At 45.2% G+C, this 65,516-nt stretch overlaps 2 protein-coding genes across 4 annotated transcripts; one reads left to right on the top strand and one right to left on the bottom strand.

Moving 5' to 3' along the window:
• Nucleotides 1–22,948: 22,948 nt before the first annotated feature.
• Nucleotides 22,949–31,319, bottom strand: LOC109305805 (carbonyl reductase [NADPH] 1-like). 2 transcript variants are annotated; one of them, XM_019528903.1, is made up of 4 exons: nt 31,240–31,319; nt 28,255–28,566; nt 25,211–25,318; nt 22,949–23,663 (listed from the first exon to the last, which is right to left on the bottom strand). In XM_019528903.1, the coding sequence occupies exons 2-4, from the start codon at nt 28,538–28,540 to the stop codon at nt 23,227–23,229; spliced, it is 831 nt and encodes a 276-aa protein (XP_019384448.1). In that variant the 5' UTR covers nt 28,541–28,566; nt 31,240–31,319; the 3' UTR covers nt 22,949–23,226. The 2 variants fall into 2 exon arrangements, with proteins under 2 accessions (XP_019384448.1, XP_019384449.1); XM_019528904.1 differs by lacking the exon at nt 31,240–31,319 and having other exon boundaries at nt 28,255–28,585.
• A 7-nt stretch (nt 31,320–31,326) lies between these two features.
• Nucleotides 31,327–47,202, top strand: SETD4 (SET domain containing 4). Of its 2 annotated transcripts, none has more exons than XM_019528902.1 (11): nt 31,327–31,340; nt 32,697–32,816; nt 34,020–34,115; nt 36,504–36,541; nt 37,107–37,195; nt 37,748–38,177; nt 39,408–39,582; nt 40,282–40,336; nt 40,735–40,815; nt 42,939–43,062; nt 45,738–47,202. In XM_019528902.1, the coding sequence occupies exons 2-11, from the start codon at nt 32,744–32,746 to the stop codon at nt 45,870–45,872; spliced, it is 1,296 nt and encodes a 431-aa protein (XP_019384447.1). In that variant the 5' UTR covers nt 31,327–31,340; nt 32,697–32,743; the 3' UTR covers nt 45,873–47,202. The 2 variants fall into 2 exon arrangements, with proteins under 2 accessions (XP_019384447.1, XP_019384446.1); XM_019528901.1 differs by having other exon boundaries at nt 40,255–40,336.
• Nucleotides 47,203–65,516: the final 18,314 nt, after the last annotated feature.

The following is a 65,516-nucleotide window of genomic DNA, read 5'->3' as shown; positions in this document are numbered from 1 at the left end:
AGGACCGAGCCCTGCGGATCCCCACTGCCCACGTCCTTCCAGGTTGAGAAGGACCCATCCACTACCACCCTCTGGGTGCGGCCCACCAGCCAGTTGGCAACCCATTTGACTGTGTGGGTGTCTACACCACAGACCCCCAGTCCTTTGTTACAACTTTGCTCATGTCACATGCTGGTCAGCATGTATGCCACCAGCATTAGAACAGAATCATTTCCCAAGCAACCAAAACATGCTATAGCCAGATATGCTGTCCTATCAGTGTAAAAGCTTCTAAGATCACTGTTTGGATTAGGTACAAAATTGATGAGGTTTGGGTTTGTATTGGTTTCTGGCATATACTGGAAATGAAAACAAAATCTCATCAGCTTTGGAGGGCAATGAAGATAGAAAGGAATGCACTAGGTCAGTGGTGTTCAACCTTCTAACCCAGTGGGGCTAGATGAGTCACACAAAGCTGGTCCATGCTCTCAATCCAGCTTGGGGTTCATGTGCTGGCCCAGCCCAATTCACCAGTCCCAGCACCACAGGGACCCTGCGCACCAACCTCACTGTGTGCCAGCATGACCTAGTGCATAGGGCCAAGTCATGCAGCCCACAGGGCTCCTCATGGGTCCAGAAATTTGGCAGCAGGGATATGGCCTGCAAGCTGGAGGTTGAGCACTATGGGGTCCAATACACATGGAGGGAGTCTGCTCCATTATGCTGTGATTACAGCAAGATGGAGCAGACTCGATTAATCAAGTTTGATGGAGTGTGGTAATTATTGCAATCCAGCAGACTCCAGCGTCATGTGTATCAGTGTCCCCACACTGAAAAATGGTGGCAGGGTGCTTTAAACCATAGTTTCTCAACCTGTGGTATGTGTACCCCTGGGGGTATGTGAGACACAGGCAGGGGGTACGTGGGTACCTCAACACTTTCTCTCTCACCCTCTTTTCCTTTCAAAACTATGGCAAAAAATTTGGTGCTCCACATATTGCATGGCACTTTAAATTCCCCAGTGATAATTTGGCATGCACTGGGTTCAGCTCTCCTAGCTTTGGCCTGCATCACCTCTAGCCCAGGTATATACTTGAGTTGTGCACCCCTGGTGTAAAAGATGGCAACCCTATTCACACCAGATCAGACATCTGTCATATCACAGCCTTATATACACAGCCCTTCTTCCAACATATGGCACACAGTCTGTAAATATAAAATCCCCTGGAAAATTGAGTGTTGGGGTACTTACTAAAATTTTTAGAAGTTAGGAGGTACTTGCTACTTAAAAGGTTGAGAAACACTGCTTTAAACTAAACTTTGTTTGATGAGCTTTAGTTCAAAGTGCTCTGCTGCCATTTTTCAGCATAGGGATGCTGATACACGTGATGATCTGGGTGCTTTTAATAAGTACCACTTTTAGAGCAGCGCTAATTAAAGTGCCCTCCTACTTCCTGGAGCATATCTATGCATGGCACTAGGCTTCCCCCTTCATATTTTTCCTATGCTCTACAGCAGGGGTTGTCAACCATGGGGTATGCAGCAGCAGTGCAGAGAAGCAGGGCCAGTTCCACCAGCACTTCTGGTTTTGCCGCTGGTGCTTCTGGTTTTGCCATGGGGGACCTCCCCCCTCTCCACTCATCAACTGGCTGGGGGGCTTCCAGCTTCTCGACTGGCCGTTGGTGGTACACCAACCGAAAAAGGTTGAAAACCCCTGTTCTACAGGTTGCATGTACCATGATGCAATCTTAAGTGTCACCAAACATCATCTTGATTTCTTAGTTGGATAAGGACTGGGAAACCCTTGAAGAACATTTCAGATTTCTCTATTGCAGGGGTAGGCAAAATGGCAGATCTGGCCCGTGGCTGGACTGCATTTCCCAGCAGCCCCTTCCCATATGGCTGGGGCCGGTTTCCATTGAGACCCGAGCAGCAGCTCTGCTGTGATAGCACAGGGCTGGGATTTACATGGGAACTGGCCCCAGCAGCACTTGCAGGGTGTGGAGCTGCTCCAGAGCTGGGCTGAGATCTTGTGGTGGTGACAGCGTGGTCTGGCCCTGGGGCAGAGCTGCAATCTACAGCCTACATGCCCCAGGCAGGGATGTACAGGCAGCAGATTGTGGCTCTGCCCCAGCTCCTTGCAGGGGTGACAGTGTGGTCCGGAGCCAGGGCAGAGCCATGATCCACTGCTTGCATGCCCGTGCCCAGGACATGAAGGCTGCAGATTGCGGCTTTGCCTCAGCTCTGGACCATGCTGTCACTGCTGCAAGCCCAGCCTGGCTGCAGAGCAGCTCCATGCCCTGCCACATGCTCTGCCAGTAGGAGCAGTGCTGGGGAGCAGCTTGGGGGGGGCTATAGCCACCCCAAAATTCCCTGTAGCCCCCCCATAGCTACCCCTCCCAGCACTGCCACTGCCACCTGCCATGCACAAGCGGTGGCAGCTGAGTCCGCCCTGCTCCCACCCACAGCACAGCCCCCACTCAGCCACCCCTCAACCCTCCCGCCAGGAAGACGCTGGCACCGCTGCAACTTGCCAGTGCTGCTGGGCTGGTCTCCACGGAAACTCTGGCCCCTGCTATCATAGCGCAGCTGCTGCTGGGGTCTCCATGGAAATTGGCCTCAGCCGTGTGGCAGGGGTTATTGGGAAGTGGAGTCCAGCACCAGCTCGATCTAACCCACGGGCCGGACTTTCCCCATCCCTGCTTTATTGGGATCTGAATAGTGGGGGAAGAACACAGAGCCTCAAGTAAACAAAATGGGAGCTTTAACAATGCAACATTTAACTATAGAGCATTGCTGAAATGTACAATAACTATACTATTTATGGTGTTGCTTGCTCTCCAGGAAAAGAATTTAAAAAACAGGTCCATTAAGTGTATGTGGAGGATCATCTCTTTATAAGGACCTTTTCAACACTTCATATTTAGAGGATGAGACATTCAGACACCAAATCAAGACTACTTACTCATTTTGGGTGCCTCAATTTTCAGGTATTCCAGAGAGATAACTAAGGTGTGATTTTCAAAGGGACAGACTCCTCTAACCCCTATGAAGGTCAATGAGACCTTGTACAGAACAATAAAGTAATTGGAGTGTGAAAAGTGGTGCTTTAGTTAGTTACCATCCAGAAACATATGCTGTGAACAGCTGACCTTGTAAGACAGTTTTCATTATCCATAGTTTCCTTCTCCAAGCTTTGATCTTTTTCCAAAGGTTACTGTTTAATATGAAAATGTTTGTGCTTGTTTTCAGCCCCAAAATGAAATAAAATCCTTCCAGCCTTTTTTTTTTTTTCCGAGATAGGAATGAAGGACAAAATCTCTTTTAAAAAATAGTAATTCTTGCTGCTATTTTAACCTCAACTAAAGCATTTACAGTTGAAAATTTAATATTTCATCAGTATAGGTTCTTTTGCATTTGAGTGTTTTAAATAGCAGTACTGAATTGTATAAAGTATGCAAGGGCTATCTTACATATCTCTGACACATTTTGGGTCAAGCTATATCCTTTAGGGTTATAGCACTCTTGACCCATTATTTTCAGATGCCCACAAAACATGAATTCATCTAAAATTATCTACTGAAACACTGAAACTCCCTAATCATCAAACTATTTTATATGTGGAAAGAAATGAAATAGGGAATATAAAGAAACAAGAGAGAAAGGTACTAATTTTCTTTAGGTTTTGCATTCCATTTTGTCTAGGATTTTGGGACTCTAATCCTGAATGAAGAATGTAGGCAGAGCAATGTGAGTTTTAAAGAGTAATTCATATAAGACCACACTGGTTATCACCATATCTCTATGCATACCTCCACTGCAGCTAACAGTTAAAAATTAGCTGACCCTACTCCACTTTCACACTTAAAATATTTAGTACCAACAGGACCTCATTATATCCCTCCCCAACTCCAACTACATTAAGAGCCCAAAGCAGAATTTGTTGATGAATTAACACTGTATCTTTGACAATGATTCCTGCATTGTTAACTAGCGCATGCAGCCATTCCTATTTCTTCTTCAGAACATCCTGGAGAGTCCAGACACTCTGAAGAGTGAAGACCATCAGTACTGGTGGGTTCAGCCCATCTTCACATGTCCTGCATCCTATCATGTCCTAGGGAACAGCTCACGCAGAGCTTGCCCAAGAGCAGGCCATTAGCTCCCGCTGGGACAGCTCTGGGGGTGCTGAACATTCTTCTTTCCTAGCAGATGCCAAAATGAAACTCTGGGGATGACACCTTGCAAATCAAAGACCCAGAAAATGAAAATCTGTTTACAAAGGCTTTCCATATTGCAACAAGTCAGTATCACTCCCCTCTAACCAGAGGTGGATTAATATTTATTGGTGCGCTGGCCAAACACAAAATTGGAGGCCCCCTCTAGAGGTGCACTGATATATCAGTTGCATGATGGATCATAAAAGGAAACATTATCAGTTATTGGCTTGTTTTGGTCAGTGTAGCCAATTAATATCACCAATAAATGCCGTGGGCACATAGCCAGGAATGCAGCTGGGCAGCTTGAAGAGCTGCATCTGGCTGGTAAGTCTGTGGGGGGGGGAGGGGAGGGGGAGGGAAGGGGCAAGGGAGAGGTGGTGAGAGAGGGAGTGGGGCAGAGGTAGGGGCAGCAGCAGGCACTACCCAGCCAGGGTGCCCCTGCTCCCTGCTCAGGGCACTCCACATGGGTCTCCTGAGGGAAAGGCACCAGAGAAGAGTGCCCAAGCAGGGGCAGCACTAGGGGGTGTTGGGAGGCTATAACCACCTCAAACTTCCCCATAGGTCCCCTCATAGCCACCCCTCCCACCACCACTAATGCCACTGCCACCCACCCTGTGCAGCTGAGCCTACCCTGAGCGCAGCCCTGGTCCAGCCCCCCTGCCTGGAAGAGGGTGGCACAGCCCCTGGCCCGGAGCTCTCAGCGGGCAGCTCACCCTTGCCCCATGCACAAACTGGGGGGGCACATGCCCCCCATGCCTCCCCTAGAGGTGTGTGCAGTGGCAGGGAGCCACCCCCCATCCCCACCCGCTGCGCCCCCCAGATGAACCACCCATGGCTCCATCCTGGCCCCGGGTTTGCATTCACCACCCTGGCTGGGCAGTGCCAGGCCCTGCCCCTGTCACACTCCTTCCCTTACCATGGGGGCCTTGATCTGTGCCCCAACACTTCTTCCTCCCCAACAGACTTACCAGGGTGCTGGCTTTATGGCTGTGCTCCTGGCCATGTGCACGGCAGCACCTTTAATTTTTCAGGTTCCCCCTCACCACTGATTGGTGGAGGGGCCGTGCTTGTAGCTTGCTCCTTGGCAGGGAAGGATAAGTCATACTTTTAAACCTGGTACCATTTTTGTCTCCCCAGCTCCTTGCTGCCCATGACTGGGGAGACAAAAATGGCATCAGGTTTAAAACCATGGCTTTCACTTCCCTGACGATGAGGAACGACCCACAAGCACTGGCCTGAGCATTAATCTGCATATGCCTACAACACAAACTATTTAAACAGTGCATTCTATAGAGAGACACCAGAATCTGAAATGAATAGAAGATTACAGTCATCACAGGCATGAGAGAAAATGGAGGAAGCTGCTAAAAAGAAAAGAAAATAACTTATGGTTGAATGGTGTAAAGATCTAGGGAGTCACATTGCAGCGGTGCTTCTGTGCAACCAACAGCCTGTTCTCTCCACTTTTGATTTCAGGCAACAGGCCAACCTGGAAATCTGCCATTCACAATCCCAGACTTTCTTCTTAGGAGTCAGCTCTCTTTTTGGCAGCCTAATGGATGCACATCTCTGTCTTCCTGTGAACCATCAACACTTTCCAGGGAGCCACAGCTCCTTTGTACATTTACTTGTCTCCCACAGATGAGATTATGAGCAGTTGCTTCTTCTGCAAGCCTTGCTTTGGGGTACATTACTTCATTTCAGAAAAATGGTAGTTAGTACATCTCTTGTATGCTTCTCCTTTTCTACTCCATATCTAGGGGCAAAATCAGAAAAATAAATTGTAATCCCAACTATAACCATAATCTCTGACTTCTTTGAGTAGATATAGCAGAGGAAACACCTAAGCAGTTGAAAAAGACAATTTGGTAAAACAGTCATCATAGAATATACAAACTTGTAATTTGTTTTGCCTGAAAGCATAAAAATGGATGTGGAGTGAACTCAATGCCCACTCAGACCCAATGCATGGTATCTGTAAGAGGAGTGCCGCTTTTGGAGCCTCTCTGGACATGCGGCTCCAGCCTCCTGCAATGGGCCGATTGCCCACTTACTCTTTCCTGCCACGTCTTGATCTTGCTCATAATTGATGAATGATTTGAATTAGCGGGAAGCTGCCCATTTTTGTGTGCCCCGATGATGGGGGCGCCGTCTGCAGCTCCTTTTCCTCCCCTGCACCACAGCGCAAGCCTCGCAGATGGTGCTGGTGTGATCTCTCTAGGGCCATGGTATTAGGTCCCAACCCTTTGCTTGCCTTTGGGGCTTCTTGATGCCCCTTCTCACTCTCGGGGCCCCTCACTGCCCCCTCACTCTGAGCTTCTCACTGCCCCTCAACACCGGGGCTCTTTGCTGCCCCCTAACTCAGGGGCTCCTTGCACCCCCTAGTCGGGGCTCTTTGCTGCCCCCTAACTCTGGGGCTCCACACTGCCCCCTAGTCAGGGCTCTACGCTGACCCCTACCTCCGGGGCTGGGCCAACGTACCCCCCCAAACAAAGCTGTGCCCTCTTCGGCACCACTCGCTGTGCCCTCTGGGCACCAGGAACCCCCAGATTATTGGGGAGCTCCCGTGAGGCCTCCTCGCACCCCTACAGCCTCACCCAGTCCTCCGGTTGAACAAAACACAAACGCAAAGCCCCCGGACTACAACATAAAAACTAGACCATTCTGGTCCGAAAAATTAGAAACCTCTCCTTACCAAAGAGAGAGAGAGAGAGCTCATCCACCCCCAGCAGGGACCAGGGTGTTCCAACCATCCGAGCTCTCCCCTTGCCCAGGCTGAGCTTCTCCTCCTTCAGCTGCTGGAGAGGAACTGCCCCCCTGGCCTTCTGCCTGGGCTTAAGAAAGGGTAAGCTCGGCCCCTTCCTGGCTCTAGGCTTCCCTGGTTCCTAGGGCAACCAGCACCTGCACAGTCCTGGTGACTGGCAGCTGTGCTTCCCCTTTCCCGCCACTAGGGGTCTCTCCTGAGCCATTTCTACTCTCAGTCAGGACACCTGAGAGCCCTGCAACAGTATCCCTATTTGATGTCCTGGTCTGTCAGCCCCTAGTTTCTGCAGCTTGGTCTCTTCCCACCTTCTCCCTTTCATTTCCTGTTTCACCTGCGGTTGCCATTCCCATAATCTCTCATGAGTTTTCAATTTGCTCTTAGTGATGGTGTCCTTTTTGCCTCCTTTCCCCTCTTGGTTTCTCATCCCCTTTTTGGTTCTTCCTTTTCCTCCCTGTTCTCTGACATCCTAGCCTAGTGTGACTCTTGTCATGTCACCCCTGTTCTTCCCTGCCTTCATTTGCTGTTCCCCAGTGTCAGCCCCATATCTTTTATCCCTTAGCCCTGCTTTGATCCCCCTCTTTATTCATCATCTGTCTGTTCTGCCTCATGAATCTTCTTCTGCTTCCTGGTTCCCTCATCATGCCTGACTACCCTCCTGCCTGACTATACTCTCCTAACTTCTTCTGTAGCCTTGCCTCATTCCTTGCCACTGTAACCTGGGCGGTACTCCAAGATGTACCCCCTCTCCAATTGAAGTGATCAGAGCAGGTGCACAAGCACTGTGGGAGGTGTAGAGACCCTCTTCCCCTGTTGAGCAGAGCCAGATCACTAATGGGGACTGAACCATATACCTTTTAATGAGAGAACAGTAGTGGGAAAATAACAGGTATAAACCAAGGGGGTATAGGGGACACTACAATGCCCCGAGGGGGCAGGATTCAATAAAGGTTAGACAATTACAATCACAGACATACTCATCCAGCAGTACAAACAATACTGGTTGGTGAAATATAAAAGGCACAAAATACAAAATGTCAAATAACAAGCAATATAGGGCCTAGGCATCTGGAGGGGGAGGGGAAAACACAATGACCCCTTTCCACAGCAACAAAGATTTCTCCTTGTCACTTCACTCACCCTAAGTCATCCCAGCTGGAACTTGAATTCAGATTTCCCATGTGGTAGGCAGAAACTCTACCACACAGCCACCAGTACTGATAGTACTGTAAGGTGCTAGGGATCTCAACCTTCCAGGAGTCCCTGCCTCACATCGAGCTTCCTAACCTCTTATTGGAGGAGCCGGAAACATAGTTTCATAGTTGGTAGGGTCAGAAGGGACCTGAGCAGATCATCAAGTCCAACCCCCTGCCATGGCAGGAAAGAGTGCTGGGGTCATTTGATTATCTATTCTATGTGATTATCTATTCTCTTTTTGAAGACCCCCAGGGTAGGAGCGAGCACCACTTCCCTTGGAAGTTGGTTCCAGATCCTAGCCACCCTGACTGTGAAATAGCGCCTCCTGATGTCTAGTCTGAATCTACTCTCAGTCAACTTATGGCCATTATTACTTGTTACCCCCTGTAGTGCTTGGGGGAACAGGGACTCTCCCAATGCCTGCTGGTTTCCCTCGGCCAGTTTATAGATGGCCATAAGATCCCCCCTCAGCCTTCTCTTGTGGAGGCTGAACAGGTTCATGTCCCGTATTCTCTCCTCATAGGGCGTGCGCTGCTACCCCCAGATCATGCAAGTGGCCCTCCTCTGGACTCTCTCAATGCTGTCCACATCCCTCCTGAAGTGCAGCGCCCAGAACTGGACGCGGTACTCCAGCTGCAGCCTGACCAGTGCCACATAGAGGGAGAGAATCACCTCCTTGGACCTGCTCGAGATGCATCTGTGGATGCATGACAAGGTACGGTTTGCCTTCCTGACCGTGTCCATGTATTGGCGGCCCATGTTCATCTTGGAATCAATAATGACTCCACAATCCTTTTCTGCCTCTGTGCTGACTGGAAGTGAGTTCCCCAGCCTGTAGGTATGCTGCTGGTTCTTCCTCCCTAGGTGCAGTACCTTGCATTTGTCAGTATCGAATCCCAGCCTGTTCTCATCCGCCTACCCCCGTAGCCTGTCTAGATCTAGTTGCAGCCTGTCCCTGTCCTCCAGCATGCCCACCTCTTCCTACATCCTAGTGTCAGCTGTGAATTTGAACAAGGTGCTTTTCACCCTCTCGTCCAAGTCACTGATAATTTCATAGTTTCATAGTTAGTAGGGTTGGAAGGGACCTGAGCAGATCATGAAGTCCAACCCCCTGCTATGGTAGAAAAGAGTACTGGGGTCAAACGACTCCAGCAAGGTGATTGTCTAGCAAGGTGATTGATGAAGATGCTGAACGGTGCTCGCCTGAGGACTGAGCCCTGTGGGAACCCCACTGCCCACATCCAGGTTGAAAAAGACCCATCCATCACCACTCTCTGGGTGCGGCCCTCCAGCCAATTTGCCACCCATCTGACTATGTAGGCATCGACGCCACGGTCGCCTAATTTTTTAATGAGAATGGGGTGAGACAGTGTTGAAGGCCTTCCTAAAGTTCAGAAAGACTACGTCCACTGTGATACTGGCATTCAAGGATTTTGTGAACTGGTCATAGAAGACCACCAGGTTGGTCTGACAGGGCCTGCCTCAAATGCACCCATGTTGGTGGCCCTTAAGCATGATCTCCCATTCTGGTCCCTTGCAGATGTGCTCCTGGATAATTTTCTCAAAGACCTTCTCCAGGACCAAGGTAGGACTAATGGGCCTGTAGTTTCCTGGGTCCTCCTTCCTCCTTTTTTTGAAAATGGGGACCACATTGGCCCTTTTCCAGTCCCCTAGCACTTCGTGAGAGCACCATAAGTGCTCATAAAGCTGTGCCAGGGGTCCCGCAATGACTTCTGCTAATTCCCTCAGCACTCTGGGGTGGAGATCGTCAGGACCTGCTGATATGAACGCATCTAGTCCCACCAGAAGTTCCCTGACTAGGTCCTCACTGACCCTAAGCCTGGCAGCACCTCCCTTGGGTCCATCAGGGATCCCAGTGTAGGGGATGCCTCAGTCCCTGCTCAGAAAGATGGGGGAAAAGAAATTGTTAAAGAGGTTAACTTTGTCATCTGGTATGACCACCAGATTTCCTAGCATATGCGGAAGAGGCCCTACGTTACCCGGTACCTTCTTTTTATCCCCTATGTATTTAAAAAAGGACTTCTTGGTATCCTTGATCTGGATTGCTGGTCCCAGTTCCATCTCCACCTTAGCCTTCCTAACAGCCCCCCTATAGTCATGAGCAATGGAGGTACAGTCCTCCTTGGTGATGGACCCTCCCTTCCATTGGGTGTCCTTTTTAGCTTTGAGATGTTCCTGGATGCTTTTGGTGAGCCATGGGGGCTTTTGAGCACTCTTGCCCCCTTTGATCCGCGTTGGCTTGGAGGATCGTCTCCTTAAGGAATGACCACTCTTCTTGGACTCCCAACTCCCCTCCCCTCCAGGACCTCAGTGTCTTCCCAACTAGTCTCCTTACCTTATTGAAATCCACCCTCCTGAAGTCTAGGGCTGCTGCCTTGCTGCAGGCCTTTGACACGCTGCACTGGATGGTCAATTCCAGTAGGCGATGATCGCTATCGCCCAGGTGGTCGAGAACCCACAGTCCACTCACCAGGTCATCGCCCGTGGCCAGGATCAGGTCCAACAAGGCGTCTCCCCTGGTGGGACTGTGCACCTCCTGGGTTAGATGGAGGTCCTGTAACTCAGCTAAGAACCTATGTGAGCAGTCAGACCTGGCTGACTGCTCTTCCCAGCAGATGTCCAGATAGTTTAGGTCACCCATGATGACCACATCCCTTGACTTAACTGCATCTGTGAGCTGACCTGAGAATTCCTGGTCCAGCTCTTCCCCCTGGTTGGGTGGCCCATAGCAAACCCCTGCTATTAAGTTCCTTTTCCCTAGACCCCCTTGTATTCTGACCCAAAGCACTTCAGTCTGCCCCTCCTCTGACCCAGTGCTGTTTGTTGAGGATGCGTATTGCTCTTTGACATAGAGCCCCACACCGCCACCTTTCCTCCCTGTTCTATCCCTCCTGTACAGCCTATAGCCCTTGACGTTTACCGCCCAGTCGTGTGTTGGATCCCACCAAGTTTCAGTGAGCCCCTTTATTTCTGGGTTAGTGTTAGCCAGCAGGATGGCCAGTTCCCCATACTATGAACATTAGTGTAGAGGCATTTAAGGCCTCTTGGAGGTATGCACCACGCCCCTAATCCCTGGACTAACTGGGCCCCTGTCTCTTACCTAGGTATTTCTTGTGCTCGTAATGCCTGTCTTGGCTGGGCTGTTCTTGTGGGTGGCTCTTTGTTTGGTGTTCTGTGGGTCCCTCTGCCCTCAGCTTCCCCTTCCCCTGATGAGCAGTGCTGGGAACCTCTCAGGTCGCTGCTCAGATCCTTGCTGGAGCTGGGGAACCTCTCCTGCTGGCCACAGCCTCTCATAGGGGATCCTGGAGCCCAGCCTCTCCTGCCAGCTGGTCTCTCCTGAGTCAGGTGTGCTGCCCCTTTTACCCCCCTCCAGGTGACCCAAGGGGCCAATCAGAGGACAATGAGGGTGAGTCTCTGGGGCCTGATTGGTGAGGAAAGGGAATTCCAAGTCCTTCTTTTACCCTTTCAAAACCCCTGGGCCAAATCATTACCAGCTAGCCCATCACACCACTATTGTTTTAGCCCCTGGTCCTGGCTTCATTCTAGTCTTGGCTTCTTTTTCCCCTCTTCTTCCCTCTTGTCCTTTGGATACAGTCTGGACTTCTTAAGAGGCTGTATTGGCTAGAAGCTTGGGATTACTATAGGAGGCTCATTTAGAGGACAGGGCATTTGGTGGCATTAGCTTAGTTAAGTATAGCCTGGAGGCTAGGAGAGGGAAGGGTCTTGGGCTTGGTTGGTTGCAGGTCAGCAAGGCTGAATAGTGTTTGGCTTGGATGGTTGCAGCTAGCAGGATAGGATGTTGCATATTACCGTTTAGAATCCAGTGTGACAGATCAGGGACTCAGTAAGTTGGTGTATCCTTGGTGCTCAGGCAGAGGAGTCTGTTTGTAGTTGGTAGCAATGAATAATTGAGGGTGGTGCAATTTCTGAGGTTTATAGAGGAGGCCTGGCTTGGTTGAGTATGATCTTGATTTTTGAGCTGTGGGCGGATGGGGACTGCCTCAGTTAGAGGAGACAAGGGACCCCTGGGTATTCTGGCTCAGTTGGGGGCAGATGAAGGGTCTGGTTGGGGTGCCCTTATTTTTTTTTGGGAGGGTAGTTCTGTGCATGGTTAGGGTTAAGCTTGGGGACTTGAAGAACTGGGCAGGAGGGTAGGGGTGCTAGTTCTGTTCACTGAGACCTGGTTCTTGGGATGGGTCCGGGGTTAAGTATTACTTGTCTGTGGTGTGGGTCCTGAGGGAGTAGGTATTTTGGCTGGGGAGTGGCCTGGTGTTCAGGTGGAGTAAGGGCAGACCTGAACTGGTTTGGGGTCTGGGGAGGTGCTGACTTGGTTTGGGAAAGACCTGGGTTGACTGAGTACAACCACAAGGTTATAAACTACTGCAAGACCATTTCAGGCTGGACATAAGGAAGAATTTCTTTACTGTCCGAGCCCCCAAGGTCTGGAACAGCCTGCCATTGGAGGTGGTTCAAGCACCTACATTGAACACCTTCAAGAGTAAATTGGATGGTTATCCTGCAGGGATCCTATGATCCCAGCTGACTTCCTAGGCTTCGAGCGGGGGGCTGGACTCGATGATCTTCCGAGGTCCCTTCCAGCCCTAATGTCTATGAAATCTATGAAAGGGTGGGGGGCCTGCTTGGGTTCAGTTTAGTTTTGGGCTGGGGTGGGTTTGGGGGTAACTCCACTTTGTGTTTGGCCTTGTGCTGTGGCATGAAGGTGAGGGCAAAGGTTGGCTGGGTGTATCCTGTGATGCAGCACAGTACAGAGAGTCATTATGTTGGTGCAGACTGGGGCCCTGGCTTGGGGATGTTTGAGTCCTGGCTTGGTTGAATGCACATTGGGAATTTGGAAGAATGTTCTAAATAGGTTGCGGTATGGTGCTCAGTTGGGGAGGGCTCTCCTAGCTGGGTTGGTGGTAATTGGATGGTAGGAGTGCCTGCCTTCGCTGGGTGCTTCCTGAGGTGTTGTCTTGTTTGTGTGTAGCTTAGGGAATCCTAGGTTGGTAGGGTGTAGCCTGGGGCCTTGGTGAGGGTGGAGCTGGAGTTGTTTGGGTGCAAACTGGTTGTATGGAGGCTGGGGGTGCTGGCATCATTAGGTGCAGTTGAAGGGCAGAGGCAGTGAGGGGCCTCGCTTTGCACAATGGGTTATTGCATTGATGAAGGTGGGAGTAGGAGTCGCTACTTGCAGGTTCTGCAGGGAGAGTTCTGGGTTAGTAGCAGCCCTGGAGGTTCAGGGTGGTTGACTTTGATGACTGTACCCTGAAGGGTAGTGTGGGGTGGTCTGATATGGCTTGCATGTGGTCTTGGTTTACAGAGGTTTTTGGGGCCCTTCAAACAAGGCCTAGGCATTGGGGTCAGAGGTTATTCCTGCCTGGGACTACGCTGGCTTGTGCTGTCAAACAGTTTTCAGCATTCCTGTGGGGCTTGTGCTGTCAAACAGAGTTTTCAGTGTTCAGAAGGTGAAAGGGTTGGGGCCTTTTTTCTGTTGAAGGTAGGTAGGGTCCCAATGCCAAGTAAATGTGCCAGAAGAATAGGGCTTTTGTGGATGCCTATGTTCTGCATTGTGGTAAGGGGTATCTAAGGGTGAAGTGTCATTCTGCCATGGCTGTTTGCAGATGATTTTGGGGTCCTTCAAACAAGGCACTGGATTTGACGTTCAGGTATCTTCCGCCTGGGGCTGGTTTGGGACTTATGCTGTTAAGGGGAGTGTTCAGAATATGGCTCCTGTGGGACTTTGTGTTTAGAGGGGGCAGGCTGGGCCTCCATGCCACGTATAGGGGCTAACTCCCCTCCCCTTGGTATTTTCTTATTTTGCTTCCCTTCCTCTCATGGTCCTTTGTGATTGTTCTCTAGGCCCCAGGAGGCAACATCGCTTGATGTTACCTTGCTTGCCCACTTCCAGTTCTTCATTGCTCCCCCCCATGATTTTGAGGACTGCCGTTGGTAGGTGGTTCCTTATGTCCCACAGTACAGGGAAGGATTTGTGTGAGGGCTGCCTGAAGCAAGGATTCCTTTTTCTTCAGAGCTGTTCTTGGTACAGCTGGTTGTACCTCAGCTGCATATAAGCTATTGGTTTGCAGCCCCTTGGAGCAAGTCTTAGTGTTGGGGCAACTAGGTCTGGAAAAGAACTGGAGAAACCAAGTGGGGAGAAAAAGGGAGTTTGGAGAACCCCCTGAAGAAACAAAGAAGAGAAAAGGAGTCTGAAAAAAATTCACCTGAGACCAAGACAGAAAAGGAACAGCTAGAGAAGCACCTGAGAGACTAAGAAGAGAAGAGAGGATTGAGGAGCACCCAACAGAGCAGGCAGGGACAGAGGAGGTTGGAGATGCAGTTAACTGATTAAAAGGGGAGGGAAAGATGAAAAGGCCAAGAGGAGTGACAGCAGAAGTACCAAAGAAAGGAAGTGGGAGAAAAGAGGAATTGGAGAAGCCTTTGAACATGATACAGGAGAGAAGAAAAGCTGGAGAAGCACCTGAGAGGCAAAGTGTGAGAAGAAAGGGGCTACAGTGACAGGACCAAGGGAAAAGAAGAGAGCTTAGAGAGTCACTTGACATAAAACCAGGCAGAAGAGGAACTGTAGAAGCCCTTGAAACAGCAAGCAGGAAAGAAGTTGGAAAAACAGCTGAGAGACCAAAGTGGGGAGAAAGGAAGGCCTGAGAAGCACCTGATGGGGAGAGAAGGGCTGCAGATAAAAAAAAAAAGTGAGGATTCCTTGAAAAATCAGTTAGGTTGGAAGAGAGATGAGAAGAGCAGTGGATAAAACAAGATCAACAAAAGACATTTTGGAAAAGTGTCTTGAAAAGGAAGGAGGAAAGAAGAGGGACCAGAGAAGCACCTGAGGCACCAGGGAGGAGTGAAGAGACACTGGAGATTCATATGAGAGACCAGCTTGGACAGAAGAGAGCCAGGAGTAGCCCTTGAGAGAGAGGCTGCAGAAAACCTTAATGGACCAAACAAAAATGGGGATGAAGAACTCATTAGTAGAGAAGAGGCCAGAAGAGTACCTGACAAAAAAGTGGGAAGCTGGACTTATTTGGAATAACATCTGAAAAAAACATGGGGATGGAAGGAGAACTAGAGAACTATCCGAGGCTCCAAGGAGGGGAGAAGAGGGGCTGGAGAAGTCCCTGAAAGACCAAGGAAGTACTTTTCCATCCTCTCATTTGAGAGACTAGAGGAGCGAAACAAGATTCAGGAAAAGCCCCTGAGAGATGAAGGTGGACAGATGAGAGGCTGGAAAATCCCCCAACACGCAGAGGTAGAGTCAGAGGCAAAAGAACCCTCTGATAAATGGAGACAGAGAGGAGAAAGTCAGGAGGAACCCTGGACATGACAAGGTGCAGAGGAGAGCACCAGAAGAAGCCCCAGCCACACTGAAGTGGGGCAAAAGAATCAGGAGAAGATCAGAAATGATGGGTCCAGGGACACCTGGCCAGAGAGATGATTGTCTGTGGGAGAGAAGAAAGATTGAAGGAAGACCTGAGACAAGACCCTGGAGAAGCCCCTGAGAGATGAGCACCTGGGGGAAAACTGGTCAGACAGTCCTGAGTGGAGAGACAACGGCCTGGAAGAGCCCCTGAGAAACCTGGGCAGAGAAGACCAGGGTGGAGAGAAGACAGCCAGAAGGAGAAACTGAGAGCCTGGCAGAGAGAAACAAGAGCCTGGAGAAGTCCCTGAGAGACCAGGGTGGAGAGACAAGAGCCTGGAGAAAACCAGGGCTGAGAGAAGAGATGTTGAAGAAGGACCTAAGAGATGAGAGCCTGGAGAAGCACCAGAGTGATCTGGGGCAGATAATTGAGCCAGGAGAAGCCCCTGACAAGACCAGGGTAGAGAGAAGAGAGGCTGGAGAATCCCCAGAGACATCAAAGGGGAGAGGTGGGGTTGGAGGACCCCCAAGGCCATGGTGGAGAGACGGATGCTGGAGAAGAATCTGAAAGGCTGGAGAACACATGATGTAGGAAGGTGAACAGAAGAGAGGCTTGACATGTACCTGACAGCAAGCATGGAGAATATACAGGTTGGAAAAGTAACTAGTGTTGCAACTGGGACAAGGCAGAGGCTTGAGGACCACCTGGCAGACCAAGGGGGTGAACAAAAATTCTGTAGAGAGGCAACTGAAGCACTTTATAGCACACAATTCTGGAGATGCTGGAGAAGGACCTGAAAGACCAAGTGGGATGGGAAAGAGGCTGCAGAATTACTTCAAACAGCAAGGGGAGAAGAGTGAGGCTAGAGAAGGACCTGGGGCACTAAGTTTGAGGTGACAGAGGCGGGGGAAGCACCTGCACAATGAGGTCCAGGTTACAAAAAGGAGACTATAAGAGCTTGAGGGGTTGAGATGAAGGGGCAGTCAACAGACCAAGAGGAGATGTCTAGAGAGGTTGAAGAAGCCCCTAGCAGACTAAGTTTGTGCAGAAAGAGGTTGGAGGAACACTGAACAGGGAAGAGGACAGCACTAAATGGGAAAACACACAGATAAGGTACAGGAGGGAAGATCAGTGGAAAAGAGCAGGGCAAGACTGGATTCAAGACATGACCAACACTAGGATGGGAAACATCCTAGTACTAGAGGATGATAGTTGAGATCTGGAATAGGAGTAGGATGCCTAGAGTTTAAGAAGGGGTACCTTCAATTTTAAAAGGTTTGGAACCACTATTCTGGGCAGAATCAGGAAGAGGGACTGCATTATGTAACTTTGTAATTTACCAATTACATTTTGGTTAACAGTATGGTGGGGCCTTCGCTTGGGTGGGCTTACAAATGCAACACTTAGTTAGGTTTGGTGAACGATGTGGCTGGATACAGGAGGTGGGTTATAGATGTTTGGGTGTAATGTCATTGTGTGGGTGGGGCTTACTCTTGTGAAGTCTAGAGTGTTTAATGCAGGGGGCATTCCCTTTGGTTTCTTGGTGGTGTTGCTTTGAGTTGGGGTGGGTGGTTGAACTCTTGTCAGGGGCTAGGGAAAGCTGTTTCTCTTTCTGGGGTTGTAGGTAGCCCTAGTTTTTGGGGGTGGTGGACTTGGATGAATAATGTCATGGGAGTAGTGCCGTGGTCCCATATGCAGTCAGGGGAAAGCCGATTAAATCAGTCAGTTTGCCTGCAATCTCTAGGTATTTAGACAGGTCTTCAGAAGTGCAGTTTGTGAGCTTGGGAAGAAAGCACTGTCTCATTTGGTTACAATTTGGATATTTACCCTGTGTGAGCATGGGACTTGTCTAAGCTGCTTGCAGTCCAGGCACCCAGGTGGGGAGCAGCATGGGGGGTCAGGGTTGCAGCCTCAGGGTGGGGGTGGCCGTTGGTGCTGTTGGTTTAGTTGCCTGCAGCCTTGGGACTTCAGGAGTGGTGGTCTTAGTCAGTTAGCTGTGGTCTGGGGCTTGGGATAGGTGGAGGGCCCTGTGCCATCTGGGATGCAGCCTGGGTCTTCATGGAGTAGGTATCATGCAGAGTCATGAACAGTTAGGTCTAGGGAGTCAAGGCACTGACCAGGGTAAGTGTGATTGGGTGAAATCTCAGGACAGACTAGGTTAAGTGACCAGGAGGAAAATAGGATAGCAGGGTTGAAGAGAGCTGAGTTGAGAAGCAAGGCGATGAAGCAGAGAGTGGAGCAAGCTGGGTTGAGAAGGCAGGAGATCAAGCAGAGGGCAGAACTGAAGTGGAAGCTGGAGGGAACAGTGGGGTAGTCAAGGGTCATGCTGAGTCTTCTTGCAAGGAAACACCCTGTTCCTGCATGGGGTGGGGGTGTTTATATGAGGACATGGAAGGTCAAGGGGGAGGTCATCTCCTGGTTTGGGTTTGGCCGTGACTCATGTCCTTCCTTGCTTGCATTTTTGATCTCTTCTCCCCTTGTCCTGTTCTGTTTGTCTCCAGCTTCTTTTGTCCTGTTCTGTCATCCCCTAGACCTCCCTCCTGTGTTCTCTTTGTCTGTTGACCTCCAGTGTGGAAGCCCTCTGCTTGTAGTCTTCTCTTCACCTCCTGTGTGGCCCTTCCCTTTTCTGTTGTCCCCTTCTCCTGCTTCATGCCACCTCTGGTCAATTCTCCTGACTGCTGGATTCCCCACGTTTGTATTCCCTGGTCCTGCTTCCTTTCCCTTCCCGGCTCTTGTCCTCCATGCCCCATTCCTGCCTTCTTTTCTTGTCCCCTGGTGCGGCATAGCTGTCTGTTGGTTCCTATTCCCACCTCACTCCCCTCTTGGTGTTTCAGCTGTTTCTATTCTTCACTTAGCATGACTGTTCTCCTGCCTTGTGTCCTCGCTATCCATTACTGCCCTTCTTCTGTTGCACTTCCCCTCATGGTCTACCATTGTGTTTGACGTCACCCACTCTGGACGTCTCTTTTTCTCAGTCCACTGTGTCGGTGTCCTCCCTTTCTCCCCATCTTAATTTCTCCTCTCCATCAAATCTGAGAGCAGCTTTCTATTTGTGGTTGTGCCTAAGGCTGCTCGAGCAGCCTGTATTAGCTTAAGTGTCAGTGCTGGAGAATGGGGAAGGCTCCCCCATTCTCCAGTCATCAGGGGGAGTACTGACTACATTGGGTGGGTGCTGTGCCCTCAGAGGCTAGATTTTTAAGCTGTTTTTAAAAACTTAACGTTTCTGTAGTCTTTCAGAAAACTGTCAAGCTGTGTGTCCAGCCCCAATTATTACAACACATGTCTGCATTATTCTGTGAATGTAATGGGGAGTATTGTATTAGGGAGGATAGTATTTAGCTAATAGGTAAAGTGGAATGTTTTGCTGTAGCATCTTGTACTGGAATATCCTTGATTGTAGGACAGAGGAGCATGATGGCTATTCCTGTATGAGAGAGCATGCCTGTGCTTGTATTGATCTATCACTACAGTTGTCTTTTATATCCAGACAGTACCTATATTGTTCTACACACACAAGTTATTCCTAAGCAGTGAGCCTGAGGAACTGAATAAGATGATTTTACTGTGAAATAATTGCTTTCTGACTGGATGTTTAAGCCCCCTAGCACACTCTTGAATTAACTGGGGACCTAGGCTTTCCTTTACCAAAGGCCAGAAACTTCTTAGGCACTGAATTATGTATTATATATGATACCATAAACATAACCATGTACCTGAGACATACTTTGCAGTTAGATCAGCAGTGCACTGGTATTAGGATAAGTGTGGAATTTTCATTTCATGATTACTTTGTGGAGAAAAGGCATGCCTATTTAGGGTGCTTCAGAAATGTTTGCTCCCATAGAAGAAGATACTTTTTGATTTTTCTTTCACTCATTTGCTTGATGGGGCTTAACTGATCTTTATCAGTGTTCTGTTTCATAGAAAGTGAGGGTTGGAAGGACCTCAGGAGGTCATCTAGTCCAACACCCTGCTCAAAGCAGGATTATGCCCAACTAGATCATCCCAGCCAAAGCTTTGTCTAGCTGGGTCTTAAAAACCTCCGAGGATGGAGAGTCCATAACCTCTCTGGGTAACCTGTCCCAGTGCTTTACTGCCCTCCTAGTGAGAAAATTCTTCCTAATATCTAACCTAAACTTCCCTTGCTGCATGAGTGACTGGTGCCTCCCAAGTTTGCAGGGAGCACCAGATCACCTATGGGGGGGGGGATCCCCAGTTGCCGATCATCGAGCCTGGAACCACCAGCAGCAAAACCAACAAAACCAGAAGTGCACTTCCTGCTGTCACTTCCAGTTTCACAGCTGGGGCTTCCAGGGGATGTGCAGCCAATCTCCCTCCCATCTGCTATCCCTTTCTCCCCCATGCTTATACCTGCTCCCTCCTGTTGACTCCCTGTGCCTGTCCCAGCAGTGCCCCTCTTCCCCTTGGGCCCCGCAAGCTTATGACTTCCTTCTGTGTCTGTCCCTCCCATTCCCTGCTTTCCTTGCCATCTGTTCCCCTCCCCTCCAGGCACTTGCCCCAACCCTGCTGCTTACCTTCTGTGTGGCTCTGGGGCACTCAGTGGCAGCAGCCCCAGCCTGGCCAGACAAAAGCAGTAGTGGCAGCTCCAGGCCTGGCTAGCAGAGGGGACTGCATGGTCTGCCCTATGCTCTTCCCTAAGCTACACTGCAGCTCTCCATGTGTGCCTTCCACCCCAACTATGAGATCTCCTTCATGGTCTCCCTGCTGTATGCCCCCTCCTCTGCTGCAGAAGCCACTCTGGCCTAGGACAGGTTGCAGCTGAGCTCTGGCTTCCATCCTAGAGTGAGAGCAATCGCTGGCCCTGGATCAATGCTTGAATAAGACAAGACTTCCCCTTCCACTCAGTGATTTGGGAAAAAAACCTCATCTTGGATTTGAATAAATATGGTAGTAACAGCCAACTCCTTCAGATTCCAAAGATCCATATGTGAGACAAAGGCTAACAGGAAGGACAAATGAATTAGCATTGAAACAAGCCAGCAATATTGTTTCATTCCTACAGGGAGAAATTTCAAAAGGGATTGCAAATGACGACGCCTCCCTCCCAAATGAATAGAAAACCTGGCAGGGGTGAAAAAGCCTTAGCTTGCCTTGCTCATCATGACTCAGCATTTTCCCCTACTAGTTTACAATACCAGTTACAATCTTTTTATGAGATAGTAGGAGGGCACAGGAAAGACTAATGAAAAACATGTTACTTGGGACCAGAAGGGACCTCCTGGGCCAGAGTCCAATCGCCTGAGCTTGCAAGCCAATCATTAATATAAATGGATAGCTTCGCTTATGTTTGCAATGAAATGCTTAAGAGTTTTGCAAATCAAAGAGGCAACTTCTGTTTCTCATACCTGCTGGCAATATATATAATATATAGCATAATAATAATAATAATAATAATGTATATAGTAGCCTCAGCTCACAGCCTAGCAGTTAAGAAAGTACATAGGGAGGGCATGGGACAGCTCCTACATTTCTACCAGATAAACATGTAGGATTAGATGCACGTTATCGCAGTGAGTTGTACTTTTGAAGGCCACTGTTGTGGCACCAGTGAAATAAAAAAAAAAAAAGCAAATACAGCCAAGAGTTTTGTTCATGAGATTTTTCTAACATATGCCCCAGATCTTTCATTCTCTCCAAATCAAACTTCACTGGGACTATGAGTATACAGAAAATTCAGCATAAGACTTAGAACATCCTTAGGAAGTTTGAAGAAAAGAAGCTGGAAGGGTTTTTGTATTATTATGTAATAATAATATTAACAACAACAATAATAATACTACTCTATAATAATCATCCCTGCAATCATTAGCTAATGCAGAATGTTTTATGTAGTATAAAAGCCAAATGCAAGGTGTTTACCATTGGCCACAATGATCCAGAAGACAGGCAGAAGGTAGGGTAGATTTGCACCTTATAGACTAAATCAGAGACACATACTATAAGCTTTTGTAAGTAGTGGGCTTAGGTCATCAGATGCTGATTCACCAGATGACACAGTGCTGACAAATGCTATCTAACACCCCAACAGCCTCTGGCCCCTAATCACTAACTTGGTGCAAACCATACTGCATTTTTACAGCTGCCCAGCCTAATTTTTTAAAGCACCTTTAAACAATGTCTATAATGGGGGAGGGAGAGAGAATGAGAAAACTCCTTTAATAGTGCAATACATTCGAGATGAGAAGCAGAAACCATGGATGATATGATAGAATTGTGACTTCAATTTGCAACCAAAACCCTCAATCAGGACTGGGGGCTCCATTTTGCCAAACAATGTAGAAAGGTAGAGGGGGGCACAGTGCTTGTCCTAAGGAGCTTTCTGACTAATTTAGCTTTACAGTCTGATGGCAGCCAGCACTTGGAAATTGGTCTACTCAGACCTTTTTCATTCGTCCATCATAGTGTTTATTATTAGAGTGTCAGTGACTTCCTGAGTATAAATGAACAGCCAGCTTGCATGCAAACAGCATTTTGTATGCACTGACTGCCACGCATACAAGTATTGCAGACATAGCTTAAAACCAAAGAAAAAGGTAGACTACTGTCAGGAAACTGAGATGTGCCATAATGTTCATTTATATACTTATGGGCAAGCGTTCAGGATAATATGAACTTGCTGCTGTCTGACTAGAACCATGTTCTGACATTGGTCCCTAAGAAAAGTAGGACGTGGATATAATATGCTAAGTGCAGAAAATCTCCAATAAAAGGTAGGTTGGCATCACTTTTGTTTATGCTCATACAATTAGAAATCGGACAGGGTCAGTGCTTCTGCAATTGCAGAATACCCTTGGGAGGCAGTCTGAACTAGTTTTGCATGTGGTATTATTATTACTACTAAATTATCTGAATTATGATAGTGTCCAGAGCCCCCAGTCTGAAGCTGGGGCCAACTGTTATAAGCACCGTGTGTTTACACAGTCAGAAGGAACCCCTGCCTCAAATAGTTTCCAACCTAAATAATTGGAAATTAGGGTTAGACTCTGTTCATACAACTCAACCTGTGCAAAAAAAGGCCCAGAAAGGAAAACTTGGAGCAAGGATGAGAGAGAGAGAGAGAGATATGAACATACTGATGAATTTAGGAAACGTTCAGCTAAGTAGCAGATAGTGTCTCCTGGGCATCTCAAGGATGAGAATCTATTGGTTTGCAGGAATAGTTTAACATTACTCTTCATTAAGTCATCCATCCTTGTTGCCTCACATGAAATGGAACACCTTTGCCTTATGATATGCAAACTGACACAGTTGCTTTTAAGAACAAAAAAGCAAAGGCTGCCTACTCTACCCAGCAGCAGAGTGGAATCATTAACAGGTGTACCTCCCCAGACCTCTCTCTACCCACAAAAGTGAATATAAATCCAAGAAAACACATTGCATCCCACTGTATTATTTCAATGTGCAGTTTATTTCAATGTGTTCCACATCTTTCAATACATTTTACAGTAAATTATGAAGAACTTAATACATGCTCTATTCCAGCCTGTAATTATTTTATAATAGAAACAGTTATGTGGATGTAACTGTAAAACTTAACTGGGATTAGAAAGGTCACATAGGTACTACACATCATTATTGGTACCAAAGATAAATCAGTGATGTTTAATATGGTTTCTAACCTGCCTCTCTGGCCAAACAAAGCATTAACAAGACAAGTTTACCATGTACGTACTTTCTTTTCACTAACATGTTGGCCATGAGGCTCACCAGCACCAGGAGGCAGAAGTGCTAAATAGACTGGAGTCACAGCTCCTTCATCTGGACTTTTAGTGGCGTTTGGACCAGCCATGTCAGTTCTTACCCAGCCGGGGCAGCAGGCATTCAGCAGAATTTGGTCAGCTTTCCTTTTCTCATTCAATATCCTGGCATGAATTCTGGACAAGACGGTGACTCCAATTTTAGACACACCATAAGCAGTGTTGGGCCAGCCCTCCTTCTCATGCACTCCGTTCTTTGTATCCTCCACAAACTTGGTCATGAGCTTCACGAGTTCCTCCTCAGTGATTGTATCACTGCGAAACTTCTGCTGCAGGTCTTGGTTGCACTTTGCCAGAGCTGAAACCGCTACCATGCTAGATACATTCACCACTCTGCCTATTAAAGGAAAATGATATAAAAAGGTGTCCTCTGGTCATGCTGAAACTGATGTGGGTGGCCCCTGCTTTCAGCATAGAACTGTAGCTCTGCTAAACCAGAGAACCTGGAGAAGTACGCTTCATGCTTCACGGACCTCAGCTCCATGGTCTTTCTGCAATTAAGCCACTCAGAGGAGTTGCTCCTAGCAAGAAGCAGGGAGGCAGGGGGACTACTAGATTTTTGGAGGGTAGAAATGAGTAAAGCAGCTGGGAGTTGTGCATCTTGGGATGCTGGAGGAATGAAAGTAAAATGTTTTACCTCCTCTGACCCTTCAAACAATACTCTGGAATGGCATGGATAAAATACTTCCAAGATAAACTGGCTTTTGTGTGGCTTTAATAGGTGAATGCTCTCATTTTAAGTGTTTTTGTGCCAGTTCTAAGGTAACATGTTTATAAGGCTATTTATAATAATAAGCCCTATGCTCTGAAAGCCTGCATAACTGAACCTGTAACTAGGAGTTTTGATAGGGAAGTGTGTACTCTCTTCTAGATGACTATGAGTAAAGAGGCCTTTCATAAACCTACCCACAGGTAGTGAGAATCTGTATGCAATGTAAGTCATGTGGTTTGCCTACAGCAGTGTCCATGCAGTGATGTGCAGAGCCAAAAGCCACAGAGTACAACCTGTGCCCTAGCACAGAGGATAGGCCCACTGAGTCTGTAATATCCTGGATCCCTTAGCCAGCTCCTCCGTTGTCTGCATGTTGGATTCCGTTCCCCAGCAACATTCCTTAACATACAGAGATAAACAGGTCCTTAAAGGACAGAAATAAATGCTATTATTTTATAAATGGATCTCTCCTCTGTCCTATCTGCTAAGAGAATGTAAAATTGCTTGCAAAACCATAAATAATCAAATGATAAACTCTCCCAACTACTCTCTGTCTTGACTCAGTCACCAGTTTCTATTCAACTTATCTCAGTCTCTCTTTAAAGCTGGGGTATTTCAAGATAACGAAAATGAACTCTGATGATTTATTTTTGTAGTAAGGGAGTGATTATTTATTTTTACCAAATTCCACTGGCCTCAGGCCTTGTGAAAGCTGCTCTTGCTTTTCTCTGTGGTGACACAGGGAAAGCCCCTGCTGCTGCTTTTACCTGCGACTACATGGGAAGAGCACCCAAGGCCAGCACTTTTGCCTGTAACAGCACAGGAAAATGACTGCTGTCAATACCCCATGTCCACGGGCTGGATCCATGACTCCTGTTTTAGGATAGTTTCAAGAGTGTTGTCAGCAAATATACCCTGTCCATCTGGCTCTATACATGCCAAATTGAAGAATGGAGACAGTGAAGCAGCCATGAAGATGCCTGCTGCCACTTTCAAGATCTCCGTCTTCAGCATAATGATAGGGGGCATTACTCGGGGTAGATTCAATGCCTCATTTCTAGGTGTGGTGCAGAGATAGGCAGGCACATGCTTCTGTGCATTACTTTTAAGACCATGGAAATAATACAGGCTCACTCTTAATTATATTTCTGTCTCTGTTATGTGGCACTTACCATTAGGTTTTATGAGAGGCAGCAACTCTGTGCAAACATCCCTGGTTCCAAAAAAGTTTGTCTTCAGTGTAACCTCCGCTTGAGTAGCGAATGGAGTAGTATCAGCAACTTTACATTGGGCGGTGGGAGGAGGGGAAGAAACAAACATGAATGTTATGACCACAGTTCAAAGTATAACTATCAGACTTAAAATAAACATTAATTCATTTTTCAATTATCAGGTAGGAACTACATGTTGAGTAGAGAAAGCTCCAAATGCAATGTGCCACAAAGACTGGCATGTTAAAGGGTAGGGTCCAAATATGCAATATTAATCAGAGACTGGATTTTTTATTTTAGTAGCTCTTAGTGTAAGGTTTGGGCTTTTCCCACATGAACTGATAGTATAATGCCTAAAGTATAATGCTGAAAAACAGGTCAGGTGCTGCATTCCTTATATTGGTTAATGTTCAATCATATTTCCCAGGAAAAATCCTGGGCTGTTGTCAGTAACGGAGCAAGTTGCAGCAGGAATTGTGAAAGGGAGCTGCTAAAAGGAATGCAGAATGACTCTGTTGGGAAATAATACCCTCTGGTGACAAATTCAACCATTTGAAGAACTGGACAAAAAGAGCTACTAGGCCTGCTTCCTTGTGACAGGGAAAGAGAAGAAAGAACACTGTCATTTGATGAGTGGTGGGAAGGTTCGCTGTGATAATCATATACAGATTGTTGAATCCAAAAAGGGAACACTGCCACACACTGGGACAAACTTAGGAAACTAACTGTGACTGAGCACTTGCTGCTTAATGTAGCTGAAATAGTCTTTAAACACTTTGCTAATTACTGCCTTATCTGTTTTCCTGAGCACCTGCCAAGCATTGGATTTAACAGAATGTTCATTGAGACATATTGGATACATCTACATGTCACCCTATGGCAATGTAGGGATGCACTACGTCACTCTATGGCACACTACAGCGACGTAGCAATCACACAGGTCTACACGTGATTGCTAGCTACATTGCTGTAGGGGTGTGCTCCCCACTTATAGTGCACCGCTACAGCAACATAGTGGGGAAATCTAAGTATGTGCCACGCGTACGGTGCAGTACAGGCACATACAGTACTTTTGCAAGTACTAAAGCACGGTTCAATAACAATGTCGTCACATGGTGATGTGTAGATGTGCCCACTGACACAGAGAGCCTGATTCATTATGACACTGGCATAAGACTGGAGCAATGCAGTGATGAAACAGGCAAGTACGTTGTAAATAAATATACAATATATTTGCATATTTACACTTTATTTGTATATTTATACAATGTACAATAAATTACAGAGAGCAGAGATTTTGTTGGTTTTGTTTTTTATAAATATTTGTAACTTAATTCTTTTTAAAATGTATTTTAAGCCAATTCTCCAATTGTGGAATGCTTCTCTTTGAGAGGTGGCATGCATTTTCACAGCATCCACCCTGAGGGACAAAAGGCCTTTGGTGTAAGTACCAACTGCTATTAGAAAGGCTTTACTCAATCCTTCTGTGAAAAATCACACACCAGGTATGCATATACTTTATAGAGAGATGGTGCTGCTGAGCTTGCAACATGTGCATGAATCACTTTGATGATGAACCCAGTATTTAAGGGCAACTACATCAAGGCCTAAGACAAGTTTGTAAAATGGTACAAAAACTTGCAATCAGGGTAGCAAGACTAAATTAAAACAAGAAAAATTCCTTTTAGGCTAGATGTCTGGGAAAAACCTTTTAAACAGGCATCTCTAAAACTGAATTAGGAAAGTAGCGGAAATACCATTATGTAAGACCCAGCTACCTATTTACTACATAGTGTGCTCATCAGTATGGTCAGAGAGTAACTTTAGGGTGTAACTTGAGCTAATTCTGTAGTAAAGGGTATCTACACTCACATGAACTCCTCTGAAGCCAAGCTCGAGTGACAGCTGCCATGCTACAAAGAGTGACCAGATTAGTGGAATAGAATAGCTATGGCCTTCATTACTAAAGCTAGGGTGGCCGACTAATGGGGTTTAAAGTATCACTTAGCTTGAAGTAGAGATTTTTGTGTGTAGACAAGAGTTTGCTGGAGGCAGTGCCGAAGTTGTACTTCCAGCTAACACTGCAGCAAAGACAAGTCCTAAAATGAGATCTGACAAACACACTAAACACCTGAGGTAGGGAAAGAGAATAAGCTGGGTCACCCAATTACTTGGTACAATAAGGAAATAAATCTCTTACTAGATGCAACTGGAACATGTGGAAAATGGGGGAATGTTTTGTCATATTTTTTTCATCCTGTATGCCTCAGGTTCCTGCATGCTGTGATACATTGGGTGTTTAATAGATTATTGTCCACCAAAGGTTGATGGAGAGTTAGGCAGTCAGGAGTAATTGCATGCAGCTGTCTGGCCAGACCTGCAATGGGGCATCAGGGACTGAAGATCCCTGATCTAATCACGTATGGCTTGCCTTGGTAAGGCCCTATGGAAGTGTAAGTGACTCAAGATTAGTTTAGAACAACTTGGACCCAAAGCAGGGACAAGGAGATCAGGTGGGGGCAGACTCTTCTCAAGGGCAGCAGGAGAGAGAGGGGCAGAAAGATATAATGCGGATTCGAAAACAACAGGATTTGTAATTCTCACTGACATGGAACCTGCTTAAGTTTGTTTTGGCCCTTCTGACCTATGGACTCTGCCCTTTGTATTCCAAGCAACGGATACATGTAGGCTTATTTGGCAGAGGCTGTTGATTCACTTCAGTTTATTTTTGGCTGCTTTCATTCCCTTAAAGGGTAGTGTCCCCATAAGCAGCTGAAGTAATCTGGACCCTTGGCAGGGCTATGGAGACAAAGAGAAGAGCTGTGTCACTCAAAGTCAGAAGACCTTGTTCTGACAAATGAACTATACCTGGGTTTGGCATCAAGAGTTACTCACTGGAACTGTACTCATGCTGAACCCCTAGCAGGGACCTCTGTGAAACCCCACTTCACATTCTCCAGGGAACTATACAGCACATGGGCCCTGCAGCTTAATCAGTGTTTTACCTTTGAAAGCAATTCCTGCATTGTTAACCAATACATTCAGCCCTCCATATTTCTCCTTCAGGAAGTCCCGGAGAGCCCTGATACTCTGCAGATCACTGATGTCCAGCTGGTGGAAAAGCGGCTTCAGACCCTCCTTCTGCAATTCTGCCACTGCTGTCTGGCCGCGCCCAGCTTCCCGGGCTGTCAGGTACACATCCCCGGAGAACTGCTTACACAGAGCTCGCACAATAGCAAGCCCGATCCCTTTGTTGCCCCCAGTCACCACAGCCACAGGAGTGCTCGACATTCTTCTTTTCTAGCAGATGAAACTCACTGCAAAGGCAACGATGGCAGCTCTGTATAATGAGGATAAAAATAGATGTCTTCAAAAATTAAAATGTGTTTTAAATACAGTTACTTAAGAATAAACCACTTAAAATTAAATGTGAAACTGAGTCCATTTATTAAAACCAGAATTAAACATAAGATTCAAATAGCACATGCTTGTTGACCAGTGACAATGACTGGCTAAATGCCTGGAACCAGAATTTGCTGAAGACCTAACATAACTTTTGACAGTAGTAGGCTCTTTTGTAGGTTCAGAGAGAATACTTTTTTCCATTTCAGTTAGTTCAGGTTCATAACTAACTCAGTCATAGTTAAAAAACTCACTGGGAGTTGAAGGAGGAAATCAAGCCTTCCTGCTCTTTCAAGTTATGAAAAAGACTGTTCTTGTTTCGAAAACGATCACATCAGTTTATTAACTGGAGATAAAGTATGACTAAGAACAAATGAACAACTTACAATAAGTTAAAAGGGAATGAAGGCTTACTGAAAAGTACATGACACAGGATCATAGGGGAGTACATGACACGTGACTGTTCATGTGCCTGCTCTTACCACACAACCAGTGGTAAAGGTAAAAGCTAAAACTGGGACAGTTTAGTTCTCCATGAAGCTGGATTCAAGTACTGTGATATAATTTTCACTTGTTCTAGAAACATCACCAAATGAAGCGGATCAGTTCTGCTTGGATGTCTCTGCACAACTGATCTCCTTTTTCAGGGGAAATGCAACTCACCCACTGATGCTGTGGGACAATGGGTGATGTGTTCCCTTGGGGCCTGAACGGCCTGCTACTGCATGCCCAAGCAACTTCTGTGCAGGAATATGCCCCTCAGACCCTGGGAGTGCCTGCCTGGTTTTCCCCACATGTCTGCACATGCGGAAACCCTGATGACCTTTACTTAGAGAGACACATCCCAGAGATCTGGGGGCAGTCTCAACAAGTGGGGAAATTCTGAGTTTCTTGCATATGGAAGAGCAGCCCGAGATTGCTCTGTGCTTGTTTCTGCAAGAGGAGAAAACTGGGCAGGCATTCCCAGGGCTTGAAGGGCCCAATCCTGCACAAGATGTCCAGACGCACAGGATCGGGTCTCTCAGGTCAATGGACCACCTGCCTGGGGCAGCCAGAACACAGGCAGCTCCAGGCTGCTGGCCTTCTTGTGCTATAAAGCAGACATCCACTATTAAACAATGGCACAAATTGATATGTTTGTGGTGCACCAATGGGAAAAGATGCCTGTTTGCTTGGCCTTCGTGCTGCCATAAACATTTTTATGTTTATGGCAGCACAAAGACAACCTCTGTTTCCACCCTTACTGTGTGGTAAACAATTTCCCCCCTTGCAGGGGCTCCACAGTAAGCCCCACACCCTGTTAACTTAGGGTGCAGGCAGAAGTGCAGCTCTTAGCTGCAACTCAGAATGATTTCTGCAGAGCATTCTGAGTTACAATGTTACCCCAGACCAAACAGAACTTCATTGCTGGTTCCAGATGGAGGGGAATCGAGTTTGTGCCTGAAAGCTTGCAAAGAACAAATTTATCCAATATTTAGCGAATCTAACAATAGAGATCACATCTATCCAAAGAACCTCGCCTGCCTGTTGCGAATGAAGGCAGACAAGATTCTTTGGGCAGAGGTGGTATCTTTTATTAGACCAACTAAATCACTGGAAAAATGGTTCTTTGCAAGCTTTTGGGCACAAACACCCTTCTGCAGGGTTTTTGCAACAAGTTTCATTTTTCAGGTTTTGCAACAAGCCTTGACCCCAGTCAGGAACTTGTTGCTAACCTGGAGGATGCCTTGATATAAGCAATTAGGCAACAATTACTAGAGGCATGTGCTGGAAAGCTTGACATTTGTTTCCAGTAGAAAATTGTGCCAGAGAGTGCCTCAGTTGCCGGAGGAGTTGGGGAACATTGTCCTCCTCGTTGGTACCTGTAGCTGTGGTTAGGTAAAAAAAGACCCTTCTTCAAGCAGAGGAAAAGAACCATTTTTCCAATGATTTAGGTGGTCCAATAAAAGACAGCACATCTACCCAAAGAACTGTGTCTGCCTACATCCTTATGCCAACACAGCTACAACTCAGAGCCCTGCTGCAAATGAATAGGTTTTAGTAGCCAGGGGTGTAGGCTGTAGTCATGTGATGATCTAAGGACATCGGCAGACAAGGTTCTTTGGGTGAATCTGATATAGTTTATTAGACCAACTCAAACAGTTGGAAGAAAATTTTTCTGAGCAAGTTTTCGGGTTTAAAAATGCTTTGTCATGCTCTGCAGGTGGTGTGTGCTCTCTCTTGCTGGAGAGAACGAGTAGTAAAGACGACAGAGGCAGTAGTTTTCAGTAGCTAGCCAACTCCTCGGACTTCGGGGAAAGAAAGCCCAATAAGTAATTAAACACAAAGCCCGATCCTCGTGGAGGATCCGACCCCAAGTTTTCCCTGCGAGCTGCCTGAAACCAGGACTGAGCCGAGAAAGAGCAGTCCTGCGGAGAGGCTCTGGCTAGTCAGGGGGCCAAGAGGGCTGCCTGAATTAGGGAGGCCACCGGCTCGCTGCTAAGGGGCAACACAGGCAGCTCCAATGGCTCAATCCCCACCCCGGCCGGGCAAGCAACCGAGAGCTCAACCCCCCGGCCCTGGGCACCGGAGCCGCGCGGATTACCCACCTCCGGCCTGCGCTCAGCTGCTCCGTCTGCGCTGCGCAGCGCGGGGCGGGAAGGGAGGAGCCGCGCGGCTGCAGCAGGGCCGGGCCGGGCCGGGCCGGGCGGTGAGTGCGGCGCCAAGCGGGAGCGGGCCCACCCCGGGAAGGGGAAGCGGGTTGCTCCGTGTGCACCTGGTCCTGGCTCTCCTGTCTTCCCCCCGGTGTCCCCAAGCAGCCCCTTGCCCCCAGTCACGGGACAAACCCGAGAGGTTCCCAACGGGGAGCCAAGCTCTTGGGGCCTGTGCAGCGAGGCCTTTTTCTGGAGCCAGGAAATGAGCTGGGCTTTCCCCAGGGGCAGCTGCAGGCTGAGGAGTGGGCCTCAACCTTTGCTGTTCCAGGACTGGGATTGACTTCGGGGAGTGTTAAAATCTACGCTTCAGAAATGTGAAAAGCTTAGTTTTTTTGTTTTATATAGATTTATGTACATGCACACATTTTACACGCACACACAATGCATATGTGTGTGAGCGCGTGTGTATCGGGTGGGCAAAATGCGGGCCGGATGTGGATCTCCAGGCCATTCTATCTGGCCCCAAGGCCCCTAACAAATTTGGAAAATTAATATTAATCTGCCCCTGGCTACCTGTCATGCAGCCCTCAATGGCTTGCCGAAACTCAGTAAGCGGCCCCCTGCCCAAAATAATTGCCCACCCGGATTTTATATATGTATGTATGTATGTACGTACATATGCATGCCTATGTATATACACACAAACACATGCTGTGTGTGTGGATAATTAATTTCCACAGGTCAATATTCTCATTAATAGACTATTGGAATATTATCTGTAAGCTAATGGCATTAATAAATACACATTATACATTAAATATACATTAATTAATAAAAGTGTGTGTGTTTACATAATGTTCTGATAGTTTATTGAGGAACATGATGAGAGATTTGATAAGTGTGTCATGTGGATCAGAACTGAGGTGGTGGTTGAATTTTTTATGCCAATATTATTCACTGAATAAAATAATTGTAATGGTAATGGAATATTGTAATGGAGTATGAATATGTATCATTTTCATACTTTTAAATGCCTTTCTTTAACAGTAAACATTTTTGGTGTGGATTTTATACAAGACATAATAATTTGCCATATGACCTTAACTGTAGGGTAATGGGTGTTTCTGAGTGGAAACTGCCTTAATTTTAAATATAGAAATGCCAGTCTTCCCCAGAGGAAACTGTCCCAAGTTCTTGGTGCAAGCAGTGTTGAGGATGACTCCTTTCTCAATTTTCCTCCTTTAGCAAGGGATAGCTTGTGATAAATTCTCTAAGCTGAAAAATGCAAATATGTTCACAATGCAGAGCTTTACTTCTTTTGCTTATCTTTAATAAAAAAAAGAGTATTGTATACAGAGGAGCCAAAAGAAATACTAAAATTGAAGAATCCAACTTTTCTTTTTCTTGTTCAGGTTGTGTGCATAAGCAACAGATATTACCTACAGATCTGATATTTAACATGCAGAAGAGTAGAGGTCGGACAGGTAGAAAGAGAAGAAGAAAACATTTTAAAGATTTGACTTCAGGTGGAGGTACTATACATCTTAATCTATTGCTTGCTCACTTTTAGGGAATCAGCAATGCTAATTAGCTAAATATATTCTTGCAGTACATATCTGGTAAATTCCCTATGTCCTTAAAGAGAGTAATTGCATATGCTAGCTGTCGCATACAAAAGAACATTTATTTTCTGTCTGCCAGGGGTAGGCATTATGGATTCTGTTTCTGGTTGATGGAGGCCACTGTAATTCCTCTTAAATTCTTTGAGTCCAGACCCAGCTCATGATCTACATCTGGCTTGTGTTGCTGTGTCATTGTAGCCTGCAGGGCTCCCCACAGGTTCAGTAATTTGATGATAGCATTGCACCCCTTCTGCTGCATTTCCAGATCCATAGAAAGCCCTGGGCCCAGCATATCGGACAGGGTATTGGATTCCAGCGCACAGGATCAGATGCAGGTGGTGCTGGACCCCAGAACCCCAATCCCAGTGCGCAGGGGATGGGAAGGGGGTGATGCTGGGCCCCTGGGACTTATTTCTGGAGCTCAGGGTCAGTGTCAGGCCATGGGATCCATACCTTGGGGGTCAAAGGGGACACAATCCCAGTTCATGGGGGACAGAAGGAGGTAGTGCCACCCAGTTCATGGGGGCCACAGGGTCTGATCTGGCCTGCAGACTGGCCGTGCCCCACACTTCTGGCCCACAGAGCCAGAAGGTTGAGCACAGCTGCTTTGAGTCTGATCCTGCAAAGCCCTGGGTAGTTGTTCTGAGTACCTTCAATTTCCAATTAAATAAATAGCCACAGGGGTTGTGCAGAATCTAGCAAAGGAAGGCCCATCCAAACTAAACAGTCCATTGGACTGGCAGGCATGAGGCATACCAGTTCTTAGCCAGCAGCAGACCATTGAATGATATGGCCAGCTGCCTTTGACTCCCCAGTCTGAATAACTAGGTAACATTGACAGCTGAGTCTGCTGCAATGCAGCTTTTGTTTTGAGCCTGGTGGAGGTTTTGCACTCATGCCTTCAGAGCCATAGCAAGATGCCTTAACTGCTCTGCTACCACATCCTGAACCTAGCAGACTGAAGGCTCTCTCACAGTCCGTCTTTGGGCCTTATTGTATGTTATTAAAAAATATCCATCTTCTCGGTATGGCATCAAATTGTTCTACAATAAGAGCACCATGATTTTAATTAAAATGGGTCTATAAAATAATCACTCTCTCTTCTTAATTTAGTAAACTACAGTCACAAACTGGAATATATACAGCTTAAGAAATGGCTGAAAGAAAGGGGATTTGAAGACAATCATTTAAAGCCAGCACAATTTTCAGGTAATGTTCTAGTTTTAATGAATTACAGATAGTATTTCCATGTTACCCAGATTACAAGTAACTTTGTAGGTTGGCTTCTGATAAAAGAGGCAGAAACAGGTATACAGGTCAGCCTTTTATTTGCTTGCACTTCAAAATACAAAAACAAACATTTATCCCAAAGTGTGTCTGGCTACTTGAGACAGCACAACATAGATTCTCACCTATAGCAGCTGGGAAGACTTATGTCCTTTTCTTCCCCATTGTGGAATGCTGTTCAACACTTCTGCTTTTTTTCTATCTTAGTTTATAGTCTTCTTATGCAAGGCTTTTTTGTTTTTACAAATTATCTCAGCATCTTAACAAAAATATATCTATTATAGCAAAATAGCATCTAATACATTTGGTTACATCAATCACTACTACTAATATTTTAAATAAAGCTATGATATAGTATATTTGGATTAAGTCATGCATGGTCTTCCCTTGTACTGTCTCTTTTCAGGCTTGTGCTTTGTTTAATTGTATTTCATTACTGCTTTAGTTAGACATATTGATCGCTTTCTTTTCTTTGCTGACTGAGCTAGTTGTCACGTGTAAAGGTTCACACGATGGTTACTCAGAAGCAGGTTTTGAGGCCTTCTGCTTAGCCACACTTCTGCAGCTTGGCTTAGGCCTCTTGAAAATGGACAAGGCTGGCAACATACAGTTGCTCCAGGGCTGTCTAATGCTGACAGTGGTTTGTATTCCTACTTGACTGGTTGACTTTAAGGATTGGTCTTTGTTGTCCCGACCTATAGACAGTAAGCCTTGTTTGTCCTTCAAGCAACTGTATACAAGCGTAAGTTCATAAAAAGATTTGGGGACCCAAGAACTGGAAGCTGTTCCTTACTGGTGGATGCTTGGGATTTGTGTCTTTGGCATAGTGCAGGAACATGGAAAAAAACCTGACCTAGCTCTAAACAAGAGAACTTGGCCTAGCTGCATTAGTGTGGTACTTTGTTTGGACTAGATAGCTCTGCTTCAAAGCAGCTTATTGCTAGTTGGCCTATCCAGAGTGCCATTTTAATGTAACTATACTACTTCCAGTACCTGAGCTAACTTGTTCTCTGATATCTCTGGACAGTGCTGCTTGTGCCTTGGAGACGCATGTAATCAGTGGGATTCTATTGGCGTCCACTCACATAGGACTGAGGCCTTCAGTGTTAGTAGGGCTCTTTGCAGGAGTAAAGTATGTTGCATAAGTGCCAGGACCTTAGCATTTCCTCATTTAACTTGGCTCATTAATTGAACAAACATATCAGCACATGGTAAGCAAAGTTTATGGATGTGGACTGAAGTTGATAGCTGATACATGTCAGGCACTGGGGAATGTTTCTATAGGCATTTATGTATGCCTATTTCTTTAATAAATACAGTACTTTGAACAGTCTAATAGCATTAAATTGCAAGAGAGCAGATGGTATGTAGCATAAACTGAAGAAAAACTTTGTGCTTAGAATATTGCAAGGTCATAGTTAAAAATTTGCGCACAAGACTAATGGCCCGTAAAAAGCATCACTAGCAAAGGAGAAAGATGTGTTTTTACAGAGAAATTTAACAGTTATTTATCTTTTTGTCTCCAAAATGGAAGAATACAGGGAGATTGTTTAGATGCAGGAGTTAAAGAGAAGGCCTCAAGAATGTGATAGAGAGCAGAGACAAGTCTGAAGCGGGGGAGAGAGAAACAAAGTTCATACATAAGGGCTGTGTCTACACATGCTATTAAGGTGAAACAATAAAATCAGGCACTTAGACACCGGAGTTTATTGCTCTTGGGCACCACCTTTATATGTGTGCCCAGGACTGTAGCACGTTGTGCTGGGTTGGAGCAGTTCTGGCTGGCAGGAGACCTGGGGGGCCAGCCTGCCAGCCTGCGGCTGCTCTGACCTGGCTCAACATGCAGCAGAGGGGCTGGCTGGAGCATGGGGGTGCTCCAGTGAGGGGTAGCTGGCAGGCAGCCCCTGCACTGAAGCATCCTTATGACCCAGCCAGCCCTGTCAGCATTTACATGTGCAGTGCTGTGGAGTAAAAAACTCAGCAGCAGGGTGCTACTTGTAAATACAAGTACAACCAAGATCTGTATTTACAAGTAGTACAACCTGCTGTGGAGTTAATTAGTTTCCTGTGGCCTTATAGGGCCACGTGTAGACACAAGACGTACTGTGGAGTGAATTAGTCTACTCCACAATAAATGTCTTGTGTAGAAGGGCCCCTGATGCTGATTCTATATTGTATTAGAATTTTAAAGCTTTTAAGTTTCCCTTTTCAGGCCAGTTTTAATGAACTCTAGTTTTATTATAGTTTTATGGGGAAGACAAGTCTGTAAATTGTATTTAAATCATTCTCTTTGCTCCTGTGCTGTTTCAGATACAGGAAGAGGACTATTGACCACAAAAGCTTTTCAGGTTAGTACTTGTGCCTCATGAACAGTAGAAGCAGGTGTAGATTTTCTGACCCAGAATCAATCTTGTGCCTAAGAAAGCCTAATAGTCCAGAGGCAGTGTGAGAGCACTCTGAGGAGCAGGAAGCAGTTGTCTGTTAAGGAAGCCCCCTTCATAAGTTACAGCAACTTCTGATCCCTCATGCACTTCCCATAAGGGAGAGGAGGTTGATGAAATAACACCTTGTGCTTCAGTTGTTAATAGTCCCTTGGTACCCAAGGGTGTCCATTAGCAAATACCTCCATCAAAGGGGTCTTCCTGCAGGTCCAGGGATGTTGTGTCCAGGCCATGTGCCTGCAGTTCTGCCTGCTTATTTAGTGTAAAGGGCATATCAAGGAGGAGATGTGGTGAGTGGAGCATAGTCCCTTAAGGGTCCTCTTTCCCCTGTCTTGAGGAGAGTTCTGGTGCGTAAGAGAATCTAGCTTGAAATGCTTTCTCCTCTGGCAAGGGGAGAGGTGATTCTTGTTAGCCAGTCACCAGTTACCCATAAACTGTTCATCTAACTTTTACTCTGATTTTTTCCCCAAAGGCAGGGGAGTTGATTATTTCATTGCCTGAAAAATGCTTACTCACCACTGCCACTGTCCTTAATAGTTACCTTGGGAAATACATTGTAAGGTAAGTGGAGGAAAAGAAGCAGTTCCTTAAGAAGTTTCTCAGTTGCTTTTTACTATTCCTCATACATTAGTTAGTTTGCTGTTTGAACTGGTGTTAAAGTCTTATGCTATACTTGTCTGAGTATTTCCTTTGGTTACAACAAGACTGTTTACACATGTGAAAACTATTCAAATAGGTAAAGCTTTAAAGCTCTTATATACCTGGATCTGTACGTTACTTGTCCACAATTACTGAACATGCATATGGTAAGAGAGTGAGGACACAAAGCACTAAATTAATGTATTTCAATTTCTTTGAAATTTCAGAACAGAAGCTACTGTAGAATATTGAAGAGTATTTTACATGTTTTAAACAACTTGTACTATTTGAATTCATTTTCACAGCATGCCAGTAAAATTACAAAAATAGAAATATTGAAAAAGACATTTAGAGGTGAACAACAAAGAAGTTTGTCATTGAAATTGTATGTTAAAATCCCCAGGTTTTGAAAGAATGGTGGTGGTAGGATTTTCTCTCTCACACCTTTGTATTTCTGTTGTGTTTGTTCTATAGATGGAAGCCTCCCCTGTCTCCTTTGATAGCACTTTGTACATTTTTAATAGCAGAGAAACACACCGGGGAAAGATCTCCGTGGAAGCCTTACCTTGACATTCTACCAAAGACATATACCTGTCCTGCTTGTTTGGAACAAGAAGTAGTGAAACTTCTTCCTGATCCCTTAAGAAGGAAGGCTCAGGAGCAAAGAACAGTGGTCCAGGAGCTTCACTCCTCTTCCAAGCCTTTCTTCTCTTCCCTGCAGCCTTTGTTAACAGAGAATGTAGAGGCAGTTTTTACCTATGATGCCCTGCTGTGGGCTTGGTGTACCATTAATACAAGAACAGTGTACATGAAACAGCCACAGAAGGAATGCTTCTCTAGAGAGCCAGATATTTATGCACTGGCTCCTTATTTAGACCTGCTCAATCATAGTCCAAATGTTCAGGTAAGAACAAGCAAAGGTGACATTAACTTGTCAGTCGTGGTTTCTGGAATGACTAATACTTCTGGGTACAGACCAGCCTAAGGGAAGTCCTCAGAAGGATGTTACACACAAGAGCAAACTCTGGCAGGTCTGATTCATCCCAGGGGTCAAACTGGCTCATGTAACTGTGTGGAATCATGTGGCAGCACATCAGTAAGAGCCATCTTTGACTCTGTGTCGCCTGTGTGGGCCTTTTTGTGCTCTGCTTCTTGGATATGGTATGTGATTTGCAATTCTGGATCTTCAGATGGCAGTGCTGGCTAGGAGTGCCTTTCACCAACTCCATCTGATGGGAAGGCTGACCCTTTCGGATCTGATCTGACAACCATCAGCCGTGCCTTTGTAATTTTGAGGGTAGACTATTGCAATGCACTCTATGTGGGGCTGCCCTTAAAAACCATCTCGTGACTGCAGCTGGTGTAGAATGCTGCAGACCTCCTGATGGGAGTGGGTCACCAGGAACACATAACTCCAGTCTTCTAGTGTCTGCATTAGCTCTCAGTAGCCTGTTGGGCATAAGAACTTCTGAATTATATAGCCCTAAACAGCTTGGGACCTACATATCAAGGGGACTGCCTTCTCCCCTATACCCCATCATGATCCCTAAGCCAGCCAAAAGGAATTTCCTGTAAGTACTATCAGTACACCAAGTTTGCTTGGGAAAAACACATGGGAGGTGATTTCCCATAGCTGCTCATCTCTGAAACTCCCTCCTCCTTGAAGCCCATCAGCCCAAGCCTGGGCATCTTTCAGAAGGACTGTAAGACCTTACTGTTTAGACAGTCATTTAGAAACCAAAACTAGGCTAAGAAGTAAGTTAGTGGGTCTCTGCTTTGTTTTGATTTGTTATTTTGCTTTGCTTATTCTAGGTGCCCTTTTAAGTTATTCTGTCCCCCTTGCTGTAAGCCACCCTGGCCCTTGTTGGGAAGCATGGCATATCAATTGCATAAGTAAATAAATAAATGATTTGAGGAGATCTTTCATCCGAGCCCAGCTGGCCTGAAAATAGGCCTTGGGTGTAACAAAGAAAACTCTAATCTTCAATATCAGTTTGCATTGAATGCTAGATATTTATACCCTTTTATTATGGTACAGTAAAAACAATGAGTATTGCTGGTCTTTAGTATTCTAGATGTGGTATTTCTTTTTCTCCCTGCCATTAACCGAAATGTCTTTTTTTCTTTCTCAAAGGTGAGAGGCACCTTTAATGAGCAGACGAGATGTTATGAAATTAGGATGGATTCACGCTGCAGAAAATATGAAGAAGTGTTTATCTGTTATGGACCTCATGATAACCAGCGGCTCCTGCTAGAATATGGATTTATTGCCATTGATAACCCACATAGTAGTGTTTATGTGTCAACAGGTTGGGCTATAGACTGATCTTAGACTTACAAAATGGAATACTACGGAATGGGGAGCTTAGTTTATTGGTGCTCTATCTTTTCATTTGGAAGGTCTGAGCTAATGTAAATAAGGAGCAGTGAGGAAGCATAAATGGTTCCATTCCACTAGCCTGAAGCCAGTATGAACACTAGTTATTTTTAGCAGCATAATAATGTATATGCAAAAATAAAGTAGAATACTGTGTTGATTTCATTTTTGCCATTTTGACCACCATCTAATAGAGATTTTTAATGGAAAGTGTTTTTTTTCCCTCCTGTGTGACTTTCACTTTTCTGGAATTGTGTTTTCATTTAGCATTTAGCATTGCAATTGTGTTTTCATTTAGCATTGCAATTAAGGTTGAAATCCTGCCTGCTTTGAAGTTTTGCTGTTGACATCAGTTAAGCCAGGATACCACTTTAAGAACTCAGTTGGTGGCTGGGTGCTCTTTTGAGATGCGAAACACTTGCAATACGCAGTCAAATCAAATCTCTGTTAAAGCTCTTCAGAGCATGGCAGTGGCTTGTCTTTACATGATGTTCTGTTGGGAAATTATTTATTACTACAGTATGATAAAACACTTAGAAATCAAGTTGGTTGTTTTCCCTGTTAATTGTTTACTGAAACACTTTTAAATATATATTTTTTTCAGATACTCTTCTTAAATGTGTCTTTCTAGGGGACAAGAAGAAGAATACAAAACTTTCCATTCTAAAGGGTCATGGGTTTTTGGAGTAAGTATTGGTATGTGTGCATGTTAAAGTTTAGTTTATTTACTGAAATAAAGATTACTGCTTTTTTTCTAACTTCAAGAAAATAAGTTGGTCAGGTACATATGCATTATCTTTTTTGATTTTGGCAAAGCATTTAAGTGGATAAAAGACAAATGAAATTTAAAAATCAGAGTCAGGATTCAGCAGAAGGCAGTGGGACCACCTAGTCTTCTGGCTGTGGGAATCAGCAGGGAAAAGGAAGTTCTTCTGCCCCTTGCCAGCTATTTATGGAGATAAGAGGATGCCGCCACTGGGCAAAAGTCTGGCTGTTACTGCTTTGCAATGTGATCAGTCTGTAAAGGGCACACAACTATAAACATTGCTCATATGTTCTTCCGTTGGTTAATTTGCATTTTTAGAAACTTGACGTTTGGATGGGATGGGCCATCTTGGAGACTGCTTACAGCTCTCAAGCTGTTGTGTCTTGGAGCAGATGAATTGTAAGTTTCAAATAAACACTCACAGAAGGCCGTCGTTGTTTAGAAAATCTGTGGATCCCATGGTTTTGCCTGTGCCCTCCCAAACTCACTGCAAAGTATGGGGATTATTGTGTGGTTCCTTTCCTTATTTTAACCAGGCTACTTGCATGAGAAAGGGAAAATGGACTGGGGATAATACATCATATAAATATCATCATGGAATCATAGAAAATGAGGGTTGGAAGGGACCTTAGGAGGTCATCTAATCCAGCCCCCTGCTCAAAGCAGAACAATCACCAACCAGATCATCCCAGCTAAGGCTTTGTCTAGCTGGGTCTTAAAAATGTCCAAGATGGGGATTCCACCACCTCCTGGGCAACCTGTTCCAGCACTTTACTTCCCTCCTAGTGAGAGGGTTTTTCCTAATATCTAGGGATGCACCAATAAAGATTTTGGCTGATACCCATGGCCAATTATTAACCAGCCATATCAGCTGATATTGATCTGATAGCTTATTTACAGGAATGCAGCCTGGCAGCTTGGAGAGCAGCATCTGGCCGGTAAGTTTGTGGGGAGGCAGGGGGAGGGAAGAGGCATGGGGAGGCAGAATGAGGCCCCCACAGTGAGCAGGAGAGTGGGTCAGAGTCAGGAGCAGGCAATCCTGCTGCTATGCTCCCAGTAGAGACATGGGAGCCTTGTGCCCCCTGGATTTGTGTGCAGTGTGAGGGCGGGCTGCCTGCTGCGGGCTTGGGGCCAGGGGCTGCTCAGGCCTCTTCCTGGTGGGGGCTGGCTCAGGGCTGCGCTTGATGCAGGCAGGCAGGGGTGGGGTGTGTGGTGGCATTGGAAGGAGGGCTACGGGGTGGGCTACAGCCACCCCAGAATTTCCTGTAGCCCGTCCCCTCAATGCCACCACTGCCTATCCCACCCCTACCCACCCCAACTGCAGCCCACACCCAGCCTCCCCACGGGGAAGAGGCAGACTGCAGCCCTTGGCCCTGAGCCCGCAGTGGGCAGCCTGTCCTCACCCTGCACACAGATCCGGGGAGCACACCCCCCCCCCCATGCCTCTCCCAGAGGTGTTTGCAGTGGCATGGAGCTGGCCCCCTTCCTGCCCTCCCCCCGACTCTCCTCCCCTCCCACGCCCCCTGGTCGAATCAACTGTGGCTCTGTCCCACTCCCTGCCCCAGCTAGGCAGCACCTACCCCACTCTCTCCCTCACTGTGGGGGGCCTCGATCTGCCCCCCTGCCACACCCCTTCCCTCCCCCACACTCTTTCCTTCACAAAGACTTACCAGCTGGATGCTGCTCTCCATGCTGCATTCCTGGCCCCATGCATACTGTGGCTATGCGCATACATGCAGTATTTATCAGTAACATTATCAGCTACACTGGCCAAAAATGGCCGATTGCCGATAATGTTAATTTTTCTTTTATCGGTGCCAATCAGCTCTACTAATATTAACCTAAACTTCCCTTGCTGCAACCTCAGACCATTGCTCCTTGTTCTGTTGATTGCACAAACAACTATGGTGGCTGTAAACTGTAAATTTGTAAACAATAAGTATTCTGTTATCCTACTCTCCCTGCTTCAAGAACTGGTTATTACTTTAATGTTGGGTGTTTCTGCAGCCTGTTAGTTTGACTGGTCCCATGAACTGATTTCTGGTCCCCACATTGATTTCTCTGAAGAGAGTATTTAGGGACTACTGTTGACATTTCCAGACCCAATTTATTGCTGAAGTTCAAGGGTTCAAGTCCAGTGTCATCAGTGCTGTGCACTTAACTCTAGCAATAGATTTGGGCTTCAGAATCTGATATTGATTGAAAATGACTAAATAAGTTGTACCCTGTATAAAATATGCCTTTAAATATCCTTTTCATTTTAATTTGAATCTCCATTTTTGCTGAGGATCGAGCTTGCCATGACATGGAGAGCCATCAATCCAACATACCACTAAATGTCTGTATGTTCTCACATTCTCCAGCTGTGTTCATCAACATGGTATCTGAGTGCTAAAGGCCTGTTTTTATGTGTGTTATGTTTGATCTTCTGTTATCTGGGTTCTTTTTTCCCTGGCTGTTCAGTTTATTTTCCAGATGAGGAATGCAACAAATGACCATGTGTTCAAATATTTTGGTTTTAGTGCTTGCTGGAAGAGAGTGCTACTCGGTGAAGTGATTTCATCTGGAAATGAAGAGAAAGCTTTGAAACTAGCAACAAAAATATGCTTTTCTTTAATAGAGGAGACGCAACATGTCCTTCATCAGGTAACTTGCTTAGAAGAATGGAGTGGTCCAGATTTTTCTCTCAGTTTCCCATGCATAAATTGGTAGTAGCACTGCTAAACTGAGTTGGATTTGAGTTGCAGCTTGGTTACAGGCAGCAGCAGTATGATAATATAGTTACCAGATCATTTGTCAGGCATTAGCTAATTACTGCTTATCTAATAGAAAGAGAGTGTCATCCTCTTTTCATTGCCAGTGGGGCTCGTGCATAATATATTCCAGATTTACATCAGTATACTGGAGATCAAAATTTGGTTCAATTAGAGTGCCTGAAACAACTGGATCTTTTGAGATCTTAACCTTTGGGAGCAGGGGAGGATTGACACTCTTTGGGAATTAAATGCAAAATGGATTTTAAATTGATGGGAAGGATGTTTAAAAGCATAAAGGGCTCAGGGATGTAAGTGGACTTTGTGTTAGGTGCACATGGAAATTAGTATAAGGTGGCAAAAAAAGTGAGCATTGAATTAATTGGAGTGAATCTGGACTGACATGTTTGTAACTGAGATCACAGAATTGTTCATCATTTGAAATTCCTTTTTTTAAACGTGCAGCAATATTATTGGGGGGTGCATGTGTGCATGAATGTGCATGCACACGCAGGCATGCACATATATAAGTATATATAGTAAAACTGCATATATATATATACAGTAAAATCAAATGACTGCCCTGCTGAAATGACTACAAAGGAAAAGGGCAATGAGATGATAAGGAAAATAAGCATATGCGCATGGTACAAGCAGTTCATAGCCCTCAAAGTGCAGGTACAATATCTGCAGCCTACAATTGTTGAACTGGAAGAGCAGGGAGCATGGTACTGTTTATAAACATGCCATATAGGGATATTTGAGAGTGTGAGAACCCCAGCCCTGACTTCCTTGACCTTCCTATTTGGAAATTACCTTATTTCCCTCATATACTGCACCCCCAAATATAAACACACCCTATTTTTGAAGGGTCCTAAGAAGGAAAAAAATCTTATTTTGAAGTACAGATACCTGTATGGAGACTTACTTGTAGGTGTGAAAGTGGTGAATATAATGAGACGCTTTAGATGGACTTCTGGGAAAGAGCCTTTGGTCATAGTACATGTTGGTACCAGCAACCTATGGACATAGAGTATGAAAGGGAGAGGTCCTGGAAATGAAATTTTTACAGCTAAGTAGGTGGAATTCTTAGATCCCAGGCCCCAGTGATCGTTTTCTCTGCAATGCTTCTAGTTCCAGGCATAGATCCAGTTAAGCAAAGGGAACTTCTGGGTTTCTGTGTGTGTTTGAGAAGGTAGTACAGACTAGAGGAAATTTTAGTTTCTTTGGCTTTTGGGTACATTTTGGAAAAGCAAGACACAAACTGAAGGGGGTAGCTGAACCTTATACCGGATGGAGCCTTACTTGTTACAGAAAAGAAAAAGGTATGTGTTTAACTGAAGTGTAAATCAGACAGAGACAGCTGTCCGTGATGCTGGGAACACAGAAGTACCTTCACAGCCAATCATGGAGAGGCTGGAAACAACAGCTAGAACAACTAGGACAGGGAAAGGATAGAAGCACAGAGACAGAGTCTATAAAATCAGCAGTATGTCAGATCAAAGAGTTAAATAAAAACAGATTCCCAGTCAGGAATAACATCTGAAATGTCTGCTTATAAGTGCAAGAAGTTCATAAGTAGAAACAGATGATTTAGAATCCTGAACTGCGGACAAGGACTTGGAAATAATAGGTGTTTCAGAAACAGAGTGGGATAATGCAGTGGGATGTTGTAATGACTCTTACAAACTGTAGTGGAATAACCGGCTAGGTTGAAGGGGTGTGATAAGGTAGTAATGTTAACTAAAGGATTCATAGTGGCAAGTGAGATTATAATTCTGTGTGGAGACTACCAAACAGTAGAATCTGCATGGATCTAAATTCCAAGCTATAAGAATGTAGATATAAAAATGTAGATTGAGAAAAGAAAATGTGTTCAAAAGTTTGAGAGCGCCCAAAAGGGCAGCAGTCTAGTAAAATGCTGATAATGGGGGACTTCAGAAATACAGGTCCAGATAGACACTGTTGAAAAGGCCTAAAGAGAGAAAGTGACAAGTTTTTGTTTCTTAACACTGCCATTTTAAGTCCCTGCATTTTTCATTAGCAAATTCTAGATCAGACAGGAGGGGAGGCCATTGTCACGGCCTTACTCAATACACAAGATCTAATTTAAAAAGTAGCTTTACCACTAAGGAAAGGTGACTGCAATACAATTTAGCTCACTACCTTAGATTTATGTCAGTGGTGATCTACTGTTCCTCTGCTTACATCTTAAGTAGTGAAAGGCATCTTAAGCATCTTTCACTACTAAGTTCTTGGTGTGGTTGCTGTTGAACTAGGCGGGCCTTAGGGTCTGATTCAGTAAGGCACTGACTTGAAATAAGCACATTTTTTCCCTAACCTAGTCTTAGCCTTTGTTTCCTGTCTGTGTCATGAATTTTGCGTGAACACTGTTTCATTTTGTTGCTAACTCTGTTGTCTTGGTAAGACCAAATGTACAGTATGTTCATGATGCAATATTTTACCCTGGCACAAATTAACTTGTGAGAAGCATCTGTTCATGTACTCACCCTAGTAATCATGTTATAATTTGAAATAAAACCTTCCCACTTATTTTACATATTTCAGATTTCCAAGTTGAAAAAGGATAACATAAACCTTGAAGCCCAGCTGGCTTTGATAAAGGGACTGCGCCTGGAAGACCTAAGGATCTTGCAGAAGTCAGCAGAGATTCTGTCCAACTTGAATGCTACAGTCTCTTGACTGCTTGAGAAGGTTGTTCATGTCTAGTACAACTCAGTGGATCTCACTGGCCAGGAGTTACAGGCCTGCCTGACTCAGACACCATAAGTGACCAGTAACTGCAAAATAATAATGTTAAATTCTGGTGAAAACGGGTCCAGCTTTGTTTACATGTATTCATACCAGATATGGGATCGTATTCTGTACTGGATCAGCTAAGAAATACATCATGGAACAGGAGTCGGCAACATATGGCCTGTGGGCTGCATCTGGCCTATAGAATCTTTGGACCCAGCTGGCAGATATGGGGCTTCAGTAACATTCAGTGGCCAGGAGCACTGGCTATAGGCTCTGTGCCTGTGCTGTTGTGGGGACCAGCAGTGGTAGCTGCGGAGTCCTAGCACCTGTCTTCCTCCAGTTTGGGATGGGCCATTCTGGCCCTTAGTCAGAAGAGGTTGCCTACTTCTGGCATAGATAATGCAGCTAAAGGGAAAGGGGGACAAAGGTAGCTTTCTGTCTCTGAGTCATTCTGATTTGGGAGGATCAGTGTTTGGAACTTTCCACTGCCTATGGACTGTATGGGAGCCCAGTATCTCTCTCTGGGCCCTCTAGCTTACTAATGACCTCTTTAACTTTCCTGCCGTGCCTTGATCTTACTTATAAGTTTAGGAAACTGCCATATCTAGCCTTCATCCTCTCAGGTACTGATACTGGCTCCTGCACACTTATGTAGGCATCCTTTTTGTTTCTCCTGTTAAGGGGTGCCTGCTTGAATCCTCCCACAATAGAGGTGACTAGCAGGACCTCTCACACTCTGCAATTTTACTACTCTTGTATGGTCCCAGTGAGTCTTTATTATTTTCATACTCCCTCTTAGACACTCCGTGAAGGATCAGTCCATTGGTTCCCAGGGAGCTTGGCAATTCTCAGCCCTTCAGGGGTGTGTTCTTATTACCAGCACAGTGAATGCATGCATATGTGGCTTGTGGCACTGCAAGCCGCACTTGCACACTTGTGGGGACATGCCCATGACATCTAACTTTTGTGTTTTAACTTGCATCTGTCTGAACCTGAGTTTAGAACACTTCCTTTATGTCTTGTGTATCCAATCTGTGGAATGGTTTATGGATTTTCATATATTTATGACATTTTATGGATGTTTTTATATAGAAGGATCTTGGTTCTTCATTACATTATTAGTCACAATTCAACAAAAGCATTTAAAAATGTAAATAAAAATGAATTGTATACAACTGTGTGGAAGTAGAAACAATTGCAAACTCTGTCATTTTAAAAAAACAGTACTTAAAAGCAGTGCAAGAGTATAAACTTAACAAGAACATGGAGTTTATCGAAGTTTATCAAAGAGTGGAAGTGAGTGCATGTTTTGGGCTTGCAGCTCTAATTGCTAGATTCCAGTCACAAGTGGCATGGACAGAGTTAGGCGTGCGCACCCCCCCCCCTAACAGTGTCATGGTTTTTGGCTGGCTGCTTGTTATACTGCATTTCTTTATTCATGGCAAACATCAGTGGAGCATAAATGGGTTAAGAAAATTGAGCTCTTCCCGTGCACTAAATGTTTTCCTTAACAATAAATGGTCTCTCCAGAAGGGGAACACTCCATGATGTCTTGCACAGGAGCCATGGACACTTACATTTGCCTAAGGCAGTTACGAATGTTTTTAGACTCCATAACTTTTGTGAAATGAGCAGCACCCTATTTAAAAAATGAATTAATTTGTTACAGATCTCATTTACTTGCACAAGGGTTGGGCAGTGGAGGAGGGGCAGGAGTAGAGGAGTAGCAGCTGGAGAGGGTGAGTGTCTGCAGTTAATCACCTTGTACTGCACCGTATCCATAAAAGAATTTCATGGCAACCAGATTGAGAATCACTTGCCTAGTGGTTAAAGCAGTCAGCTACTAGGGGCCTGGATACTAGGTCTTCTTCAGCATAAGGGGACTCAAACCCATGTCTACTAAAAGAGTTTCCCTACTAGATTAGAGTAGGGGTGCTTAACCTCCAGCCTGCAGACCAGACCTGACCCCTGGTGTCATGTCATTCAACTTGTAGGGCTTCCCATAGGGAAGCATTGATTGCTGCTCCTCTGCTGCCAAATTTTTGGACCTGTGAGGAGTCCCATAGGCCAGATAGCTTGGCCTTGCATGCTAAATTGGGCATGAAGGGCAGCATGGGGTCTAATCCCAATATATAAGGCCAGGTGGAGGCAATGTGGAGTCTGATCCTGGTGCATGAGGTCAAGCAGGATCAGCATGGAGTGCCAGGGCCCAAAGCTAGCATATGGGACCCTGTCTTTGGGTGGGGGTGGTGTAGGCCCTATCTGCGTGTCCAGGGGCTAGCCAAAGCCATATGGGGCTTGATCTGGGTGTTTGGGGCTCAATCCAGCCTTCAGACCAGCTCTATAGCACTCATCAGGCCAGTGGGGCCAAAAGGTTGAGCCCCACTGGGCTGGAGGACTCCAGTGGAAGTTGTGTTATTGTGTAGTCAAGAATGCAAGATCTACGAGGCCAGAGAGAGATTAAGCAATAGGGAATACATCTCTTTAAGGGTGAGAGCAGTTCCCTGCACTGGGTGAGCCCTGGATTCTGGTCCATATTCTTTACATTTTCGCTAATGTTTCTGTAATCTGAAGCTGACTTCTGCAGTGAAAAAGGATGTGTCATTCCACACATCTGCTTGCTCTGGGTGTCTAGCATATTTGGAAAACTTCAGTGATAGCAATATATGTATGATTGTAAGCTCTCTCTCTCTGAGGGAGATGATAAACAGTTGAGTGGTGGGAGAAGCTGGCAAAAAACATGTCTGGTTTATTTCATTACACACAAATCTTGGACTACGTTTATGCAAATGTGGCCTCATTTTCACATGAGGTAGGGCCAATATTTGTTTTTTTTTTCAGAAAAATCCTGTGAAATGTATACTGTTTTATGGTTTCAATGCAAAGCCAGGGGAATCTTGACAGTTTTGGAAGGACTTTTACTATAAAGTTAAAATTGTATTCATTTTCAAAATGAAAAGCCAAACTTGGATTATGTGAATCCAAACAGACTGGTTATGTCTACATGAGATGCTACATTGCCGTAGCAACGAGCTATGGTGACGTAGCAGCAGCGGGCACAAATTGTGATGCTAATGCTAGGTCACCATAGTGATGAGCTACCTTTCTATAGTAAATCACTATGGCAACGTAGCTGCTAAAAATAACCATGCACAGCTGGGATGGTGGTGCATAGTTTAGTACTTTCTAAAACAAGTATACACCCACCGAAATGGAAAGAAACAATCACATAGTTCCAATAAATTTTAAACTTGAATAATCTTGAGGACATCTAAACCCTAAAACTCTTAATGTGTAAGTAGCGATTTAATGCAAAATACACATTCTTGTATTTGTGTTTGGCTGCTACTATACTACCTTGGTACAAACCCAAAGATGTTACCAAAACAACTTTATTGACTGACTTAAATAAAACTAGTGAAATTTCAGTAATGTCCACTAGATGAAGCTAGTGTACTGCTGCAAAGAGAGAGAAAATTACGGTGTATCTACATATCATTATTACCCTACCTCTTACATTTTTTTAATAGGGAAGTAGGCCCTCTTTTCAGCAGGCAATGTCTGTGATTTAGTTTTCATAGTTTAGGAAACGATACTCCATTGCTATTAAGATAAAATTACAAAGTTACATCCTACTCCTCTGCATTTAGAGTAAGACATAGCAAAGTTTCCTGAAGGAATGTTATTCCTCGCTGCTTTCTTCCATCTTCTTTTGGTCTGTCTTTCGTAGTAGCCCCTCTGAGTTTGGAGTTTGTCTCCTTTCTTAGATATTCCAATGCAAGACACCAATTCGTGGCCCAGTTTATCTTTCTTAACGTTATTTTAGCCTCATTCATTAAGGTGTAATTGAGAGCTGTCCACTTAAATTGTCTCCACATATTAGGGGCCTGATTCTTTTCTCATTTATACCATTTTCAGACTGATATAGTTTCACTGATATCACTGGGATGATTTCCCACTTACTGGGGTTGACAAGCGGAAAAACTGGGAGCTTGCATCTCACTGCAGACTCCGTGTTCTCTTTTTTTCTCATAAAGTTGCAGGTATAATCAGTGCTGTGGCAAAGAAATTTGGCACCCAGGGCAAAGCCTGTAGAGGCAGCCCACCCTCGCCTCGCACACAGATCTGTGGGGCATATGCCTTCCCCATGCTTGCCTGGGAGTGCACACAGCAGCGGCAGCCATGCTCCTCCCATCCCCTCGCCCCCCAAAATGAGCCACTCGTGGCTCTGGCTGGGTAGTACCTATTGGCGTCCCTTTGTTTTGGCACCTGGGGCAGTCACCCTGCTTGCCCCCACTTTGCTATAGCACTGGGTGTAATTTCATGCATGCATTCTGGATCTGAAGCTGAGCAGTATGGAGTAGTCACAAGTCTGTTGGAACCAGTAAGAATTAATAACAGGTGCTTCGTACTTTTCAGGATACAGTCCTTTTTTCCTGGGCTCACCCTCCCTCCTCCAGATACAGTTAAAAACCACAAGATACTTGGCACCTACCCTGACTGGCACCAAAGGCAGAGCCTGAACTGAAGCCTGTGAGACTGACTAATAATATCTCTTTCCCAGGCTTTTGCTGGCATGAATGAGAGTCCTAGGGCTTTACTTTATTCTTGCTATGTCAGTGTTACGTTGTTTTACATCTGTTGACTTCAGTAGAATTAAGGCTTGCCTTGCTGAGATAAGAACTAGCCCTTAATCTTTGTTTTTAAGCAAAGTGTATGCAAGATAGTGTTGCTTTAAACTACAAATATCGCTCTTATATAAACAAAAAAAATCCATTTGTACTGGGCTGATTTCAGTTGTAATATAATTCCAATTTTCACAGCAAAAAAATAAAAAAAAAAAAAACTTTGTCAAATTAGCTCATAACTAAGACTCCACTTCTCTGCTTCCAGATATGACCAGTGTCCTCCAGAGCAGCATTTTTTTTCCACGGGTTCAGTTTTTATTGTCATGTTTTCACTGGTTACCAAAAGAAAGAAGCAAGCTACAATCACAGCTGCAAGATTTGTATTCAGGTACTGTGGATTAAAACTGGTATAAAACCCTTCATGTTACAGCAGTGAATTAATTCTGATTAACGTCAGTATAACCTAGATTAGAATAATTTTACAAGACTTGGCTATATCAACATAACATGTTCCTTATTTGTAAAATTAACATTTCTTTCACTCTTATTTTCTGGTGTTGATGGTTGTCCTTTTGAGTCACACTTGATACTTTAATGCAAATTATGAAGGATAAGAAAATAAGCTGTTTTTAATAGCTTTGTTTAAAATCTTAACAGAGCAGGGCATGAAAGAGGGATGATTTATATCAATGATAAATCACACCTATTTTCAAAAGCACTAGTAGTCAGCCTGTAGTGGAATGTTCTTTTTCTTGATTGTGCTGTCAGTGTTAAAAATGTATTTTTTTAAATAAGAACTTGATTAATGGAAAGATTTTCCATTGATTTTAATGGTAGATTTTAATGGTTTTAGTAATTAAAAAAAGACCTGCTTTCACTTTGTAATTTCCCCACAGATATTATAAGGACTTGACTCTATGTGCTTTTACCACAGGAAGAGTTTGAGACATAACTTGAAACGTGGGTGCCATGGGCAGCACTGGGAAGTGGTGGTGGGTGGGATAGAAGGACATGATGAAGGGAATGCTGTAGATATTGTGTATCTGAACTTCAGTAGGTCTTTTGACAAGGTCCCACATAACCTTTTCATAAATAGGAGGAATGTGGGCTGAACAGAACTACTGCAAGGCGGATAGATAACTGGCTCAATAGCCCCCAGCAAAGGGTAATTATTAATGGGTCCATGTCAGAATGGCTGGAGACTTTGAGTGGAGTCCCACAGGGATCTGTCCTGGTGCTGTTCAGTGTATTTATTAATTATTTGAATGCTGGCATAGAAAGCTTCTTGAGCAAGTTTGTGGACAACACAAAACGGAAGGATTGTGAATGTGTTGGAGGATGCAAGTGTAATTCAGAAGGATGTCAACAGATTGAAAAGCTGGGCTGCAGTTAACAGAAAGAAGTTCAATGCACATGAATGCAAGGTGCTCCATCTCAAAATAACCAAAAACACAAATATAAAATAGTGATACCTAGTTGGATGGCAGCACTTTGCAGAAAGACCTCGCAGTCTTGGTAGATTTCAGACTCAATATGAGTCTTCAGTGTGATGTAGCTTCACAGAAGTTGAGTGTGGTTTTGTGATGCATCAATAGAAGTATTAGGTACAAAACATGGGAGGTGAAAGTGCCTCTCTACTCAGCACTAGTTAGGTGTCATCTGGAGTATTGTGTGCAGTTCTGGGCTCCACATTGTAAAAAGGATGTGGAGAAGTTAGAGAGGGTCCAGAGGCAGGCAACAAAGATGATAAAGGGCTTGCAAGGCAAGTTATATGAGGAGGGGCTGAAGGAGCTCAGCACTTTCAATTTGTGGAACTTAAGAGGGGACATGCCAACAGTCTTTAAATACTTGAAGGACTGCCATAAAGAAGAGGAAAAGCACCGTCTCTTGCTGAAGAGAGGAGAGCATGGACCAATGGCTTGAGGTTGCAGAAAACTAAGTTTAGGTTAGATATCAGGAAAAACTTCTTCACAATTAGAACAGTGAGGCAGAGGAATAGACTGCCTAGGGCAGTTGTGGCCTCTCCATCATTTGATGTGTTCAAGAAAAGGTTGGACAGCCACTGGTTGGGGATGATTTAGGCATAGCTATGTTTATGTTCTGCCATGGGTATTTCCTGTGCTTCTGGCCTTTGCTGGTTGCCCCTCCCCACCTTTCTGCTATATGTCATGGTGTTTTTAAGCCTTCCTCAGAGGTATTAGATGTTGGCTACAGCAAGGCTGGGGACTGTGACTAAAGTGTGCCAGTGCTCCTGCTAGGACCAAAGCCAGAGGTTCCTGGCTAGAGGGTTTTTCCCCTCTGGTCAGAGTCAGGCCAATTGTCATATTTGAGGTCAGGAAGAATTTTTACCCCATGGTCAAATTGGTATGGACTGTGAGGGTTTTTGCCTTTCTCAGTTGTGGGGGACATGGCCCTCTACTTAGGACCTCTTGAACATGTATTGACAACCTTTTATAGAAGTAATACATTGGTTGTCATGGTTTACCTGTGGCAGGTTACGGCATTATGTTTATGTTGTGTCAGCATTGATGGTAGCCTTATGTAGAGTTTAGATTGTGGATTGTATAGGATGGTTTGATTAGGGATGATCTTGCCTCAGGCATGGGGTTGGATTAGATGACCTCTGGAAGTCCCTTCCAGGCCTATTTCTCTATGACTCTATCGGCAAACGCATGGACGTTTGAAGTATCACAAATCACACACATCACACATGCATCCATTTGCCATGCTGTTAATTTGCAATGCCATGGGGGGGTTTTGACACCAAGAGATCCAAGTGTTGAAAAAAAACCACCGCTAAAAAAAGATATGATGCATGCAGCAGCAGCATTCAAAGCCAGAAAGGGAGTGTAGCCAGTCAGAGCTGCTGCACTCTGGCTGCTGGCCAGGCTGCAAGCAGCTGGATCACTGCTGCTGCTGCCCTGGGAGGTCCCCAGGAGCCCAGATAAGGCTGCTGGGACCAGCACAGGTGCTGGCCTCAGCCTTCCCTGCCCTACCCGGGACAATTTGCCCTGCACCAACCTCACTTGCAGGGGTGTGCATTATGGTAAAAAGCAACCTCATGCCCTTTCATATGGGGATGTGCCTTCTAAGTGTGTGATCTCTCAGAGTAGAGGTTATCACAGCTGTGGCATGGTGCCAGCTGCTGCCACCTCTGTAAACTCCCTGAACACCAGTGACAACAGTGTGAGTTCCTTGGGGACTCCCATTTCAGTGTCTGCTCTAATGAGTGCCTGGGGCTAGTGCCCCGGTCATCTTCCCTAGGTGTACTTCTGAGGGGCCTAGTCATGTGAGTTGAAGCCAAATTGTACTCTCAGTTCTGCCTTTGGGAAACTAGATCAGCTTCACTGAAAGTGGGAGTGGCCCTGGCATGTCTATAGAAACCTTGTTTATACTAGAAAAATCACCTGTTACTGACAGGAGGCATCAGGAATAGGTGCAGTGGAACTGGCTCTTTGGTTCATTTTTATCTAACTAGATGAGCTAAATTTCCAGCATCATTGTCAACAATGCATCACTTTTCTAGAAAGAACATTTCTTTAAACATTTCTCTTCTCAAAAGAAAATGTTCTAATCAGTAAAAATTCTACAGAAAACTCAGAAATAAATAAAAGTGAGACAGAAGGGAAACGCTCTGCCCACACTTTCTCTGCTCAGGTTCTAAGGGGCATTTGAGTCTAAGTACTTTGAGTCTAAGTAAATGGTAAGGTATAAATGTGAAATGGCCAATTAAAAAAAAAAGGCTGTGATAGTTATTTGGATAGTTATGAAAACCACCTGGATCAGCAGCTGTTGTAAGTGTACTTTCACTGTTTAAAAGGCTAATACATTTAAACAGAAAGATTGAGATGCAAGGAACTATAAGAGCTACACCATTTAGTGTTAAATGGGTAGGGTTTGCTCATCTGCTGGGTTGGAGGGTGCCTGCACGACAACAGCTAGCATTGTCACAACAAATGGACTGGCAGTTACTTCCTGGCTGCAGCAGGGGAGATCTCCATCAACCGCACCGTCCCGGGCTATGAGAGCCAGATGCGCCCTAATATAGTTATCACGAACAAAGAGGCCAAGAAGATTGTGATCATGGATGTGGCCATTCCCTTTGAGAACTGGCGTAAAGCCTTCACCGATGCCATGGCTTGCAAGTAGGAGAAGTACACCCCACTGGTCGACATCCTGAGGGGCTGTGGCTACGATGTGATGATTGACACGCTCATCGTGGGAATGCTTGGAGCCTGGGACCCCAGCAATGAGAGTGTCCTGCATGCCTGCTGCAACGCCAAGCTGATGCGCTGCCTTCTGGTGTCTGACATGATCTGCTGGTCCCATGACATCTATGTGGAGCACATCACAGGCCACCGCCAATACAATGATGCCACCAGACTGGACCCAGAGGGGACCACCTGAACACTGCTCTGCATCTGATGGACTTCACTTTGAGAAGAATCTTCAGCAATGGACCACCCCGCTCCACCTGAAGAGGACCTCCGCAATGAGACTATATGGACTGAGAAACTTTCTTCAACTTCTTCCTCCACCATTGTGGACCATTGTACGGGTTTGTGTGTATCTATATTCTTTCTCTCTCAGTGTTGCGAAACCCCTCCTTCTCCTTCCCCCATGCCCAGGCTTAGGTGGCTAATGTATTTTCTGCAACCTAGTTGTGTTCCATTCCTCACCCCCATCCTTCTTACGTTAGTCTCTCGCTTGGGTGATCTGTATTTCCCTACTGGCTTTATCTTTCTGGGTTCATAACTGTTAATATCTACAAAAAAATTCAACCTGTTCTTAAGACATGCAAGACTCCCTGCTCTGACACTGAATTACTGCATGACTCTGGTGAATGGAGTTAGGTATCTAAATACCTTTGAGGATCTTGGATTTGGTCTCTGTGAGCGCGTTTACACAAGACACTCAATGTGCAGTAGCTTAATAACACTGTGCCATAGTGTGCCAGGCAAAACCCATGTTAATATGCTACTGTGCAGCAGTATTAGGCTGTTGTGCACTGCGGTAGGCCTACGTGAATAGGGAAGTATTTGATTTGGATTTGACAGATTCAGAGGACAGTGATTCAATTTGGAGATTTGGATCATTGTCCTGAGTTGATTTGGCCAAGTCAGCTTTGGAAGATTTGGCACTGATTCAGAGAGATTCAGTGATTTGGATCAACTGGGGAGGGGCAAGAACAGCCAGGCAGCTGCAGGTTCTCCCACAGCTCCTCCAGCTGTGCCTACCTGTCTCCGGACTGGAGGAGCCATGGGAGGAGCCCCCATGGCTGCCCTGCCTGGCCCCAACCCCCACCCAGCCCCAGCCTAATCCCAGCACTTAAAAAAAAAAAGCCCTGCACTCACTGGCTGCAGGAGCGGTGATTAGGTAGAGCCCCCCCCACACAACATGGTCCAGTGCAAGGCAGTGGGGATTCATCCCCGCTTGGTACATGCGTGGCAGCTGCCCCATGGTGTGGGTGCAGCATGGCTTGGCAGGGTTCTGCGCACTGCTTGGGAGCTGAGACCACTGGGGCTGAGTGCTGCTGGGCTTCGGCTGACTGCTGGAGCTGCTCCAGCTCCCAGACAGTGCACGTTGCCGTGCCGAGCCATGCTGCACCCATGGAATGTGACAGCTGCCAAGCAGAGGTCGGGGGGTGATCTCTGCTGCTCCACACTGCATGGGGGGCTCTGTGACACATACCCAGAGGCCCCAATCACCACTCCTGCAGCTGGTGACTGCAGAGCTTAAAAAAAAAAAAAAAAAAGTCCCATACTCACTGGCTGTAGGATCAGTGATTGGGGCCTCTGGGTGCTTGTGGCAGAGCCCCCCGCAGGCACTTGGCACCTATGCGGCAGCTGTTGCACTGCACAAGTGCAGTATGGCTCGGCAGGGCTGGGAGCTGGGGCTGCTAGGGTTGAGCGCTGCCAGGCTCCAGCTGACTGCCGGAGCCTCCCCAGCTCCCAGGCAGTGTGTGGTGTCCTGCTGAGCTGCGCTGCACCCATGCTATGGGGCAAATGCTGTGTGGGTGCCGAGTGGGGTGGGGGCAATTGGGGCCTCAGAGGCCCCAGTCACTGCTGCCAGAGCTGGTGAGTACGTGGCTTTTTTTTTTTTTTTAAGTGCCAGGAGCCTGGTCTGGGCAGGGGAAGGGGCCAGGCAGGGCACCCATGGAGGCTTCTCCCGTGGCTCCTCTAGCTGTGCCTGCCTCTATCCCAGTGGTGGGAGCCATGGGGGCTATGCCCTGCTGCCACTTGCCCAGCTGGTGCAGGGGCGGCAGCAGGGCATAGCCCCCACTCCCAGCGCTGCCATGCTTGCATCAATGCTGGGAGCAGGGGCTCTGCCCTGCTACCACTTATCAGCCAGCATGGCCGGTGCAAGTTCTGGGCTTGGCAGCACTGGGAGTGGTGGTTATTCTCTGCTGCCACTTGCCCCATCCAGTATTGAGCAAGCCACGCCTGCATCCTGCCCTCCACCCCAGCTGGGCAAGCAGCAGGGAAGAAACCCCACTCCCATCACTGCCGCACTGCATTCTGCACTCTCCCACTCCCCTCCCCAAGTAACACTCCACCTGCCTCGGCTGGGCAGCTTGTCCCAGGCCCAATCCTTCTCTCCCCCACGCCCATTCCCTCCCCCTTCTACCAACCCCAACAGACTTATCAGCTGGAGGCAACTGTCAGATTTTCAGATTTTCTGAATCAATTCGGATGCTTCAAATTGATTTGGGTCTTTTACTTGGGTTTCCCAGTTTGATTCGGATTTGGAGATTCAGTCCCCATATCAGGCCATATCTTCTCCGTATCAAATCAGCTACTGAAGCTTTGCACAGCCCTGCTATGCAGTAAGTGTCACTAAAAACCATGTGCCGGTGCTACTGCGCAGTAACTGTAGTTACCATGCATTTAGTTAGTACAGTAAAATCTCTGTTATCTGGCATCTCTGGGGTAAGGGGATTGCCGGTTATGTAAAAATTCCAGTTATCTGAAATAACCCAGCAGGGTTTTTAGATACCATGGAGCGGGTGGGGGGAGGGGGGCGGAGGCCACATGCAGAGTGGCAGCAGTGCAGGGTGGTGGCAGTGACAGCAGCATGCACTTTCCCCTGCCCTCCCCCTTCCCCCCACACATTTGGCTGGCAGAGTGCAGGGTGGTGGGTAGCAGTGGCTGCATGTGGAGTGGTGGCAGTGGCCACCGCATGCAAGCTTTCCCCTGCCCCCCTCCTGCATCTGGCTGGCTGGCTGGAAACTCCAGTTAATAGAGTTGATGAAGTACTGGATAACAGAGATTTTACTGTACTTCATTAAGCAAGTACTAAACTACATGCGCAATAACTACTGCACATTAATACTCTCTGTGCCTTGGTTCCCCCTCTTTAAAACAGAGATCAGAATACTTACTTTCCCACAATGGGGTTGTGAGGAAAACTACATTAAAGGTTGCAGGCACATGTCACTTTCACACTGGTGTATTTCACATTGGTTTTGTTTCTGTCAGGATCTGGAGTGAACAAACGAGCAGCATACTCCAGAGTATCAGTTTATAGGCTGCTAGTACAGTTCTTAGCTAGTTGGTAGGAGGGTAGCAGACAGTAGCTTTAGCAAAGCTGGCTTAGGATAGTTAGTTGAAGCTGCCTAAAGTTGTAACACCCAGTGGTTACTGGTATATAGTTAGTATAGAATTTTCGTAGGAAAACTTTACATTGGAATAAATGACTTACACCAAAATAAGGCTGTATACTGTGTGTTCACTCAAACTTTCTACTGGTCTAAAGGCACATAACAAATATGTTGTGTTCAGACCCAAAAACTGTGAGGTCCAAATAAGCACCGTAGATAGATAGGGAAATGCAGTTCCATAAACACAGCAATTCTTTGCTGTGCAAACTTCCAAACAAAAGTTTAATCCTTTGGTGTTTTGATCCTTGATTCATGAGCCTTTTTGCCAAACCTGGAGGTTCCCCATGCAGGGTAAATATTTTAAAATAAATGCTGCTATACTATAATTATTATCAATTATGTGTTACAGTCTGAAAGAATATTAAGAACTCATGACAGAGAGATCGCTGGTACCCTTTACATACAGTTTGACCACTGAAATTTTAAGGAATCATTTTCTACAATGAGAGCACTTACATTGTAAAGAATGATGTGGAACAGAGGCGTTAACATATCTTCCTTTGTTTATAACTAAAAAATATATCTGACTGCATTAAAGAACATGAAAATGAGTTTTGTCTTCTTTTCCTACTACTGTCAAACAAACTTCACCTTGGCGCTCAACATCACATGGCATTTGTCACTGGCAGGAAACATAAACTTTACCTTGTGAATATATAACTTACAGTCACTTCATAGGAAGAACAAAATCCTTTCATCATGTTCAGTTTTCTTCACTGTTTTATTTCACTTAAAACATCACTCAGTACCAAATGGTTTTTGTCAGTAGTAATTGGCAAATGCTGGAGGCAGTTTTCAAGGCTGTCTGAATGGAAAATCTCAAAGTGGTTGTCTGCATTGAAAGAAAATATTACATCTGATCTTTTTTATGATACTCACAGACATGATGTATGTCTGCATTCTTGAGTTTGAAGAATTCTAGTGGTTTTTTTAACTGTGAGGAAGTAACACTTCACTATTATTTTGTAGTATTGTCTGAGAAATAACTGCAATACACAATAATGTACTTTTTTTTTTAAACTTTGCAAAGGTCCATTTTTACTATCCATTTATTGTGGTTTTACATGTTGGCAAGCTGTAATACTCTGAATGATAACTTTGTATATTGCCTTTCATCTACATTTGTGTTTAGACATATATTTGTTCCAATGTGTTTCCTGTGAATAATGAGTTTGACTCAGACTGCCTTGCAATAAATCACTTTCCCTTAATGCAGTTGTACAAATATATTATTGCTCTTGTCACCTCTGCCTCTGTGCTTTTTGGTGATAATGACAAAGGATAGATAGCACATTAGATTGATACTGCAATACATTCTTGGGGCTAGATTCTCTGTAGCAGAGGGAGGAACTATGGGTAACAGATCTGGTTCCAGCTCCCTGGTTCTTCGTTCCAGTGCCAGACCCAACGTAATTCAAAGCTGTCACCAGACAGTGTTAAGTTGTGGCATTGGCATATCACCTTCTTCTTACCTACATTTAGGGCAAAGGCATGGATGCTCAAGAGTCCATCAAGAGTGTACAGTAACCCTGGTCTTGTTTGGTTTTTTTTTGACAAAGACAGCCCCTTTGTTTATCCACATGAAGGAATTGGCTGAGCCATCGGTTATCCTTTTTGAGAATTTGTGGAGGTCAGGTGGTGTCTGGGATGATTGGAAAACGGCAAATATAGTGTCCAACTTTAAGAAAGGGGAAAAAGAGGATCTAGGGAATTACAGACCTCAGTACCTAGAAAGAACATGGAGCAGGTCCTCAAGGAATCTGTTGTGAAGCACCAAGAGGAAGTCATGCATGACCAGCCTGTTTTCTTTCTATGATAAAGTGACAGGTTCTCTGGATTCGGGATGTGATATACTGACATTAACAAATCTTTTGACACTTCCTCCCACAACATTCTCATTAAGAAGGTAAGAAAATAAAACTAGATGAAAGTACTGTAAGGTGGATACATAACTGTTTGACTCATGCTCAGTGAGTAGTCATCAATAGCTTAATTACTAGTGGGGTGGATGTTTCAGGTGGGATTCCCAGGAGTCTGTTCTAGGTCCAGAATTGTTTAATGTACTCATTAATGATTTGGATGATGGGCCTGAATGCATACCTAGCAAATTTGTGGATGGCACCAAGTTGGGTGGAGTTGCAGACACTTTGGAGGGTAGAGCTAGGATCCAAACCAACGAGAATTGACTGGAAAAATGATCTGCAATTAACCAGTGCCAGGTGAAATTCAATAAGGGTAAGTGCAAGGTAGGGGGAATAATTATATGCACAAATACAAAATGGGAAATGAGTGGCTAGGCTGCAGTATTGCAAGGAAGGGTCTGGGGGTTACAGTGGACCATAAACTGAATATGAGCCAACAGTGTGCTTGTGTTGTGAAAGAAGCCAATGGCATAATGGGTTGCATTACTTGCAAACAAAGAAAAGTGATTCTTCCACTTTATTCGGCACTGATGTGGCCTCAGCTGGAATATTGTGTCCAGTTTTGTGCCCCACACTTTAGGAAAGATGTGGACAGATTGGAAAGAGTCCAGCAGAGAGTGACAAAAATGATTAGAGGCCTGGGAAACATGGCTTATGAGGAAAGGCTAAAAGAACTAGGGTTTAGTATGGAGAAAAGAAGACTATGGGGAGATTTGATAACAGGCTTCAAATATCTGAAGGGTGATTATAAAGAGGGTGGAGTTGACTTTATTCTTTGGCTGTAGGGGACAGGACTAGGAGCAATGGTCTCAAACAGCAGCAGTGGAAATATATATTGGAGATTAGAAAGAACTTTCTGACTATAAGAGTGGTCAATCATTGAAACAGACAACCTAGAGAAGTAGGCTCTTCATCCCTGTACATTTTCAAGACCAGGATAGACAGACACTTGGCTGGGATGGTTTAGTTGAAACAATCCTGCCTTGAATAGGGGGTAGCCTAGATTACCTTGTGAGGTTTCTTCCAGCCCTACTTTCCTATGATCCTATGTTTTACAGCATTTTTATGGGTGCTCTTGGAGATGGCCAACTTTCTTCCTGTATTTAAAGCCTAACTCAACAGCTTTTATGGCAATAGCTCCTTTTTAAAGAAATAACAGTGTAAATCCTGGTGTTGTTGAAATCGAGGTAGATGGTAACATGATCAGCTATATTAGTTGCTGCCTTGTTTAAATACCCAAGACTGAGAACTTTATAAAAGTCATATTTTATACTCTGACATCTAATTCTTGAATAGATTTTCCATTGGAAAAACACTCTCTGCTGCTGATCAGGCATCAAGTATCGATAAGATATTCCTGTATTTTTTCTGTCAAGTTCAATAGGAAAATGCATTTGTCTGAGACGTGTGAATTTAATTCTTCACTGATTTTTATATTTGTTTTAATGGTGGAATTATGATTGTTTCAGCAGTCACTGTTTCTGGATTAATAGCACCTCTGACTTCCTGGCAGTGTACTCCAGGGCATACCTCTTGGGTCTCATGGCTCCAACCAGATAATGAGAATTCTCTCCCTCCAAATGAGGACTTTAGCTGTAGACCTCTGGGGTTGTCTCTTCAGGTTTGACTTCAGTTTAGCACCTGCCAGTCTATTCTGTGAGGGGCAATGACAGAATTCAACACTGGCCAGCTGGCTCTCATGAAGGATGGCAATATTTATTCAAATGAAAGCATCTCAGAGAAAATATTTTTTAAAGCAATAAATAGTTCTTAATAGCAATATGCCTGCCTAGTTTACCTAGCTTATCCTTCTTCTCACATGAAGACTCTAGCAGGTTTGAAGAACTTGAGAAGGTTCCCCAATGGCGTCTTTTTTTAGTCAGAGTCTCATTCCTGTCATTTCTTAGATGCTGTGTCTCTGCTCTGGATCAGAGCTGCCATTCTATAGTTTCAAGTCTTTTGTCTTCTTGAGGCCTTTGTTATTTTCAGCAAGGTTAAACCAGTCAACCAGCTTCTAGGCTGAAGGGCAGTGAAACTTGTTACTATATTATTTAATTACTGGCAGTTTGCATGATCTACCCTCATTGTCTTTAGTTCCTACAGGAAACATTTTTTATCTTACCTATTAAGCCAGGAATCACTAGTAAGCCCGTTAAGGTTCATTTAATGTTAATTAAAGGAATAAAATAGTCTTTGAATATTTCAAACTCCCATGGCACCTGTCACAACAACATTACTATCTCAATTTAAGGCTATTACTTGATGAATTAATACAAACTGCAGAGCATCTTGGGCAAAACTAAAACTCATCTTTGATGTCCCTCTATCATTGAAACTTTTGTGAGCTTTTCTGAGTTATTACCCTCTGTATCAAGATTGTTAATTTTGTTAATTTGGTATGAGACCATTTTGGCAGTATTTTGTATCTTAGTTTTTTCATCAATTAATGAATCAAAAGTGTCAAAGAATGGTATCTATCAGGAAGATATTCGTACATGTTATGCTGTCAGAACCGGTAGAAAATAATTGTATTGCACAGTACATAAAACCTGTGTTTTTTTGCATAATACTGTATATAGATGACTAGTGTGGACAGTGGAAAGTGAAAGCAGCCAAGGAAACAGCTGTTGGAAAGCACACAGTCATTTTAGAGAATCCTTTAAAAATAACAGAACAAAAAGAAGAAGGGCATCTGAGATAGAACACTACAATCTGTGTATAAAACCTGTCAAGTTAGCTTCAAATTGGCCTAGATCAGAGTTTTATCAATTGGATCCCTCTTTTGAAGGTGACAAAAGGAAAACATTGCATATTTGGTTTAAATTAAATAGACATAATGGCAAGCAGTATGCCAGATGACCCTGACAATGGGTCTTACAAAGTTGATAGAAACATCTTAGTATGTTACAAGGTATAACAAGAGAAAAAAAAAGAGCTGTGAAATATGCTGGTTATTTGGGTTGCATACTAATTAGAAAGGTTATGAGATCCAACATGATGCATATGCAACAGAAAGACATATCAGAAGTTGAACAATGTATTTGAAGTAGCTTTTTTGAAAATACCTTTTGCTTTTTCTTTCAAAATATTTTGCAAATATGACAGCATGCTATCATACTTAGCTACGGTGGCTTGCCATGTTATTTTCTACAGCCTATAACACCTTGAATACATTTTCATTTAGAAGGCTAACTTAAAGATTTGCAACATAGGATGGGATCTGTTATTGTTAATTATTCATATTTCATTATTGTCTAATAATTCCAACAAGAATCAAAGCGTTTGGTTTTGGATCAGATATTTTTCAACTTATTTATTTCTTTTTAATTTTCATGAATCTATAGACATGAATTCCATGCCTAGGAATTCTAGGAATATGTATTTGCAATTATTCTGCTTTAATAATTAATTGCTAACATATTTTCATCATTAAGAATTTACAATGTAAAGATTGTTTCAAGGTCAAATTGCAAATGATAATCATCCTAACATAATGCATGTAATGCATAATGCTGAATTCAGTTAAAAAAAGAAATAATTAATTCGTCATCGTACACTTCCTGGAAATGATCTTTCATGGTACTGTGATATGGTTCAAGGTCGTTTCTCTAGTCAAGAAACTTCAGGTCTACAGTCAGCAGGAACAAAAGCATTCAAAATGTATAGTAACTTCCTCTCCACTTAAAACTGTTTTCTCATGGTCAGATTAAACAAGGAGCACTTACATCTCTGCCACATGTGGACTGTTTCTCACTTGTCAACCTCAAGTAAATGAACAACAGTCTCGCTCAATGAAATGATGACAAAATATCTGTTCTGAATGTCTAGCTTTGTTGCATGACAGTCAGCTGTATGCAAAACTCCTCCCTGTTCATCACTGACATCCCACCTATATTCTGTTCTGAGGGATTCAAATGAGAAGGTACTAAATGAAGTTTGGGCCTTGTTCTGGTTTTTCATACAAGAATCAGTTTAGCTCTTTGCACATTTAGGAGTCTTCTGTGATCAGTGCATGGATAAAGCCTATTTCACAATGAAGTCAAATTTAACTTGAACATGGACTATGTGGTTCAATATTTTCATTTCCATGACACCTGTTTCTAACTGGGGGATTGCAGCATAGGTGCCAAGTACATGGGGGCCTGAGGGCCTTGGCCACCTCGGGAAGAGGGTAGGGTGACCACCTGTCCTTAACTGGGTGGATCAGTTCCAAAATGGGAACATCAAGTCCTGGTCCTGGGCTGCATGACTCTGGGACATTTGTCCTGGATTCCTGGTATCGTGCAGGGAACTGGGTTTTCCATTCACTGTGGAAATGGTGGGTTTCCCCTTGTAGGCTGGCAGAGTTCCAGATTGAGGACCCCCACTGTGAGGGAGTAGTGGGGCAGGGGCTGGGTCTGGGGGCTCTGCCTAGCCAGGGCAGTTCATGAGGCCCAGGGCTAGGGCAGGGAATGGGACAGTGGGGTATGAAGACTGGGTGGCTTATTCGCGGGGGGGGGGGGGGGAAGGAGCCAGCTTCCTGCCACTGTGCGCACTCTCAGGGAGGGGGGAATGGGGGTACAAGTGCCCCCCTAGATTTGTGCATGGGGTGGGGGCAGATGTGGGCTGCCTGCTGTGGGTTTGGGACTCCCCACCCTGTTGCCTTTCCCTTGGTAGCCCCACACCAGCTGCATCACCATGGCAAGGTGCCTCCTGCCTACCAGCAGCAGCTGGGGTAGTGGCATGGAGTTTTCCCCCCCACTGCTGCTGAGCAGGCAGGGGGAGCTTTGCTGTGGCAGTGCAGCCAGTGTGGGGCTCCCAGGAGGAGGGCAACAGGGTGGGGAGCCCTAAGTCCAGAGCAGGCAGCCCACATCTGCCTCTGCCTTCCCCATGGGCTTCACTCAGTTCTGCTCCAGCTGTGCCACCAAGGGCAGGAGGGGGGCGGGGCATCACCTTAGCCTCTCCCCTCAGCAAAAGTAAGTTGTTTCATAGATTTCATAAACATTTGGGCTGGAAGGGACCCCGGAGGATCGAGTCCAGCTCCCTGCCCCAGGGGCAGGAAGTAAAGTTGTTGGCCATGGGTTGCAGCATCCCCAAAAGTTGACTGGCAAAGGCTTCACCAGACAGACCGATGCACTCTCTGGTGACATCTGCTGTTTGATTCCATAAAATGCAGATGATAGTAGTAGGTGGTACACACCCATGAGCTATACATTAGATGCAGAAGTTGATTTCTAGCACTCATGCCAGTGATTCTCAGCCTTTTTAGACTCAAGGCACCCCCCATTCCATTGTTGGACTCACAGGGCCACTTTTCAGAATCAAGACTCAAGGCAGCCCTTGGAAAATGCCAGCTCTTAGTTTTCACTCATTTTTTGACTAGGGAAAAAAGCAATTC

The sequence above is a fragment of the Crocodylus porosus genome, unplaced genomic scaffold (genome assembly GCF_001723895.1).
Source record: "Crocodylus porosus isolate Cpor-Errol unplaced genomic scaffold, CroPor_comp1, whole genome shotgun sequence".
NCBI lineage: Eukaryota > Metazoa > Chordata > Crocodylia > Crocodylidae > Crocodylus > Crocodylus porosus.
This window is presented reverse-complemented; position numbering and strand designations above follow the sequence as displayed.

What these genes read in the sequence shown, in the direction of transcription:
- LOC109305805 (XM_019528903.1), bottom strand. Translation starts at nt 28,540, where the DNA reads ATGTCGAGCACTCCTGTGGCTGTGGTGACTGGGGGCAACAAAGGGATC. An exon ending in TGCAGGAATTGCTTTCAAAG is followed by an intron (nt 25,319 to 28,254) that starts GTAAAACACTGA and finishes CCCAATGTAAAG; the next exon opens with TTGCTGATACTACTCCATTC. An exon ending in GCCTCTCATAAAACCTAATG is followed by an intron (nt 23,664 to 25,210) that starts GTAAGTGCCACA and finishes TTCCTTTAATAG; the next exon opens with GCAGAGTGGTGAATGTATCT.
- SETD4 (XM_019528901.1), top strand. Translation starts at nt 32,744, where the DNA reads ATGCAGAAGAGTAGAGGTCGGACAGGTAGAAAGAGAAGAAGAAAACAT. An exon ending in TGTCTTGGAGCAGATGAATT is followed by an intron (nt 40,816 to 42,938) that starts GTAAGTTTCAAA and finishes TTTTGGTTTTAG; the next exon opens with TGCTTGCTGGAAGAGAGTGC. An exon ending in CGCAACATGTCCTTCATCAG is followed by an intron (nt 43,063 to 45,737) that starts GTAACTTGCTTA and finishes TACATATTTCAG; the next exon opens with ATTTCCAAGTTGAAAAAGGA.